General features: G+C 40.5%; 4 protein-coding genes across 4 annotated transcripts; 2 read left to right on the top strand and 2 right to left on the bottom strand.

Annotated features, from left to right (window-relative positions):
• Positions 1-17,233: 17,233 nt before the first annotated feature.
• Positions 17,234-25,218, top strand: dcbld2 (discoidin, CUB and LCCL domain containing 2). Its single transcript, XM_079562475.1, has 15 exons — positions 17,234-17,528; positions 18,717-18,941; positions 19,356-19,493; positions 20,147-20,198; positions 20,276-20,348; positions 21,801-21,934; positions 22,034-22,074; positions 22,150-22,347; positions 22,452-22,573; positions 23,073-23,220; positions 23,292-23,420; positions 23,487-23,580; positions 23,655-23,704; positions 23,782-23,916; positions 24,027-25,218. The coding sequence occupies exons 1-15, from the start codon at positions 17,426-17,428 to the stop codon at positions 24,383-24,385; spliced, it is 2,001 nt and encodes a 666-aa protein (XP_079418601.1). The 5' UTR covers positions 17,234-17,425; the 3' UTR covers positions 24,386-25,218.
• A 615-nt stretch (positions 25,219-25,833) lies between these two features.
• Positions 25,834-28,435, bottom strand: tmem30c (transmembrane protein 30C). The gene is made up of 7 exons (XM_079563286.1): positions 27,682-28,435; positions 27,392-27,508; positions 27,208-27,315; positions 27,009-27,099; positions 26,795-26,941; positions 26,227-26,436; positions 25,834-26,106 (listed from the first exon to the last, which is right to left on the bottom strand). The coding sequence occupies exons 1-7, from the start codon at positions 27,874-27,876 to the stop codon at positions 25,919-25,921; spliced, it is 1,056 nt and encodes a 351-aa protein (XP_079419412.1). The 5' UTR covers positions 27,877-28,435; the 3' UTR covers positions 25,834-25,918.
• Positions 28,436-29,124: 689 nt separating this feature from the next.
• cmss1 (cms1 ribosomal small subunit homolog) lies at positions 29,125-50,476 on the bottom strand. Its single transcript, XM_079562790.1, has 10 exons — positions 50,369-50,476; positions 30,677-30,819; positions 30,436-30,507; positions 30,191-30,329; positions 30,023-30,082; positions 29,846-29,948; positions 29,711-29,771; positions 29,504-29,591; positions 29,321-29,409; positions 29,125-29,237 (listed from the first exon to the last, which is right to left on the bottom strand). The coding sequence occupies exons 1-10, from the start codon at positions 50,415-50,417 to the stop codon at positions 29,163-29,165; spliced, it is 879 nt and encodes a 292-aa protein (XP_079418916.1). The 5' UTR covers positions 50,418-50,476; the 3' UTR covers positions 29,125-29,162.
• LOC306967514 (filamin A-interacting protein 1-like) lies at positions 45,904-49,043 on the top strand. Its single transcript, XM_079562594.1, has one exon. The coding sequence runs from the start codon at positions 46,656-46,658 to the stop codon at positions 48,930-48,932; it is 2,277 nt and encodes a 758-aa protein (XP_079418720.1). The 5' UTR covers positions 45,904-46,655; the 3' UTR covers positions 48,933-49,043.
• Positions 50,477-50,680: the final 204 nt, after the last annotated feature.

Below are 50,680 nucleotides of genomic sequence, written 5' to 3'. Positions count from 1 at the left end.
TGTCCTTCTATAGACACCCCATTCCAAAGATGAAAAGTAGCCTTCTCAAATATGCACCCAAGCATGTGAGAAGGACTGATTACAGTAAAAAAAATTCGATGGTACATAAACAGTACTTGGTTTTCGATACCGATACCTAAACAATGCCTTTTTTCATTCCTAAACTTAGATATATAATATATATATTATCTGGAACCATAAAACAGAACAATAATGTTAATGTATTCCATGAAAGACAGTTTCTTTTAAGATGGTATGATTAACAGGCGTCCAAATATTTTTCCCGTGCCTGCTGTCAATAGTTTAATGTTTTACATACAAGTAGTATCTAAACTATTTTTTCAGAGCTGGACCTAGCTAATTTTGTCATATTATTGTCATATTATATTGTGATTATCTATTCATTAAAAAAAAATTGAATGAAACATGTCCTAGTGGGACAAGGCCTCGTGGAAGACCCAGGACACGGTGGTGGGACTATGTCTCCGAGCTGGCCTGGTGTCGCCTCGGGGTCCCCCCAGAACAGCTGGAGGAGGTGTGTGTGGATCGGGAAGTTTGGGCATCTCTGCTGAGACTGCTGCCCCCGCGACCCGGCCCCGGATAAAGCGGAAGAAAATGGATGGATGGATGGATGAATGAAACATGCAGAACAGTTATATTGGAAGAGGAACCTTTACTTCTGGAGTACATTTACGAAGTTTCACTACGATGTTCATGGCTCCCCGGAGGCATAGAAGGACTAGGGAGAGGTTGTTTGAAAGCTCTAGTTTAGTTCTCTCTTTTTGTTCCAAAGTTATGTCTGAAAATCAGCAATGTTGTAGATGGCGGGAGCATGGGGTTAAAAAATTAAAGCGCAATTCGACGCCCCCTCCAGCAGATAGCGCCCTGCGTGGCCTCCTGGGTTGCCTATGCCCAGGGCCAGCCCTCTTTTTTTGATGCTATACTGGTATTGTTTAACGGTACCCAGCCCTACCTCCGAGTGAATTCTCTGTAGGCCGCTGCTCTTCCTCTCCCCGTATGTCCCTGTTGTGTCTTAAAGCTAACGGCAAATCAAAATTAGAATAGCACCAAGATCAATCACGGTTTCACGGTTTGATCCAAATAGTTCAGAGGAACTATTTTTGCAAGGTTAGCAGTGTGCGGTAACTATTTTGTTTTAGCTTGCTTGAAAAATTGTTGGCCTGTCCTTAGTATGAATATTGTTGTGGTTGTTTAAAACTTCTGCCTTAATTAAAACCGTCAAGTATTTACATCAAACAAAATATATTTTTTTAATGCAGTTAGAGACTGTTCTTCAGTTATTCACTGTCTGCCATGTTTTCTTGACCTATTCATCAGTTTGGACAGAATTCACTAGGGAGTCATGTGTTACTTGTGTGCATAGGGTCCATAGTATGGAAAACTAGTGTGTTATATTCAGTACAGACGATCTCACATATGATCTCACACAGCCTGAACTGCTTTTCAACCAATCACACTTGTTTATCTGTACTGTCAAACTGTGTCATCATATTGTTTTTTTAAACAGTCAAGATACCGCTCTGGGATACCATGAGTTTGTTCTGCTCTCAATAATAAGAATAATAAGAATGATTATTATGCATAATAGCACTTTTCCAGACGTCAAAGTTTCTTTACAATTTTGTGCATTATTCATTCCCACCATACTTGGTGGTGGTAGGCTATGTATGTAGCCACAGCTGCCCTGGGGTAGACTAATGGAAGCGAGGCTACCAGTCTGCTCCATCGGCCCCTCCGAGCACCACCAACCATTCACTCACTCCCATCCAAGTACCAACCAGGCCCCTCCCTGCTTAGCTTACGAGATCTGACAGGATCGGGGAGTGCAAAGGCGTTATGGCCTTTTGTTTATTTTTGTATTGTAAAGGAGATCCTTTGCAAGATTTAATTAATTCACCCAGTGATTTTTTGTGTTGCCTTGCTAGGACCATGTGTTTTGCTAGAATAAGTTTATCTGATATACGCTGTACTTTTTAAAGCTAATAAAAAAGGTACTTTGGCAAAATCTAAGAACTTCAAAACAGAATTAGAACTTTTTATTTCAACTACATTTGAGAGAAAATATTATAAAATGTGAAAATAATATATTAATAAACAATATGATGACAATAATAAAGGAAAAAAACATTGTCATTTAAAAATATATTATTATATAATATATTATACAATATTATACAATAATGAATGGTGGTGGTCAGAGGGACCGTCAGAGGGACACATAGATCACCAGGACCGTCTGTGGAGGGAATGGACTACAAATCCCCTACACCGTGAGAAGCGCTTTGAGTGACTTGTGTCATGTGAAAAGCGCTGCTTCCATTCCATATATTTCTCTCAGTCAGAATATTGTTTGTGTACAACAACATTGATATTGTTGTATATATTTTCAAAGTTGGAAGCAAATGTTGACGACCAACTCTTCCACTATGGAAAAACCCTGGATGACTGAGAGCAGCAATGGTGATACAACTACCTACTGCGGAATACTGGAGCCTTATTAGACACATGCACTCCGTAGAAAACAGTGGCGTGGGATTGACTGAGAATAATAAATATTAGCCTTTAGTCTGGCTCCTCTGCTCAGACACATCTGTCTCTCAGTCTGCCTCTGTGAACAGAGGCTCGACTGTTGTGGCCCGTCTTCACCCTCTGCCTAATTCCTCTCCTCCCTGAGTGTGTCTGCGCGCCTGCCCTCCTGCCCCTGTCCCAGCACCTCAAGCATCCAGAGTCACTGACCTCCGCCACTATATGACCTTGGTAAAGTGAAGGGAAAATCTGCAGTTGACTGTGTGTGACTACATTACCATGCTAAAAGCAGAGCATCGAAGAGCAAACCATAGTGCAGAGATGGAGGACGTTTAAAAAACAAGGGATTTATGTTAAAAAGTAAGAAACCACAATGAAACTGTTACTTGAGTCAAAGGTACAAAAGATCATATACAAATATCATCACTACTTCTGCTAATACTGCTACCTAAAACAAGGGCTGGGTTAAAGTTAGTTACTAACCAAATGTTAATCATCTGACATTGAGAGAAGTATTTCTGAAAAATGAAAAAGGCACATTAAAATGTTCGTTTGGTAATACGTACAAGCCACTTCCCCCTTTAAAAAGAAAAAAGCACCAAAGTTGGCATTAACAACACTGATACACGCTTATCATAAATGTTTATTTTCTTTTACTTTTAACTGAGTTTGAGAAATGCACCAAACACAGAATGCACCTGTGACACAAAATAGCATGAGAAAACATTGTAGAAATGTTATAAATGTGTGTTTGACCCGGCCAATCCATAAATGTATACTGCATTTATGCTTACCAATAGGGAACAAAAATTCTGTCCTGGAAGAATTCTTGAACATTACTGAGAGTAAAAGCATTGGAGAACATCATGCTCATTAATGCACATGATGTCACTAAAGAATTGCGATATTGGGTGTCCGCGTATCATTGTAAATTGCGATTTATTGCAAAACGACTTACTGCCCCTGCCCAAAGTACTAATACCTTTCCTGCTACTAGCCATGTGACTATTACCTCAAAATCTTTTGTAGTATCTTCTTACTTCTACAGGGAAAAAAAATATATCATTTCTCACTGTCAATTCAATTGTAGGCCTCAGTTTAGATTTTAGCACAAAGCACACCTCATAAAATTAACACCACCTCAAGTCACGCTGCAAACATTCTCGCTCAAACAAGGCCAATATAAAAAGCAAAGGATACACATGGAGCGCCACAGCTGTGCAGCTAAATGGCCACGCTGTTTACTCCTTCCTGCTCCCATACCTTCAATCTTTTGTCCAATACATTCCTAAAGTAGAGCTGAATAGAGCTGACTTCAGCAGCAGCCACAAACAAACAGGCATACTAAGGTCAATGAAGGGCCAGAGAATTGACGCAACGTATTATGTAAATTAATGTTCAATTTACAGTGTAGGTTGGCTTGGAAAGAGTTTGTATTTGCATCAGCGATAGTTACAATAGTGGTAGTCGCATTAGTAGCAATACTGGCAGTAATAAAGTGGCAGCAGTAGATGAAGCAGCAGAAGAGGACCAGCTGTTGTGGTGTGTATGTTTTGCATTAAGTTATTCACTCCTCGTAATACTATTATACTTGTACTCACATATAACTGAATATGAAGCTGACAAATCATGTGTAATCACATGTATTGCACCTCTAACCCAAAATACGGAACATGCACTCATGCCCAGCTGAAGGTAGACTGACCTAATCTGAAGTCACACAAACACAACAAGCACAAACATAAAGTGCTGGTGCACAGTATGGACAGCCATTCATGTTGTACACAATCCAAAAAGCGGCAACAATACAGATAGCTGTCAGAAGCAGAAGTGTGAAACATGCATGTGACAAAAATGACTGTTAACACCCAGTGATCATTCTCCCCAATGTCTCTTGGTCAGGGGAAGAAACCCCCATTAATGAATACTCAAAAAATCTAATGTCAAGCTGATGTGAGGAGATAAAAGAACATAACAAATCAAATCAGCTGGAGCCGGCTCTGCTCGGGGCACAAAGTTAGTGTTTGCCTGTAGTCTCTTCTCACCAAACTGCAGCTCTTTCCTCTGTCCCATATATCTAACAGTTTACCTCCAGCCATTAAGATGCACAATACACTGGAGTCCAGCTATCCTCAGACAGGTATAGCAAAAAGGTTTTAAAGTGAATCCTGTGCATGCACCGGCCTGCAACATGCTGGATAAGACATAATCTGTGCAGAAGGATGCCAAATGATTTGCTAAAGGCCATATGCAAAAATACCATTTGATCTCACAGCTGCCTGTAGCTTCTGCACACGAAGTCAAAACATGTTCAACTGGATGAGCAGTGAAAATTATATTAATAGGTAGTGATTTATTTAACATTATATTATCTTGCTGCTAGCTTAATTTTCCAGGTAGATACATGTTTCTGTCTAACAAAATGGTGTTACTTTTTCTAACTGTTGACCTGACAGTTGTATGTTGAATGAGGATAAAAATGATGAAGGCTTACCTTTCAGAATGGCCGTTTAGGATGTAAAATGACTGCAGCCTCTCCCCTAAACAAAGACAACACTCAGAGTGAACCCTTGGATGCACACCTTGTAGTTAAAGCCTATATCTGCTGGTGGGCGGGGCCTCTGCGGATGGGTGGGGAGCAGAGGAATGGGAACAACGCTGGGAGCAAATGTATCCTCCCAAATAATATATATAGTGCTATATCAAGATATATAGTAGTCCCACTGGGGGTACTTGGGCCTTTACTTCAGATTGTACTCAGGGTCATCTGCAATTTTAGACTTTATTCATTTTAATCAGAGATAATCTCATTTTTATCTAGGCCACATGGTACTTGAAAGGTCCAATATTTTATGGGGTGGTATTTGGTGTGAACGTTTGAGAACTATATACAGCTGTGTGCTCAGAGCGCCACCAATAAATTGGAGGTTTAATGCTAAAATGATCAACATGCGAGTGTTCACTGGAGTAGTCCAATTTACGGTTTGCGTAGAATATTTTTAGACCAAAATAATGTTTTTATTTTTGCGGTACATTAGAACAAGTGTCTCCAACAATAATGTAGACAAGCAAGAAGAAATTACAATTGCTGTGTATTTTGCCTGTTCTGTATCAGTGAATTCAAGTGAAGGAATGGTTTCTGTATGATAGACTTTTGTATGGGGTTTAGGGCGGATTCATAGGTAAAGCATTCATCCCTAAATTAGAATATTACACAGTATTTTCATTGTTAGGACCAATGAGTGTTGAGTGTTAGGGTGACATAATTACTTCATAATCATTACAATTCTCAATGGTGCGTTTTAATAGCAGCATTTCCATGACATAAAAATAATAATGCCTCTGCTTTTCCACGTCAAAGTCGTCATTGCGTTTATGTGTGAGTTCAAGTCAGCATAAAGCTTAATGACAATCAGCCTTTTCACAGTGGCATCCATTTACAGCTGTGAGCTAAAAATAGTCCAATAACACTTTGTGCAGAGGTTTTTATTTGGGCCGTGCTGACAAACTCTTTCCAGGGCAGTTTGACACCTGTCCACAACAACTTACTCAGAGGTGCTCACCTTACACCGCCTGCCGCTGTACTGTGTCTCCATTGTGACTTGGGTAAATTGAATGGTGTTTTCACATTCATGAACAGTACCTTTTTCAGTGTGTGCAGGTTTGCTGAAGGCACGTGCATGACTGTACGTGAGGGGTGTGAGTGCGGCGCAGAAATGGCACCGTGGTGTAACAGGGTGGATGTCCTGTTCCATCTCCAGCAGGTAAGTGTCAGCTTACTCAGCTCATGCTCCTGTCTCAGCATCTGTCACCATGAGGGCTGATGCCAGAATGTTCTCAGGGTCTCTGCATGTTAAAAGATATAATAAACCCTTGGAATAGTTTTATGGACCGTTGCCAATTCCTCACTACGCACCATTGCTGTCTTGTTTTTTGATACACTAATTTACTTTTAGGGCCTATGGTATGTGAAGCTGACTTTTCAGAGTTTATTATCCTGCATATTTTGGCCTCCTTTCTGGCAGACTTGTTCTGAGATTATTCTTAAAGCAACACCGCGGAGGTTTTGATCCAATCATATGATGAATGTGAATTATTTTGGCTGTTCTTTGGGTCATGTACAGTGCTGGACACATCGCTATGCTCTGAGTGAGCTGTCTTCTTCACATATCGCAGTTTCAGGGTTTGGTCGCTACTGAGCACAGTCAAATGAAGAAAGACTCATTTACAACTTTTTTATATTCGGAGGATATTGTATTTATTCCAACGGTCTTATGATCATGGACTTAGTATCTTAAAATATACCTTGTCTTTTTGATTATGACTTTTTCCTACAATTAAGTTTCTTGGGGGGAAAAAAAAGTCCAGGCATTTTTGCAGCTGTGCAGTGGCGCTTGTGGCCTCAAGAGGTGCTAAACCTGAATAGTTACAAGCAATGCCAAGGTGTGAGAAGTAGATTAAGATGCAGAAAAAAAGCTTTAAAATGTATTTTTTAAACTTTCTCTTTACGGGAATGAGTGGCAAAGTCACAATGCAATTAGACAGTTGGAAGTCATTATTAGATATTCTTTTTAGCAACAGGTTAAATATTTTATATGTACCTCAAAAACCAAAACCACAAAGATTTTCATGGCCATGGTCAATGTCTTTGTTAAATGACACAATACAAAGTAGTCATTTATTTCTGATCTTTCCAATTATATTTGATTTAGTACACATTTATACATAATACTATATACATGCCCATCCAAAGTTCTAATGCCTCTCTATTTCTGAAGCCCTTTAAGCTAACATAAAGCAGTGAACCCAGCAGGCCCATGTCCATAGAGACACACACACACTTGGAACTATGGTGTGAAAGGTACACGTCAGCCAAGCTGTAATGAGCTGTGTGCGTTTGCTCTCGTGCTTCAATTCTCCTCTTCTGCCATTAATGAGGCCTCAATGGGCTCTGCAGCAGCCTGCCGACACCTGCTGTGTGCCGCTACATGGAGAGGGACCCACTGTCAAACCTTAGGGGGACATACAAAACCTATTTGACCTCTGCCTTTAGCAGCAATTATATGGGTTTAAATGGCTATGGTCAAAGATGCATGTTAAAACATGCTGCGAATTAGGCTATGTTCACACTGTAAGGAAAAGCTACTCACATTTCTCTTTGGGAACTGGACTCATGATTTAGTCAAGGAAGCAATGCTTAATTGCAGCACTAATTTTGTTTCTAGTTTATACGTTGTAGAGTCTAATCATTATAATTGTATTTTAAATGGAGGTACCATCATTTGTTTGTATCATCTATGATACCACAACAGGATTTGTCCGATTTTGCCACTAGACCCTACATGGTTCTAGTGGCAGAGATTTTCACACATTATTATAACATTCAATGATTAAACAGCTTTACTTGTGTTCCCGTTCAACCACTTTAAAGGAAATAGAAACATGTGTTGGTCTGTTAAAGACTTTATGGGAAAGTCGAGCACAAACTTCCACCAAGTCCTAGCCTAGATTTCTTATATAAATAGCGCTATCACTGCATACTTTGCATACACTCACACAAACATAGAAAAGCAGATTTGTTTTTTTTACAAGTTGGTATATTTACTTTTGGTCCTGAGAAAGTTTAGGATGCATGCACCAATTTATGACACAAGCCAGAGTCAGCGACGTAAATCTGACTGGACATTTGTGTATTCTGTCTGTGTGCCAGTTGAACGCGGCTTTGGTGGCCATACATCTTTCATTATTGAAACTGCATTTATAGTTAGTTAATCAAACATTGATTATTAGAGTGGTGGCTTGGTTTTCTGCGTTCGGATTTGCCTTCACTGTGAATGCTGTCCTCTGTACAATGCCATAGCAGCTGGGCAATACTTGATTCCAGTATTTGCTGATTTCATTTAAGTTACTGTACAGAGACCAGGACTGTCAGCACATCACTGCAGTAACTCGTAAGAATGTCCTGACCGTATGGGACAGTGACTTGTCAGATGACTTTATGACGTCAGAGAGTGTACGTGTCCAGCATTCCTTGCTCAGGTCTTCTTCACCATGAGGCAATCCAGGAATTTACTGTGCAAACAGCAAACATCTATGTCACCTCACACACAGGATGGAGTACCCTGGTGTTTAGACACTCTTCTGTGCATCAAATATCTATCATTTGCCTCTGTCCATTCATTTTCTTCAGTTTTTCCAAACACAGGGGTACAGTACCTGTCTATGCGGTATCAATTCACCCGCCTACTTCAAACAACACATCACTTTCAGTGATTGAAGCTTATTAAGGAGCATCCACAATCTTAGCAATCTTATTAAGGGTTCTCCAGTCTCCAAATATCATTTACTGATTCTGAGAAACTCTAACATTACATTTCCTACGAAGAAAGCTGCGTAGCTGAGGATAGTTGAGGTAGCGCTACAATTTTAACATCCTAAAAAAGAAGAAAAAGCTAACCTAACCTAACTCCGAGTATGGAGTGAATGTACCATTGTCTCATGTAAAGCGCTTTGTGACTATATGTCTGTGAAAGGCGCTATATAAATAAAGATCTTCTTCTTCTTCTTCTAACCTTGAACCATAGCTTAATAAAATGAATTTCCTCTGTATAAACATGAGATGGTGGAACCTCTTGTGACACCTACGTCACTGAATGTGTGAGTGTTTCTCATCCTGAATTAACCAAGCCTCCGGCAATAAATCTCTGACCACTCATCACCAGAGCCTATGATTTATTATTTCAATAATCATAATTACTTATATTATTATTATTTTTAAGTATGAAAATACTTTTGACCTTACGTAGTTATGATACTTATATAGGTCCTGCGACCTGTGTAGTTTCTTTGTTCAAGATCTTTAACAATAAACTCTCAAAATGTGGAATTAGTCTGAGGCCTGTTTGAATCTTGCTTAGTACTATTCTTAATTCTCTGCCGATTGTCCACTATCGCGCTGAAAGGTTTTAACCATCCTTTGTATTTAATGTTTCTAATAACATGTTCGTGAAGACAGACTCTAAGCTGCAAACGGCAGACCCCTCATTCCTCTGCTCCTCACAGTGTACTGCGAGAGCAGGAGCCCATACCTGCACATACACGTACACATGCACACAGTCCTCATGGCTCCTCATGTCACAAAAAATGACTTCTCAACTCCTTGCTCCATCAATAGGCTGCAACAGTCACCAGTGTGACCACAGATGACATCAGCTCTTTCAGAGAAAGAGCATATAGTTTACAGGAGAGTTATACAGTCTGTACGAAAACAAGCACTCAGCCAAATAAAACAATTCATATGACATAAAATAGCAAACAATTCAATAGAATGTCCTTCAGTAAATCACAATGTGCCACTGTGCGGAGAGGACTCCAAATGCAAACCCATCTTTACAATGTTTTTCACTGTTTAACATTAAAATGGGAAACATATTAAACATGAATACCATTACATAGTATTATATGACACATATAATACTATTATATGACACATACAATACTATTATATGACACATATAATACTATTATATGACACATACAATACTATTATATGACACATACAATACTATTATCTGACACATTTTTGTAAAGATCAAACTGCAAGTTCAGAGTAAAGACTTGACAAGAGCAGAAACAGGAGATAGCACTTTTGTCATATAGTAAGACTATTTTGAACAACGGCATGTTTTTTACAATAATATCCTCAACAGTGGGTATGAGGTGTTGCCTGAACAATCGTTGTCACAACATTTTACCTAATTTCTATTACCTTTTGTTGTCCCACCCAAACGTATTTGTCTGGAGACACTTAGTATATATCGCAAACTTGTGTTTTGCATCCATTGCAAACATTTTACATTTTAGAAAATGGGCTGATGCTAGGTTTTGGGTAGTAAAAGTGCTTGTCTTCATGCTGGACATCTGTTATTTTGACGTCGGTGGTCAATTCTGTGGGTGGTAATGTCCAGTCACACCTTCAGCACAATCCAAAGACAGTGTCACACCACTGTACTACTACATTTCCCAATACACCTGCAGCCACAAACTGGCCTCATGGACAGTCGGGAGCGCTCAGCCAAATAACACGGGACATGCAGTCTATTTAGAGTTATGTGTCAGGCAGTGCAGACAAATGAGTAGCAGACATGGGAAGATGGTGCTAAGAGACAAGGCCCGAGACAATCTGCTGGCACACTTTTCCTTAAGAAAGTTTCATAAAATTGTTGTCTGCCACCCTCTTGCCACTGCAACAGTAAGCAGTCTCTGTATACATACAAATGGTGTCTACATTTATTGATGTCTGCCATCCCCCTGCTTTTCAGAGTTCTGCGCCAACTTTGGCAATGTTAAGTGGAAATAAGTTATGAATGACTTTTTTTAATGTAAGGAAGGGAACAAATCTGTTGAGCCTTTGAAAGACAAAACAAAGCAAAGGAGGGAATGCTTAACTGTTGTTCGCTGATGTTGTCAAGGGCAATACTCCCCAACTTACTAAACATTCACATCACATACAGCTCAGGTCCACGTTCGACCACTGACATACAATACTTTGTCCATACATGTTATTGAGGGCCACATGTTTCTGTCTCTGTGAGGGGGTAAGGGATTAGGCCATGAACACAGGTGCTCAGGGCAAAGCATCATGGGTATTCTGCAGTGAGGTGTCAGTATGTGTGGAATGCTCATAGGGGTCACTGTTGACCTGGTACAAACAGATAAATGCAGAGATTGAGCATATGGGGACAAGACAAGTTTGGCTCCTGCAGTTTGTCAGCTCTTGAACGTGCCATAGACTTTAAAACAGTGACAGCTTGGACCTGGGAACATGAGGGGCAGCCATCTTGTTAACACCCTGTGAATGACAACAGTAATTATACACTTTTTGAGTCCTGATCTAAAAACAAAGTGCACATTCACTTCGCCACAGTAATGTTTTTTTTGCTTACAGACGATCCATTATATTTCAGAATGTGACTTTTCGCAGGTTGAATAAATCTGGATGATTATTATGAGTTTTGACAGACATATAAATCATTCCTTTTGAGAATTAAGTCATATTAATGACATACTATTGGCATCATAACTCTAGCCACTTCGTAACAGGGTTTGCAATCACGCTGAAAACTTGATGACACTTCACCATACTTGAAATTAAAAATAAGTATTATAGGTACATACATATACAGGGGAATATTGTGGATTATTTGCTTGGACTTGCTTTAGTTTGCAGGAATCAGGACCAATATATTATGTTGATCAATATTTTCTGTACGTGAAAACTAATGGGCTGTAATGCAATGTAATGCAATGACTGACTGGATCTGACAAGGCATACATACAAATGTCAAATAAGGCTGTATTATTTGATGATAATAATATCAATAAATCATAGTTTCAATAGTTTGGCATTTCACAGGGTGAAAAGGTATGAAGAGCTGGGAGAGACATTCAGCAAATTGCGGGAGGTGGGCTTGAACCCTGAGGACTCAGAGGACAGAACAATGTTTCACCATATGTGCAGCAGCTTTAACCACAAGACTATCGACTGCATAACCTCAGATATTTAAGTTATGAGGTTTTGTAGCAACTAGGCGGATTATTACTAGTACATCAACTCATCCTCCAACCACGAGTCCAGGGCTTGCTTTTGAGTAATAGATAATGAGAAAACGTAAAATGTTCTTCTTTAGTTTACTTTCCCCATGTATCTTTACTGAAACTAATCCATTGAATTCTGCACACAATATTTATTTTCATAAATTTGAACAAAGTTGTCAATAATATGCCTCAGCTGATGTTTTTTTAGTAAACGGACAGAAGAACCTGGTTTCACCCAAATATTTAAAACAGTGCTGATTGAATGGAACCCTAATAATGAATGAAGACTCCTTGTGAGGCCCCTGTGAGTGAGAAAGAAAACACACAGCAGCTGGAGCAGGAATGTGTGCAGAGGCCAAATACATGAGCACGAGAAGGCCCATCAGTGCAGAAATCAAAAACTGCATGACCCAAAAGTGGTGTGCAAACTAACGGGATGAACAAAGACAAGGAGCTAAATGGCATTAGCCTAAATGAGCAGTGGCAGAGTCATCTTTTACTCACACAGCATTCTCTCATTCACAGATCAAATGTGCCCTAATAAACTTAAGGTTAAGGTTAAGTAGTACACACAATTTCGAATGGTAAATCAGGTGAAACATGGCCACAAAAAGCACATGCTATTTTCCTGCTTACACTGGTTATTTATCTCCCGTCTTGATAAATGCCCCCCAAAGCGCGGAGAGTGTAGTGTTTGTGTGTCATTGAACTGGGCCTCTTAGGCATCTCTGTGTAGAAAGGCATAGTGTATCTAACCCCAGTGTTCAAACATGATCGTCAGTTTAAGCTATAAATACTGGGGACAATAAAAGGTCGAAACGCAACCACAAAGTTAAAAAGAGTAGTTCTGTAGAATAGTATTTGGACAAAATGTTTAGAGCTTTATATTTGGCTTAGGCTGTCTGTCTTTTCCTCCAGCCAAAGTGTGGGACTCTTGCCTGAGGAATCATAGCCAGAGTTGCTTGTTTCCTTTTTGTTTGCCTTCCATACACCCGGGGGATGCCGCCAATTATTGTGAAAGTGACAAGTGAAATATTTATTTATTTATTATTTAGGAGTGCAATGTGCTTTGTTCAAAAATAAATTGTAAAATTCTAAAACTCAAACCTACATGCTCCCAACTAAGTGCTTGTACAGTAACAACAGATAGAGCAGATGTCCTTAGGTAAAAGGGGCCTAACTTTGTGCTATTATTCTTTAACTAGAATTTGAACTTCACTAAAAAATCTTTACTAACAAATAAACCAACCAAACAATTGCTTGATTTGTAGGTCCGGTGTGTAAAAGTATTTAATGTGTTATATGTTTATGGGCTGCTGCTTTCATCACCTGTATTGATGAGATTATTTTTGGACTTTGTTTCTAGTGCATACAAAAGCAAATAGATGAACAGCCTTCCATGTGTGCAGTGTGCATGTGTTCCATAAACTGTTCTCTGTTTATAATGGGCTGAAGGAGGATGGACATGTGCAGTTGGTCCCACTGGGGGGTGCTGTGGTAATGACACATGACCAAAGACCAGACCATCCGCTTGTAATTTCTTAACAAATTGCATGGGTTTCCCCCCCACATCTCCCAAACTGTCTAAACCTGGACAGAGGTGATGATGGAAGGAGGATAACACAGAGCTTATAAAGTGGAGTTCTGCACACGTAGAAAGAGTGGACAACATTGTGGATCATTAGGGTTGGACACAGAGCTTCTGTTCTAAAGAAATCAGCTCCACTGGTTATGATAAATGTCATGTTAAAAGATTAGGTCAGGGCAATATTGTTACTCAAAAGTGACAACTGGTCTATAAATCTCAAAATTACATCCACAACGGCAAAGGTTGAAAGTTCGAACTCTATAATAAACAAATAGCAGGCAGCATCAGGTCTTCTATTTGTCATCTACAAGCTACAACTGCCCTTAAGAAAAATGTACATCCCTGTAAATGACAACATATGAAACTACATTTCCATGCAACCCTTCAGATGTACAGTATACTTAAATTATTTACAAAAATACTTTGTCACAATTATTGATGCCACTTTAATAGCTATACCCAGCTATGTGGCCAAGATACTCTAAATCTTCTCCAGTAACATGAGAATCAATATGCAACCATTTGTCAATGCAAAAAGTCTCCTGATCCTTCCTTTTGGATCCATTCTGATTAACTGATTTCATCCAGGGGGAGGACATTGAGTCATTGGATAGCTTCAAGGACCTGGGTGTTCACCTTAACAATAAACCAGTCCCACAACACAAACACAAAGGGCTTAAGTTGGTGAAGGCCTCTGCTCAGGGCATTTTACTAGATAGCCCAGTGAGACAAGAAGAGACTGAACAAGCTGGTCAGGATGGTCAGCTCTGTCCTGGGATGCCCCCTGGACTTTGTGGAGAAGGTGGATAAAAGGAAGAAGTTAGGCAAGCTCACATCCATCATGAACAACACCTTCCACCCACTGCATGGGATGGTAGAGGAGCTGAGCAGCTCATTCAGTGGCAGACTGACTGAGGTACCCTCAGTGGAAGGAGCGCAACTGCAGGTCCTTCATCCACGCTGCTGTCAGACACTGCACTGTGACAGTGAACTTTGACAACGCTGACATTTCGTATTTTATATTCTATTCTAATTTTTATTATTTATATTCTTTTGCTCCTAGATCCCTCTATTTACTTTTACTTGTTTTTTTGCACCCCTGAGTGTTTCTTGAGAGCTGACGTAACAAGTGAATTTCTGAATTTTTCTTATCTTATCTTATCTTATCTTATTTTTTCCAATAGGACTCAGGTAAGGCCAGGGATGAAGACGGCCCGGTCACAATCTTGACCTCGTGAAGAGAAACAGCACCAAAACATTAACCTCACCCTCCCACCCTGACTGTGGTTATGAAATACAGTACTTTTCCACATGGCGGCGTTTTTATTTATCCCCAAACCCACTTCAATTGTTTGTGGCCACAAAAGTTCAATTTCTCTCATACTTACCAGGTGTGCCAGTTTTTTTTATTTTTTATTCCATGAATAGCATATGCTGGAATTTCCCTTGTGCAAATGTGTCATAGCAATACTCTATTGTCATACACAGGGTGTGTATGGAGCGGACAGTAATCCCTGAATGAGTAAATGGCTGGCTTTAGTTTGAACATCACACCCATAGTCAAAGTCAGATCAACTTGTTTTCCCATTAAATAGAAGAGCACACTACTGCATAGGGGCGTATGCAGTATACATACACAATGTAACCTGTAGTGTGCAATTTCTAATAACTGCAAAACTGAACCAATTGTGTTATTTATATTTATATGCAGAGGTGGGTAGTACTGAGTTACATTCACTCAAATACATATTTCTTTGAGTAGTTTTATCATATGGTACTTTTCACTTCTACTTGAGTAAAATTATAATGAAGAATGAATATGAATATCTGTACTCTTACTTTGGTAAAAACAAATATTGTTACTTTTTCCACTGTGAGTAAATATTTAAGCAGCAAATGCTTCATTTTGATCTATAAAATACATCTAGATCGTCTCTCCTTGTTGGTTAAAATTGATTAATTTTTCTGTATTTTCTGCCACTTTCTTGGGAATTGTCTTTGTAAAAATCACGATTTCCACATTATTTTATGTTAATGAATCAGACTTTTTTGCTCAAACATTTACGCAGTACTCAGAGTATACTCAAGTAACATTTCCTCCAAGTATTCTTTTCACTTTTAGCTACTTGAGCAATTGTTTGGGTCATTACTTGTTACTTGAAGGCCTACTTGAGTAAAATTCAAAGTAATGTTACTCTGACTTGAGTAAATATTTTTAGTCCTCTCTTCCCACGTCTGTTTATATGTGGATCTTTAAATAGAATGTCTGATGATTCTTATGGAAATACTCTTTTAATGCATGTTTCACCACATAAAAATCTTCTATCAACATATTACCACGAGAGGGCGTCCTGACACAAATCTTCACCTCATGGAGCGCATTGATCCAGCATCCGCTTAACTTGTATTTAGTTCATTTCAACATAAACTCGAGGCCTTTTTGCGCGTTTAGAATAAATCTACCGATATTAAATATGGTTCAAACATATAAGTAGTTTCCTATCAGGCAGACTACTACAATTTCCTATATGTAGGCCTAATCTACAGAGGCAAGCTACTGTGAGTGCGCTAAAGACTACTCATAAACTGAACTGTCGTTGTCCAGTATAATATTGAGAATTGTAAAGTTCTGGCGGTGATTTGGCATCTGGCCGATTGACTGCACAATGTTGCCCTCTAGTGTAAGATCAAACAAACATGCTACGGAGATGCAACTGAACTGAATGAAAGAAAGTGAAATGCTAAAAAGTATTTGTTAGTAATGGCTTGTTATAGGTGACTTGTAAAATAATAACCACTTTGCCCAGTGGCCTGTCAGTTTTTTTTTTTTTTTTTGCAGTGTGAAGTTATTATACTCTGCAATCCACAGAGTTTTGGGCAGTGTTAATTTCGTCGACTAAAATATTTAGTCTTAATTTTAGTCAAAGTGATATTTTTGACGACTAAAATTAGACTAAAACTAAATTAAAAGTTTTTCATGAGACTAAAACTATGACTAAAATGTCCAGATATTTTAGTCGACTAAAATAAGACTAAATAAAAATGAAAAGGAGAGACTAAAATCACCCAAACTTCTATTGACCGTCTGAAAGAGCCTCAGATCATGTAAATTCTCTGCCAAAGGATCAGCTCTGAGCTTTGTTCATGTGGAGAAGCTCGATGAAGCAGAAGAGCTTTATTAAATATGATTATAATACATATTATAAAAGCAAAGCCGACTAAATTAATCTTAAATTTAGTCGACTAAATTGACATGCAATTTTAGTCGACTAAAACTAGACTTGAAAAGATTGTTTTGACTAAATCTCGACTAAAATTAAATTACATTTTAGTCAAAAGACTAAGACTAAAACTAAATTAAAATATGTTGTCAAAATTAACACTGGTTTTGGGTGGCCTGCTTCTTTATTATCCCGCAACTTTAATCTACCTATTCTGTGGGTGAAGGCCTACACACTGGATCAAGGGGAGGGGCTAGATAGAGGAAGTAGCTCTGGAGATGTGTGCTCACTTACCTCCATAGTGAGTGTTGCAAACCACTGGGTTAAGGGAAAGGCACACAAAAAAAAGCTTCGGGGCGGCCGTGTGGATTTACTCTCGAGTCGCTGCTGTGCTATTCTTTCCAGTTTGCTACAAGTTGGAGTCGTGCAGCCGGCGAGAAGCGAGCAGTATGCATTCAGACTGCAGGCTGCTATGGGCAGAGCGGTAATGGTGGGCAGGGGACCGACTCGGGCTGGGGGTCTCGTCCTGTCGATTCTCATCATCCTCACCACGGAGGGCTGTCGGGCGCAGAAAGGTTGGTGCCTCCGCTGTGTCTTTGGCAGCTCTCTAAACCACCGGGACACGGGGCTGTGGTGGCAAAGTGTGAACAGAGTTGTTAAAAGGCCAGCAGTACAGGGTGTTATTATCACGGTACACCTCGCTGACATGGCTGCGTGATTGTACGTGGAGTTTAGGTTACACCGCTGCGTCTTGGTGAAGCTAAAGCAGACCAACCGGTTTTGCGAAACTGAGATTGTTGACGAATTACTCTCTAGTGATTTTCTCTTTGTTTATTTAGTTCCCCTGTATGTATTATTTTGCACACAACAGTAAGATTGCTGTTGTGCCTTTTAATTCCTGCCCCTTATTTTATGGTTTGTGTACAACAAGCCACAACATGTTGGGCTTTACACGCAGGGCCCTTTTTTCTCGCCACAGATCAGCCTCACTGTGGTTTACTTGCTTTTCTTGAATCATATACTGGCTTTAGTCTTGAGAGTCTGGATTACACTTCCTAAAATCGCCAATAGTCTTAAATTTAAGATCATGAAGGCAGCCAATCTCAGGTGGGCTTGGTGGGGGTGGGGTACTGGGGGTATGAGTAACCAGAGTAAACACGTGGGGCGCACTTTGTCAATGCCTGGCTGTTGCACATTCCCTGCTAAAGCTTCCTCAATGTTTGATAACACCAGTCAGTTGTTTCCACTGGTTTAACCTTTAGTCCAGAGGTTGTGTGGAGGATGGCTCTTCCTGAACGCCAAACAATTGTCAGAGGAGTGAGAGAGAGCAGTTTTTGTCCTGTTCTTCTGGATCATGTCCACAGAGGAGCTCTTACATAACGCAGACTCACAAAACATCTACTCTAACACCATGAAGCATGACTGTGTTATCTGCTAAGCCCAGGCCCAAGCCATCTGCCTTTAAAGCTGAAGTACCTAACAACAGATACGTAGGAGTTTAATCATGGGAAACTGACATATGAATGATTATCTTTCAGTGATTAATTTCTATCACAAGGTAGCTGATAGTAACTGCTGGGACGACAGTTACTCGCACACAGATATTAAAAGCTGATGCCTTTCTTGACAACACTTTGATCTGACCAGTTTTGGGACTGTAACAAACATATAATTGTGGTGCCCAGTGGCTGAATAGAGCCCATTGTTATTTTTATTTTAAGAAATCTATAAGATGACTTTCTTTTGTATTTTTTCTTGTCCAGGTGATGGCTGTGGTCCCAGCTTGCTTGGCCCCACCAGCGGTACACTGTCCTCTCTGGAATACCCCAGGACATACCCCAATAACACAGTGTGTGAGTGGGAGATTACTGTGCCTCGTGGTAACAGGATCCACTTCAGATTCGCTGAACTGGACATAGAGGACAGTGACTGTCAGGTCAACTACCTCCGCCTTTACAATGGGATCGGGCTGAACAGGAGTGAGATAGGTAAGACTGTTTCTGAGAAAGCTGGTATTTCTTACTTGTGTTGCACCATTATTGTACTGTTAATTCATACAGTTTGCATTTAGTTAACAATCTTATAAAACAGTTATTGATCTACAGAATTGACATGTGACGTGTGGGGAACTAATGACGTTTAGTGTTACTACATTTACTATTCCAAGATCACGAAAAGGCGGTCATTCTTTTGTGACTCACCTTGTTATCTGTTGCATATAGAATATTTGTATGTGCTGTGTACACTGCACTATGTTGGTAATACCATACCATAATCTATAAATCCATTACACTACAGGACTGTCCGTTCAGAGCATCCTCTGATTCTTGTTATTTATTGGTAAACGCCTGTTAAATCTACCTTGATGATATATAAAATTATGTGTCTCTCTTGGGTTCTAGTGAAGTACTGTGGTTTGGGCCTAAAGTTTGAAGAACTGATTGAGTCCAGTGGTCACCAGGTCACAGTCCAGTTCATGAGCGGGACCCATCACAGAGGGCGAGGGGTCTACCTGTCCTACTCAGTGACACAACACAAAGGTAACTGTTTGGGTTCACAAACTTCCTGCAAATCCATTTTATGCAGACACGTTGTTGAGTCTCCTCTCATGATGGCACGGTGGCTGAGCGGTTAGCGCTCTTGCCTCACGGCAAAAACATACTGGGTTTGATTCGCTGGCCTGTCTGTGTGGCGTTTGCATGTTCTCCCTGTGTCTGGATGTGTTTCCTCCGGGTGCTCCGGTTTCCCCATCAACCAAAAACAAAACAGTCAAAAAACAGTCAATCCTCCAGCCAGGTGATTCTGACCATTAGCCTGGCTTCATATCTGGAGATAGGTCTCCGGGCGCTGCACTGCTGTCGCCCACTGCTCCTGCAGCATCGAAGGATGGGTCAAATGCAAATTTCCCCACAGGGACAATAAAGTACTTATACCTCACTCAGCTAATAGAAATGTGATATTTAGGTCAGTATATTGGCAAAAGTACATGCAATTGACAGAACTGCCCTCCATCAGATATCGAAAGCTTAAGCTAAACTTGATGGTGTTCTTGAACTGCATTTTCCTTCTGTTCTGTACGGCATTTCTTCATTTTGCATGTTTCCCTCCAACCTTTCTCTTACCTACATCCAGTTTTGATTTAGTGTTGATGCGCCTCAAAACAAGTCCTGACACTGCTGGTTTGCCTCTGCAGATCTAATCACCTGTTTGAACAAAGGAGCTGATTTCCCTGAGGCTGAGTTCAGGTAAATAGTGTTGCCTTTGTGTTTGCCTCTGTCACGTTGAGCTGAGACTTGACGTTCATTGTGTCTGTGTGTAATAGCAAATACTGTCCGGCGGGCTGCTTAACATCTAAAGAGGACATTTCGGGAACAACACCAAATGGATACAGAGAAGTGAGTATCTTGTCTATGTGTGCGTTCCTCATCTGTCTATCTTTTTTTTAATAAACAAATACAGTCCTTATACAAGCTAAATTCCATATAATTTCAAACCTGTGAGATACTTCTTCAAACCACAAGGGGTTGGTAAAGTGAAAAAAAGTTGGAATGTGCAGATTCCATACAAAAAAGACTAGCTGCTTGATGGACAGAATAGTAGATGCTGTCTTGTGAGTCTAATTCCCTTTCGAATCAAACTATTTGCATGTCTTCAATTAAAATGCTGCCTTTTGTTTTGTGTGAACACAGCCCTCTGCTTAGATGACCTCAGAAACGCCTCCGCTGTGAGTTAGCTCATTGCTGCTGAGTCTCTTATTGATGACCTCATTGCTCAGAACTTGGTGTTGTGGATAGAGAGAGGCAGAGGTGGCTGATGGGAGGAGAGGGAGGGGTGGCGGGACCGGCCCGAGCTGCCCCTCAGGAACAGAGGAGGGGCAAGGTCAGGGGGTGAATGTGAGGTGAGATAATAATTTGGCTGAAAATAATGTGCAACAAATCCAGTCCAGCTGCAAGAGGGCGCAGGAGTGAGCGACGTGCGGAGAAAAACAGTCAAAAAGTCAGTAATTGCAAGTAACTGTTGTAATACTGGGATGCATAGATTTTATTATCCTTTTACAACAAATAATTCAAAATTAATTTGGTGGATATCCTTAAAGTGTTTGACCGTTAGAATAATATTTTTAAGCTCTCAGTGTTGGTAAATGTGAATTTGCCTCCCTGTGTTCACGTTCTGTAGCCTCATGTTAAGTGCGACACAGTGGTTTTAGCGCACTAAGCACTGTTTGTGTTCGTGGTTTGGAACAGTGCTTTTCAGGATGTGGCGTGTGTTCTTTGGGAGTTTAAGAGTCATGGGGCAAGTGTTGACTCAGAGTGGCAGCTCTGACTGCTGCACGTGTCCAGCCTGAGAGGGGAATACATCGATTCATGCTCGTCACTCTGTGGGTCACCGTCATTTTCCCACAATTGTCAGCTGTGAATTCCAGCGGGCCTTTTCCAGTAATAAAATTCCACCTCCCGCCAGCAGCTGCTTGTGAGAAAGGCTTGTAGCCAGAGCAGAGCCAGGTTTGGTTTCGTTGCTGCATGATGAGGCAGCAGGTTCAGATAGGCGGGTAGCCTGAGGTGAATCATTATCAGTGCAGCTTTTTATTTTTTTCTGAGAAGTAGCAGCACAGTGATTCACCCACTATTATCAGTGTGCTTTCTGTGATCACAGTTAATTGAATGTTCCTTCTCTCTTCACATCATGGTGCATCTATGGCTATTTAGGAGGTCCATGCTACATCACACTTGGGGACTCCAGTTATATTTTAAGAAAATTAAGTTGTCTTTATTGTGAGACTTCTTTATCTGTCATGTTGTGATAGCTGTTGTAATATTGTTATTTTCCCTTCCTGTGTCGTTCTACAGACGTCACCCTTGTGCGTGGCAGCCATCCATGCAGGAGTGGTGTCCAATGCCGTGGGAGGACAGATCCAAGTGGTCAGCAGCAAGGGCATCCCTCGTTATGATGGCACACTGGCAAATAATGTCACTTCCACTGGGTAAAACGTTTCTTCTTTGCAGCCTAAGATAATTTGTTGTTTGTTCTAACGAGACATCTGTTTATGGTCTGTTTATTTTATTTTCCCAACTCTTTGTAGAGGCACTTTATCAAACAGCCTTTTCACCTTCAGAACTAGTGGTATGTTGATTCACATTTAGCTGCTGCATATGTGAAAGTTTTGGCATCACTAACTTTTGTCCTAAACTCTGGCAGGCTGCTATGGGACCTTAGGTTTGGAGTCAGGTAGTGTTGCGGACAGCCAGCTTAATGCCTCTTCTGTGTGGGAGTGGAAGGGCATGTGGCCTCCAACAGGAGCACGGCTCAAAAAGCCAGGCCGACCCTGGGCACCTTCCCATAGTGACCAGAAGCAGTTTCTTCAGATCGATCTCAAGAGGGAGAAGAGCATCACAGGTACACTAGCTTTTCATATTATCAATATACAGTAGTAACATTTGTAGTTATTTTTTATTATTTTGTTTCTATTGTAATAAGCATTGTGCACCATGTCATTGCAGGCATAATTACAACTGGCTCCAGCATGAGAGAGTACCAATACTACGTGTCAGCATACCAGGTTCTCTACAGTTACAATGGCCATGATTGGTACAGCTATAGAGAAGCCAATTCTACAGACAAGGTCAATACAATCAGAAAATCACTCAATACATGCTACTCACTGCAACGTGTCAACATTTGTTGGGTCTCAAATTTGTGCAAATTGACAGATCATCAGTGTTGATGTCATACAGAGAAATATTGGAAATGTTTCCATAGCTGCTGGTATTGACTGAGGGATGCTAATAGCCGGAAATGTGGGAAGTTGGAGGGCTGAGTTAAGTGCTGTGGTAGACAATTCAGGGCTCTTGGGCATTAATAATGAATGAATATGAATTAACTGGAAAGGGTTGTCTGTTGCTGTGTGTAGTTTAGTAGTTATTTGTGTGGAAAAGCAGATGTAGTTTTGATGCAACACACAGACTTCTTTCAACAACTGGTGTGATGATTTAATGACTTAAAACAAAATTAGAAATCACTGTTATAGAGTGCACTCTTATTGTTTTGAATGTTATATAAGAAACATTTTTATGATCAGATCAGATCAACCTACATAAATTCTACTTGTTTATAACTTGTAGGTTTTTCAAGGCAACATCAATTACAGAGACGAGGTGAGGAACAACTTCATCCCTCCAATAGAGGCCAGATTTATAAGGGTAAATCCTTTATTGTGGCACCAAAAAATTGCCTTAAAGTTGGAGCTGTTCGGCTGCCAAATTCCCACAGGTAAATGAAATTACAAGGTCATTGTGCTACATTTGTACGAAACCCTACTCATTGTTTATATTTGTTCACAGTGAGGGCAGGTCCAAGAAGCTTTGCTCCATTATATCCAACTCCCCGGTCCAAACGACCACCACAACTGGGACAAACTACGCCTACACCAGATATTAGAAACACCACTATGCCACCACACACCGGGAATGGTCTGTATTTTATCATTTTTTCCTGTCTTTGTACATCAGCCTTTTCTCATTTGTCTGTGGCTTTAGGTGTGGCCCTTGTCGCAGTTCTGGTTCCTGTGCTCTTCATGATTCTCACTGCTCTCATTTCGACAGTAGTTTGTGCTTGTCACTGCAGAAATAGGTAATGTGATCAAAGAACCTCCTCAAAAACGACCGGACCATATGCATTACCGTAACTCATAATGTTCTCCACAGAAAAACAAGTACTGAAGGCACATATGATCTCCCTCATTGGGACCGCACAGGTATCAGATCGTGATTACTAACTTGGCATGTTTTTGTTTTGTCCATTTTCCTAAATTGATATCCAAATATGCAACAGATTGGTGGAAAAGCATGAAACAGCTGCTGCCATCAAAGATGGTGGACACAGATGAGACGGTTCGGTACAGCAGCAGTGAGGTCGGCCGGTTAACAGGGAGAGGAGCAGTCCCAAGTCTACATGCAGAACCAGCAGGTAATGTGCACTCTATAGATCAGTGTATTGTGAATTATGATCATTGAGAGTTATTTTAATCAGTGCAATCCTGCAACGTGGGTTTATTTGTTCATTTTTCTGCTTTGCAGAATATGCTCAGCCACTGGTCAGTGGAGTTGCAACGTTGGGTGCACGTTCCACGTTTAAACCGGATGAAGGGCCAGATCCAGGGTACGCTGATACAGACCTGTATGATGCCCCCATTTCCCACCCCTATGCTGAACCACTGCCTGCCTCTGGGGCAGAGTATGCCACTCCTATAGTTGTTGACATGAGCCAGCCCACAGCAGTCTGTAGCTTTGTGGGACCCCCTTCCATGCTCACGAAGCCTGACACAGGCCAACTGGGCAGGTCGGCTTACGATACACCTAAGAATGTCACTGGACAGGTCACACCTACAGAGGATCTGACCTATCAGGTACCTCACAATAGCACTCAGAAGAGCTGAAGAGGAATGAGTCGAGATGCACATAATCTTTCGTTGCTCCCCACTGCCAGCTCAACACTACGGACTGAAATGAGCTGTAGACGAGGAGGCAGCAAGCCCAGGGAGCCTGTGCTGGAGTCTTGAATGAACTACCTTAGGATTCACCTGGAGATGTCTGTATTGCTTTAAAGAATAAGCATGGCTACAGTCTGCTTGTGAAGTGCCATTGCAGTCCTATCACTGAAACACAGATGAATGTGCCTACGCCAGGTTTGAGAGTAATGTGAGAGATGAATGAGAGACTACTACATGTCCTGTGATTTTTACCTGTTTTTAAACTGTGAGATTCTGTTTTGTTACATTTTGTAAACCAGGTCCAACCCTCCACATTTGAGTCTCTTTTCAAAAGGTACGGTTTCTGTCACTTTGTCCAAAAGCATAACTTGAAAGTGTGTATAATACCAAATACTCAAAAAATCCATACAATTACTTAATTTATTTTTTCCACATCCTGCTGATTTGAAAACAGATGAAAGATTGCACTGTGATTTAGGGAATAAATGTGTGACCAAATTGTTTCAGATAACCGTAAACCAGTTCATTAAATGTTTAAGACCAAATGTTGCCTTTTACAGAGCCAACTTATCAAATTAGTCTTAATATAGTAAAACGCAGCAACACCGTATGCATTCAAAAGGTACAGAGAATGAGATGGGTTTTGTAGTCGGGCAGCCAGTAGAACTTGCCAAATGCCTTTATGCTGACTCTGCATTAGTCCTGGACTCTGTTTTGTTGAAACTCATGTGTTCTCTAATAGGGCTGCATAATATATCCTCTAATTGTTGTCTGAATAAGTAATGCAATATCCATATCATAAAATCATTGAGATTTAGACTGCAAAAAATGTGTAAAAGTTCAGTTGTGTCCTAAGTTCCATTTCATATTTTCTGTTTTGATTCAGTATATGGCGAAAGACAAATCGCTTACTTTTGTTCCATTCAATTTAAAGACATATTGAAATAGTCTCATAAATAAGGCTTCTCTAATATAGCAATTTTGTCTCCTATTGTGCAGTCCTATTTTCTAGTTTTCTTGGGGTTGACTGGGTTGTCTTCCTAACATGGATCATCACTGTTGTGTTCATCGGCTGGTTGTAGGATTCGCTGCTGCATTCCTTCCTGTATTCTTCATGACTGAACACTAGTATGGAGCGTAATACTTTTAGCTCTGCAACATCCATTAATACATGCTGAACAATCAAAGCAATCTTTCTTAAGTGCAGGTGTCACTATGGACTTATTTTTCACACTGATTGTAAATAGTGAAATAAAAAATAGAGTTTAATCAAAATCTTTGGTTTGTGTCTTAAATAAAACACTTCACAGCCAACATAGAATCAAGAAGATTGAGAGAAGTTTTACAGCTTTCTCCACATTTACATTCATACAGTCTTTAATTTATCTGTCCTCATTGAAAACCAGCTTCCTCGTGTAAATCGTCCACTACTGCATTTAATTCAAAATCAGTGCATCTTCTGTCAAAAACATGGAGTCTTCACTCTTCCATGTTTTTTCCATCTTTTCCAAACTTCCACCAGACCACAGTCAAGACTATGGCCAGAAGTAGTATGAAGCTGCTTGTCACTAGGTACGCAATGGGCAGAAAGTGGTTCTGACCCCCAAACCAAGTCAGTGTAGTCAACACCACTACCTTTCGTCCTCGAAAATGCTGCACAGGGAAGTCTAGAGTGGCAGGGGTCAAGGATAGAAACATTGCTTTAAATACAGTAGTACTCGTTATGGGTCCAAGTTCAACAATGCATACAATGGGAGTCTAAGAAACCTGTTTGTGTGAAAGGATACTGTAGTTAATGTCAATGGTGTAATTCCCTGCTGGTAATCCTTCTTCAAAAGGCTTTAGTCTATTCAGGATCCCATAGAGCTTCTTGAAGTTCGGGAAAGCTGCCTCTCTCATCCACACAATTAAGTCCTCATTGATGAAGCCATTATTGTTTGGATCCAGCGGGTCAAGGTTATACACCGTGTTATGCCAGTACAGAGGCTTCACAGTGCCTGGAAAGCAGACAAGGCTGACAGGATCACACACAGTAGCACTGAGAAAACAGTGGGAGTTTTTGCTGGGAAATGTATAGTGGAGGGTTTGAAGATTTTCTTAGAAGAAACAGGATCCATATCATACTGTATGCACTATTCTATATGGACCTTTATAAGTGTGTGTACTAAATAAATAAATAATTAATATTTAGAAAGAGTATATCAAAAGGCACAGTGCCACTGATTTGGGACAAGGCCAGAGAACAACTGAGAGGAAATGGTTTGGGGAAGTAGAAGAGAGAGAGTGACTACACTGGTTAAAAGATGGTGTGAAGGTTAGAGCTACCAGAAAGCCATTTGAAGAGCAGCTAAATACCGTTAAATACTTCAGGCAGTGTCAAGTTGCCCATCTGTGGATTTCTGTACTTGACATTTTTGTCTGTGTACCAGGTGATCCCTTGTCGCAGGAGATGGACCTCGTGTTTTACACCACTTGAATTGTGGTATGAAAGATCGAAACTGTCTGCAGAGAAACATTGTTAGGAGAATGTTTACAGAAATGGACGAATCGAATTAGAACTTGGATTTACCATTGAACTTGCTGTTGGCCACAGCTCCACAAGGTGCAAAGGGGACTCCTTTTGGATCTTTGTCGAATGGTTTACAGTATGAACTGGGGTTCTAGGTAGTGTATTAAAAAAAAATGTTTATTTGACATTTTCACTTTCAATGTTATAACAATTCTGTATCAACGTGAGTGTTAGTGAAATTCTAGGTTGTTAACCGTACCTTTAGATTAGCCTGTCTCCCAACCATCTGACCGTCATCTCTGGAGTCCATGTATCGCCTCAGGTTCTGGTGGAAGTTTTTGAGGCCATAGTAAAAGAAAACATCGCCCTGGACAAGAGAGATTAGTAAAACACTAATAAAGCCTCACCTTAACCCTGTAACATTACTGCATTAAAATAATTACCTTGAAAGCCTGTTCAAGGGAAAAAACTACTCTACAACTGCAAGGCTCTTCTGCAAGGCTCACATTTTTTCGTTTTGCAAAACATTTATCACATGTTCCAGCTTCAGTGTAGTCCATCTACAAGAGAAAAAGAGCTTTTGTGTTAATAAAAAGAACAAATAATAAAAATAGACAAGGGCATTCCTTTTAGTACATCACTGCTTTTATCTCACTTCCTTATCTAGTCTTTTCAATAATACGCCTTACAAACTTAGCATTTTCTTGTTTTTGGCTGTAAATTCAAGACTAACCTTCATTTCCTGAGTGCTCTGTACCGTCAGCAGGAGCCACACTCCCAGTAACATGCATACTATTGCCATGATGTAAAAGAAAGGCAGCACCGTGTTAGCCGTTAGCATTGGGGACCAGGCAGGGAGTCTCTGCTGTTTGAAGGCAGAGTTGTCCGGCCTCCGAGCCAGTGGGCCAGACTTGATCACTTTCCCCATTTTACAGCTCTATTCGAGGTGCAGCAGAGGAGCAAACGAACTGAACTCACGCAACAAAAACGGTCTTATGTCGTCTTCCTGTTTTAGATTTTGCAATATCTCTAACACACAGACACACAGACACACACAGCCCTGCCTGCCAAGAGACTTTCCCAGCAGGCCTTGCTGGGTGGGACAGTTGAGGCCTGTTACTTATTAACTACAATGTTGCACTCATTATCTTGCTCTTTTGCCGTTTCTCTGTGTCTTCTATGATCTTGATAGTCGGGAGGCTCTGTCCAAAAATGTAGTATTTTGAGGTTGGATCAGATGAAGTCTTGTTAGTATTTTTCCTTAAACAGATGCTAACTTGCTTTGCTTTGGATGCCCCTCTTGATGAGTTTGACAATAGCTTATCGACGGGATGTTTTGCTAAGTGAAACTTCCTGGTGCTGAGCGAGTAAACTTATGACCTCACGCCGTCAGAGAGAAACCACTTCCCAAGTTCAGAATCAACTCATAGATGTAGCTTTCTCTCAAGCCAGTTTATTGAACCTAGAACTTTGGCCTCCAAGAGCCGACAGAAATGTGACACAATTATTTAGAAATGTAAAAAAAGAAAAAAAAAAACACTTAAAATTAGAGATGCACCGATCCAGCTTTTTTGCTACCGATACTGGGTTTTGAGTATCTATCGATATTTACTGATACCAAGAGACTTTCATAAAAGTGTCTTTCTCTGAGTGAAAATTTTATTTGACTATTTTCTCCATTTTAAGATCAATTAAGTCATATTGTCACAGATCAATTATCTCTATTGCTAAACTAATGGATAAAGATTAAACAAGGATCAGTGGACATCTCTACACTAAATACCCTTGGGTATATGACAGGCTTTAGGTTACATTAATACAAACAACTCACATGAAGTGATCTGATCATTACAAATATGTGAGATCAGTTATTTCTAAACTAAGATACAAACACGTGGCTTCAGAAATGGTTATTGTATTGTATTAGGGTACTTTAGGTATTTCTATCATAGTTTCTGACCCAGCCTTGATTAGATTGCATTAGCATGCACCTGCTAGCTTTAGCATGCTATTGCTAGCGCAGAGGTTAAAACTAAATCAGCGATTGAACTTTCCTGGTTCTTAGCTTTAAAATCATATACAGCATTCCCTTAGATTTAGTTGGTGAAAGTTGTGTTTTAAGGTGTTGAGAGCCAAAACTGGTATCGGTTCGGTATCGGACATTTGAAGCCGATACCGGATATCATATTTTTTCCAGTATCGGTGCATCCCTACTTAATATAGTCCAATTTTGAATTCTGTACAATTTCTAATCATCTTCTCGAGCAGATTCATAAAGTCCGCATTTATCTGAAAAACACAATTGAAATTTGAGTTATAAAATAAAAATCTACATATTCAAAATCAATAAAAGCATTTCAATTGTAATTTACCTCAGGAATGTCCACCATCCTCCTGTGCTTCTGATCCCTCCAGTTCCAGTCAAGAACTACGTAACGCAAGGCTTGCAAATTCAAACCTTCTACAATCATAAAAAAATAATAATAATAAATTAGATCATAGTATATAATAGTAATATTTAGTGGTTTTAGTAGAAAATGGAAAATATAATGTACCTTGCTCTACAAGAGCATTTAATCTACCCGGTGTCCCGACTCCAATATGTGTGACGCCTTTCTGCAAAAGTTTGATCTGTTCCTCGACCTAATGATAAATGAATGAAAATGCACATATCGTTTAGAAAAGGTGCCATAGGAAAATGATGAACAAGTTGGAGTTGGACAGTTACAATATAACAATGCTATATAATTACTAAATTGTACCTTAATGTGTTTTGCAAAAAGCTTGAGCACTTTTGCTTCACCCTTGAATGCCGTCAGTTGCCTGGAAACAAAATGTAATTACTCTTTTAGATGAATACATCATTTAAATTGTCATTGAAAGTTGAAGCCGCTTACTTTATCAGCTCAATGGTTCTAAGAGCTGAGCTGCAGACGATCAGTAACACAGCAGATCTCTTTTCTGTGTGTTGTTTTTGAATTTTCGCCCATTTGGGACAAACTAAGGACAAAAACATTAAAATAAATCCCACATGGAGTGAATGCATGCATAACACATGTGAAAAGTCAACTCACTTTGCTTGAGATAAGATGAAAGGCTGTGTGTCAGGTCATTACAGGTCAGGAAGCACGAGTCTGTAAAATAATGGTCAGAGGAACAGTGTGTACTCAAAGAGAGGTGTTCATGTTGTTCCTTTGATGAATTCACTTCTAAAATAATTGCTTGGTCTATTTTGGGCTCACCCTGTAGCTGCAGCTCTTCCTGCTCAATGACGGATCGCTTGTCTGTGAAGTATTTTGTCACTAGACTCTGCAGATCAGCTGGGCAGCCGGGTTTGGGCTCAGACGCAGCCAGCACATCCTCAATGGTTTTCTTCTTCTTCTATAAAACATATTCATTCATTCATTGATTTAAAAAAAAAAGGGCATATGTGCAGAAGCGTTGTTAAACTTTCAAACAGCAGATGGCAGCACTGGGTCACATTTACCTTTCTCTTCTTTTTAGGTTGTGATGACTTTTCTACATCCGGCTCTTTCTGTTCTGAAACTGTTGCTGCTTTCTGTTAAATCAAATAAAAAAATCACTACAATATGACAATTTGACATAAGTAAATTATCATCATTACATCATAAAAGTATATAATACGAATAAACATAGCCCTAATTGAATAACATCCTAATCTTGTTACATACAGGCTGCTGTTTTAATTGTGGCGTATTTTCCCATACCTGATCATCCTTTTTCTTCTTTTTTGGTTTTGCATCTTTGTCTGTCACCCTTTTCCTTTTCTCTGACTTTTTGTCTGCAGCCGGAGTGGTTTTGTCTGTTGGCAGGGTGGTTTCGACAGTTGCTTCCTCTGCCCCTGAATCACCTTGGGAAATAATAAATGAATCAGATGTCTTATTTAAACATTGGAAAAACATAACACGCCATCATGTAGTCAGCAGGGCTCCATCTTTAATCCCAGTCTAAACTGTAATTCTCTCAAAATCAGATTATTGTATCTGGCATAGTGGACAATGTTAGGTGGAACACCACCTAACACATCTAGACAGCTAGGGCCGTGAATAAAATGTGGGAGACAATTTTTTTTTTTTTTTAAATCTAACTTTTCGTACAAGTTTTGCAATGACATTAATATTTGAATCACTGTCTCCAGGAAAAGTAACTTGAGAGAGAAAGAAATATGACCTGCTGAATCTTTACAAAAATCATTCATTTCAGGACTAACTTTGGAAGTTATTGTAATCTACAGAACCCTCAACATTATGGAAGTGTCAAAGAAATAAAAAATCATAACTCAATCAATGCTGACATTACCATGCTGTTACATCATCAGCATAACCTCTATACAAAAGAAGACCTCACGGAGAGTGTGGAGACAGGGAATTCTCGTGTTTGCGCTGCTTAAATCTTACAATTTGCTACAAAACCATTCAAATTATGAGATTACTTTTTCTATGCATTTTTACATAGCATGGAAAATGCAATCAGACATAGCTACAAAGGTTTCAGCTGATGTGATGAGATTATAGCTAGTGCCAATTCTAAACTTCTGTCCTTGGTTACACAATTTATTTACATGACTTCATAGACTCATTCATTCATTCACCCAAACAAATACAGGTCTAAAACGTTCTCCCCACATGTACCGTACAGTGGAAAGATCTAAAAATCGACATAAATTGAAATAATCATACCGGGCAATCCCTATTTCAACTAAGACAACTGTTTTTCAAATACGCAAATGTCTTTCTCTGATGCTTCTCACTTCTTCCTCAACTCATCTACCCGATCCCTGTGGTGAGTGTCCGAGCTGCAGCCTAAAGCCCAGCCCTAATATTGATGTCTGAAGGCATCATTTCCCCACAGCTCGGCTCAGCACACATGCATTTGTCACAACAGACTCCAGCAGGAGAGAATACGCAAATACTGGGGAGTTTCATCAACGTGGTCAATCAGGACAAAGGAAGACAGACTGGATAAAGACCTATGCAGTAAGTATAACATTTACATCTATTTTAGCCAAATGTGTTTTTTATTGCAATTTCCATCTTTACATTTCAACATTATTTCGACAAAAGCTGTTGAATACTTTGCTTGGGAAATTATGGAACGTACGCAATTTATTCGTGGCTCGTGCCAATATTTGACCTTACAAATTCAACCATCGCTTCTCAAGAGTTCCTGAACACGAGCCAAAACTGGATCCTTGTGTTCAGATAATAATGTCTTCAAGAGAGCTGTTGTAAGGCTGACGGCTACAAGTCTCGCTATTTATTAATAGGGGCCAAAACATGTGCTTGGAGCTTTTAATATTTTGGCATCTCTTGGAAGTTCACTACTGAGGTAAAGCAATTTGTACACAACAGACCATAAGTGGGTGCGCTGACAATGCAAAAGCTCCCACCTAACATTGCTTTTCTGTGTTCAATTAGCTGTAAAAGGGCCTAAAGGGGTCACTACTGAGGTCTGAGATGAGTGCTGACAGTGCAGCTATACTGCTTGAGTGCAATCTAATAGGTTTTAAAAACTTCTAATTTTATCACTGTCAAAAGCCGCTGCAGACGCTGGCAACTCCATTAGTGTTATTCTGTTAAAAACTTTGTATTGATTTGGAATGAATTAGTACAACCTCTTAGGACAAAAGAGAACAGAAATATAAAAGTGTATAGAGTAAAACGAGTCAACACAAAATGGTCGGTCTTTTTGTGTCCCCTGATCTTTGACCTCAATAACGTCATTGTCAAGGCAACTGCAGATGGAGAGACAACGATGCATTAGGACACTCAGCTTCCAGCTCAGATAACCAGGAATCAATGGTCACGGCTACAGTAGAAAGCCTTCAGAAGGAGGAAAAACAGTCCAGTCTGGTCATCTGTAATGGGGGATCAATAGAGGTGACTGGTTTTAATGGGCAGTCGATTGTGCTGACTCGAAGTAATGAGGATGAAGTGGTTCAGGAAATAGTTAATTGTTTGATTTCCAGATAAGTTGTTACTTACCAACAACACACGTGTCCAATTTGTGACCGCTAGGGCTAAGGTTTCTGAGGGAAAAATATTTGCGTTATCAACTACTAATGTAATTCTTATGTAGTATTTATTCAGCTCGGTCTCTAGCCCGAGCCAACAGTACAGTGGAATGTTTTTTAGGAATATGCAAACAGCTATTACGGCTTTTAACGATCTGCTTGCATTGCATGATAGGACCAGCATACTGCCCACCAACGCAGTGCAATTAATCAAATACTTGCAAGTAAGACAGTGTGCCAGAGTTTTTTCTTAGGTTTATTATTAATGAATAAAACTGAAAAGGTCGATCAATACAAAGTCCTACTGCTCGGTAAAGAATGTGAAAAATAAGTCATTTTTATAAATTCCACCACCGCACACAGTACGAATAACCTACCTTACCTTTGTTAACAGCTATTCAAGGGCGAGCCGATGTGGAAAAGTATAAATCTTTGACCTGCAGAATGGATAAAAAATAAAAAATAAACTAATGCCCGGTCACTCTTTCAATGTTTGTGTTGCGCCAACCAAAACAATATGGTACCTCTCATAAAATCAATTCTGGAGTCGTTTCAGCGATCAATAATTCATCTGGAGGCGTGCAACAAATGCTTGATATTGAAAAAGGTGGATGCTCGTTGCCGCTATTGGTTTTGGATGCCTGCTGCTTCCTCCCTAAAGCCACAATTGAGCATGTGTTATTGTTAAATCAATGGGGACTTAGGCCTGTATGCACAAATCTAACAAGCTGGCTTTTGTGGAATTACCGTGAAGACTGTGCTATGATTACAAATTTGGATCGCCATCTTATTCAGTATTCCTGACCTAAACTAACATATGAAGATGTAGCTTGTTGCTTTACTTGGAGGTTAAAAATCTAGGACAGCCAGGATAAATCTTTCATTTTTGGCTCGGAAAAGCTGTAGAAGATGTGAATGGCCAGAAGAGGGCGCACTGACCGAAATGCCGGTACAGTTAACTCTACTGCCGAGGTCAAAACTGCAGTGACATGAGCAGCATACCTTTAGACACACATCATAGTGGGCCGATGCATGTAAGCCATTTGTTTGGATGAATGCGCAGTGAAGCAACACGGCGTTTGTCCGCACGAATAAACCCCGGCCTGGGTTTATTTAAATATGTATGACGTTCCCTTGACAAGAATTTAGTTTTGCTATGATGTTGCCGTCCTTTGTGACCGTTTTATTCTAGATTAAGCCAGCAATGCATTGTGCACCTATTTATCTACAGGGCCCAGTTTGTGGAGCTCTTGTGAGATACAGGCAGGGAAGGCTCAATTTCACTTGACATGCACAAGAGAGGAAAAAAAACAAGCTGGCCTTACACAGTGGGAGGATAATGTCTGTGAACCCTTTGGAATTTGTTACATTTCTGCCTAAATTGATCTTAAATGTGGTCTGAAACTTTTAAAATCAAATGGATGAGTAAACAGTGTTTGCTTGAACTAATACCACCCAAACAATTACATGTTATCATATTTTTATTGACCATAACATGTAAACATTGATAAGACAGCGTGGAATACGTAAGTGAACCCAGGAATATCACTGTTTTGTGAAGAATGGTCCAAGATTTATCCTTGTACGTCTAATCTGCAACTACAGGAAAGGAAGAAGGAAGAAGGTTCAGCCAGCTATTAAATCCAAGGGTTCGCTTACTTATTCCACGCTGTCCTGTGAATGTCTCAGGTTTTTCTGCAAAATATATTGATGAACTTGTGAATTTATTTTTACATTGATGAAAGCAAGTTGTCCAGGCCCTGAGGCAACAAAACAGCCCCACATCATGATTCTCCTGCACCAGACTTCACAGTGGGGATAGGGTTTTGATTTTGATGGTGCTGTTCCATTTTTCCTCCACACATGATGTTGTTGTGTGTTCCTCCTAAACAATAATACTTTGGTTTCATAAGTCCATAGAATATTTTACCACTAGTGCAGCAATGTTTTAGACAGCAATGGAGTTCTCCCATGAGCCCCATTCTTGTTCAATGTTTTACATATTGTAGATGTGTCAACAGAGATGTTGGCACGTGCCAGTGATTCCTGTAAGTCTTGAGCTGACACTCTAGGGTTCTTTTTTTACCTCATTAAGAAATTCTGCGTTGTACCTTAGAGTCATCTTTACAGGACAGCCACTCCTTGGAGGTGAAGCAACAATGCTAAACTGTTTCCATTTATGGACAATTTGTCTAACCAGGCATTTATTAGGACTTTAGAGATGGTTCCGTCACCTTTTCCAGCTTTATACAAATCAACAATTCTTGATTGTAGGTCTTCAGAGAGCTCTTTTGAGCGAGGTATGGTGCACATCAGACAACGCTTCTCAACAAGAGACAATTTTTAACTAGTGTGTGTTTTTCAGTGGGCAGGGCAGCTTTAAGCCACACCTCAGTGATTGAACTTCAGCTTGGTTCAAAACTGGCTCTAAATGTCTGCATACATTTGTCTAATTAGCTCTTGGAGCATCCTTAGCCAGGAGATTCACTTACTTATTCCACGCTGTCCTGTGAATGTTTACATGTTATGCCCATTAAAACTATGAAAACATGTCACTGTTTGGGTGGTATTAGTTTAAGCAAACACGGTTTACTCATTCTTGTGATTTTAATAAAGATCAGACCACATTTTATGACCAATTTAGGCAGAAATGTGAGACTTTTTCCTCTTTTTCCTCCCGCTGTATATTCAAGGGATTTTAACAGACTTAAAGTAGGAGGTAATATTGTTCAGTGCATTGTTCAATCCATGTTCTCAAAGTAATAAACAAAGGCATAAAAAATATTTAAAGACAAGAAAAACTACTACAAGTCGTAACCATACAAATAGTGATTATATTACACCCCCAGTAGTAGTTTACGAGCCGTTACATTTTTGTGTGTGTAATGCTGAGGCTTCTCTACTAAGACAAACAACATTGAGCAACTAAGACTTAACAAGTCCCACATGAAGAACCCGTTTCTTTCTCCTAATTGCAGATTATACAAGTCCGATCCACGCACTCAATTAAATCTAAAATGCCAACCAGCTTCAGCAGCAATGATCGCACCAATGTCATTTGTTCCATTCCTTTTTCCTACCAATTGTTAAATAAACGACCTGAAAGCAATTTTAGTTATAAAACCATGCATTACCTCAGTGCTCAAACCTTTGGCTTACGCTAACTTTTCTATTTGAGTTCTATGAGATAATCGCGACTTGGCATTAAGGCGCCTGGCAGATATGCTGGTGGCGTAATGTTGACGGATGGCACTAGAGCGTGATTCTCAGTCACAGATCAAAGGAAGAGCGGGAAATTAAATACCAGTCAAGCAAAAATGTCCAGATCATAAAGCATTTGAAGTCATGTCTGTAATAAAAAGCTCTTTACAGGTTTACGCGATGCATGCAAACCCGGCGCTCGGTGCCCTTCAAAATTACTAAGGATATTAAACATTGTGAGGCAGCAGCACAGCCACATCTGGCACTTCCCACCTATCAATGGCCATAAAAAGCAAACGAGACCCAAATATTTAACACCTCCTTCCTGGCACCAAGTGAGAACACAGTAAAACAATGAAGGTCAGTGACGTCAAGGGAAAAGTGACTTGGAGCTGATGCTACGCTCTGTTTTTTTCCCACCGAAAGATCTCAAGAGTGGTCTTTGTCAATACTGCACTTCTTCATCATTTGTTAAGTTGCAGGGATTTGTGAACAGGGTAGAATTTTACTTGACATATTTTTCTACTAAACAATTTTAAAATGCTAATTTCAGTTTAGTTTATGAACAAAGAAAACCTTTATCCAAGTATACAATTTCAATCTTGTCAAATATTGTGGAAGTAAAAAAATAAAATAATTTGTTGCTTTGCTTAACCACAATAGGAATGCTCAATAAAAGGAAAATCAGGAATCCATGTATTTAAGTCATATTTGAAGTCACAATTATTCATCAACTTAAATAAGTCTCTTTAAACATTACAAAGTATCTTTTTTGGACAATTAAAAAAGTTATTTTTATATCACGTATGTTCACTTTTGTAAAACAAAACAAAACAGTAAACTGCTGTTGAACTGCTATAGCTTTGAGAGAGGTGGAAGAAATAAAACACATGGCAGATTCAGAGTCATGTTTTTTTCTCGATTATGTCATTTTGGTAATGGATTAGAGTAATAATCATAATTGTAAAAGAATTTTGATTATTTGCACAGCCCTACAACACAATGAACCCAATCAAACCTGTGCCATAAACTTGCCACAAACTACGCACACCTCAGCATAAAGAAATGTGAGCAAGCTTTACGTTAAAAAGGAAAAACAGAGACTGCAACCATCATCACATTTTGATTTAAACGTTTCACAAGTGGAGAGAAACTCCAAACATCACAATCAGTTAACACAGGAAGACGTATGCTGACATTGAATCACAGGAATGTCAGTAATGTGGGTTGGCCAACATCACACCTGGGTGCGTGTGGAGAGAAGATTTGAGAAGGTAGAGAGAGTGCAAGTGGAGACATTATTTTCTGGAAGTGTTAATGATTTATTCAGGACAGACGGGGCCCTTTGGCAAAGAAGTGCCACGTGACGGGGTCCTGGCCAGTGTTTTTGGATAAATAAAACAATGACACTGAACCGAACCCTGTGCGTGTTTTGCCAAAGGATGCTCCTCCGTGGGGCAGCCCTGGCAGCCATTACAGAGGCTGGAACTGAGCCAGGGCAGAGGGATTTCTCATGTCTGGAACCGCGAGGGTCGGCACAAGTCTAGACACTGCACTGACTCATGTGGTGTGGGACAGTGAGATACAGAGTGCAGGCCTAAGTCAATTAGAGGCCAATGGCACATAAACACCAACATGTGGCCCGGCACTGATTGCTCTCATTAAATGTTTGCATACAATGGGGCTGAGCGAAAACACACTGTGGGCGATGACCTGCCAGCAGTGAAAGCACATTTCAATATCTACTTTGCTCCAGTATCATCAAACATTGAGGAAGAAACTATGTGAATAAACTGAACCAATGTTATTCCATGAAACGTATTAACCTCTTAACCCCCCACATGAACCGAGCACATTCTCTCCAGTTTGGCTTTACATAATCTAGACGCTTCTTGATAAAAAGCGGGGGGGGGAAAACCCAGATGAAAACCAGGTTGAAAAAAAAAAAAAGGCAACAAAAATGTGACAAAAAATATTATGAAAACACAACAAAAAAGCCACAAAAGAGTAACAAAAAAGTGACGAAAATATGAGGAAAGCACAACAAAAAGGCAACAAAAAAGTGGCATAAAAAGCGATGAAAAGGTGTCAATACTACCTTTGCTCTGCCTGATCCCGTTGAATAATGCAATGTAAAGCGCTATATAAAACCGATGTATTAGTATTAGTAGTAGTCAAAAATGCAAAGAAAAAACAAAAAAAATCACAACAACATGGTGCAAAAAAAGCTCCATTTAGATCAGTTTTGTAGGTCTAAGCTTTCAAATGAGGCGTTGGCCTATAGGCCGTAAACTCCAGTTGAGAAGCTTTTAGATTTGGGTAAAGCTGAACTGGAGAAAATGTGCTCGGTTAAGGCAGGGGTTAAGAGGTTAAATACCATCTCAATAAGGATATCAAATGACCAACATGATTGTAAAGAAGAAATGGGTGGAATTCTATGTCAGCAGCAGCAGAAGCGCCCCAGCGGCGGAAAAAAGACTCACCTTATTTTATAGCCTAAGTCACTATAGCAAAGGAGCGTTTAGGATCATCATTATACGATACTTAATTGAGCAAAATCCATATTTCACGTTTATAACACCTTTAAGCAAACCTCACTAAAAAGGAAGAGAAGCGCAACCCTCTGAACATCAATCATACAAAGCAGTCCCTGTGTGGCCATTTATTTGCGATTTCACATACAAAGTTTTACCTCCATCAAAGGATACACACGCGCACTGCTTTTTCAATTATCAAATGCCAAAACTAAACGTCGCCCATGTGGTTCAGCAGAAAACATCGTACTCCTGCATGTCCGAAGGAGCGCTGCTGAATGTGGTTGGTGTAGGGGGGGGGGGTGTTCATTTGAATCATGAGCGCGGAGTTAAAGAGGGAGCTATTAAAGCCTCCCCAGTGATTGTTCAGTGCCTCCATCATCCGTGCCTGTCGCCGCTAACAAGAGGAGGACTGCAGGCCCGGACAGCCTCATTTCTCATTCTGAGTGATGCCCAGAGAGTATCAAGAGGAAAAAAAAAGGCTATTCTATTGAGGATACTAAAGGGGGACATTTTGTCTGTAACGCAATGTTTGGTGCCTACAGATCTGTGTTTAGCTTGTTTTGAGAGTCAAGGTTACTCTCACGTCTTGGAAAGCAGATGTCGAAAAAAAAGAAAAAAAAGAAAACACACTCGAAAACAAAGCAAGCAGAGGGAAGCCAGTGAAGGGGAAAAGGCACAATGTCTTCTTGTTCACAAACACTCTTTTTCTAATACGCTACAGTGTAACAAAAGCTCTGGCAAATCTGTTCTGAATAATACACCCCCCCCCCCCCCCCCAACTACCTCTGCACAAATGGAAACTTGACTGGAAAAGGTAATAAAAGGAGATCCCTGCAACTGTGAAAGTTTGGACTGGAGGAGCGCGGCTGCAAAACAAAGAGATGACATCATTTTTGCACTAATCTGAACCTTCTTGTTTCTCTCCAAAGCTGGAACTAGTCAGAGCACACCGGCTGCTGCTCGTTCACACAAACAAGATGAAAAATACTTTTGGCAAAAAAAAAAAGAAAAAAGAAGTCCTTCTGTCTGGCAATAATGATGTTTTAAGAGAATAACATGTGAATTTGTACATTGGAGTGATGGATATGCCAAACAATTCATATCTATGAAGTTTCTAGATCAGAAAACTATTAGAACTGAGGAAATTATGAGGTTCAGATGGTTATATAAACCACACCATCACCATTTTAGAAATTGCAACCGTTTTCATGTTACACAGTCCGAGGTTAAATGAACAGATGCGGGACTTCTAAATATTTATAACCAGCAGAATTTAATATGTCAATACAAAACTGGTTCCTGGAATATTCTCTGCTGCTTTTGTAGGAACCAAACTTTCGGGCTACAAAGGTTTGAGAGCCACACTTCAGCGAGTACAAAGATGAAGGACAGACGACGACACAGCCACCCTTCACGGGACCATCTGTCTCGGGACGACTTGTTATTTCTGCTCAGCATTCTGGAAGGAGAGCTGCAGGTTTGACTTCTCCAGAGGCCACATAATAAAAAAAAAAACACACACACACACACAGACACACACACGGAAAACCAATGACCCAAACAATCGCATGTACATGTAATTGCTCATGATGCTGTAATGTAAATGTTTGTCCCGCGTTAGGCTCGGGATGAGGTAATCGCAGTGTTGAAATCCGAGCGGACAGACAGGGCGCAGCTGGAAGCGCACTACGGAGTGAGCAGAGCGGATGAGGCGTTCAGGGCCCTGCGCAGAGACTCCCTCAGAGCTCAACGGGACGTGCTGGAAGACGTGTGCAACCCGACAGCTCAGGTACCAATGTGGTTAATGCGAACTGAGCAGCATTATGAAGCAAATAATCAACTTAATGAGGGGGTTGAATTGGAAGCTCACCATTTTTGTCACTGTACGCATTTGTTCGGCATTGGCTGAAGCTGATATTGAGGTATAAAGACTTCAAAACCTTTATAATCTTTACCTCATCAAAACATTTCTGTAATCCTATTATCTAAGCTATTCTTAACTGGGGCATCAAACAGACCGATACATGGCAATGAAAATTTATTGAAAAAAGGTCTAATTGTCATTTTTCTGACAAGTATGGCAACTGCAATTAGATTCAGGAGGCTTAACATTTGAGAGTTGACAAATATGAGCTTTTAAAGTAATACAAATGCATTTTAGAAACATAATTGTATAACAACAATAACTGCTTTATACATGCATTTCCAATGACATCACGCATAGTTCCGGCGGCCATTATGAACACCGAAGTAGAATTATAAAGTACTACAACATGTAATAATATCTCTGCTCAGGATGAAAATGAAAGACTCATTGGCATTTTTATGTTCTGGTAATCATTGCTCATGAAGATGTCCAGAGAGTCTCAGGCTGAGTCAGTGTTTAAGCTGCTCAAGACGTTAGCATTCTACTGGTTTGCACCTGCTTCAACACGATAAACAAATGTGTGGCTCACATCTATGAACACTGAGGAAATACTACAGTAACAGCTCAGCTCTGACCTGTCACATATTGTATCCAAGGCTTGATGTTTGTGGTTCAGGGCTTTCTCTTGGAGAGGTCAGAGCTGAGCTGTTGAAGCTAAATGCTAACTGGTAGAATGCTAACATCTTAAACACTGACTCACTGGTTTCTTCACATAAACGTCTCTGGGGCCGTGTTTTTACTGTTTTCTTCCTGAGCAATGATTACATAATAATGTCACTGTTAATCAGTTTTCTTTCATTTATATCCTGAGTAGAGATATTGTTACATGTTGTAGTACTGCATAATTCTACTTCGGCATTCAAAATGGCCGCCATAACAACAAAAGTCACATGACTGAAAGGCATGTATACGTATTAAAATCCCATGGAGATAGGATGTTTTGTTTCAATGTAGTGCATGGTAATCTCTTTACAATCAAATTGTGATTTCATTTTGATTCGGCCCACTCGCTTTAGTGCACACTGTATTTTGAATTTCATTGCTTAAACGGATTTCAATGCACATATTTTTCATTCATCAAACCGGCTGAAATTGGAGGTTGTTTTTGTAGCGGCTTGTAATCCTTTTGTCTTGTCTGCTGTAGCTGGGTCACCTGGTCCAGGCTCAGAGGCAGTGCTCTCAAAAGGTGATGGAGCAGTTGCTGATGGCGTTCCGGTCTCAATGCAAAACCGCCCAAAGACTGGACGAGCAGGAGGGGAACTACCGGGCACTCGTCCACAAGAGCAACACTATTGTCCATGGATTAGAGCAGGACAGGAAGAGGTGGGTTTGAATTCACAAATTTTTACAGCTCTACAAATTGGTAGCTTTATTGATATATTCTGTCAAAAGGATGGCCATATTTTTCTTGCACGCTGAGCACTGTATTATTTTTTATTTTTTTCAGATTAAACATTTTAAAAGTTTTAATCAAATCAAAATAATCACTTTCTTATAAAATCTGCACTGGAGTTAAAGGGTGCCATTGGGAACCATAGCTGAAGTCAACAAGCACAGTCATGTAACGCTCTTCATGGCTGAGCAAGTGAGCAAATGCAGTGTGTTTCCCTCTCACACACTGGAGCTGACCTCGATGCTGTACTTAAGAGTTACTGCACTCAGATACAGGCCATTACACCCTGGACGTGGAAAGGCCTTGTTGCCAACTTGGCTCTGCCCCCAACCCCCCCTTTGCAAACATAATAAACATGCACTCACGTACAATTATGACTACAGCCCCAAATTGCACCCTACTGTCCAATTCAACAATACCACAGTGCGCAGCGTGGAACCCTCATCTAAATTAAGTTAATGGTGTTGCGGGCTGGTCCGTGGCATTCCTATCCAAAAGAGAGAGCATTCAGATGTGGCTAGTGTCTATTGCAAGGTCTAACATGGTGGTGGTCACAAGTTTTCCGATGCTATTTGGAGCCTGTAAGTGCGCTACATTGTGCCAGCCAGACCAGTGTGCTCTGTAATCATTCACAAAGGAGACCCACACAAACAATTCTGCTTCAGAGAGTTCAGGAATGGTGACTTTCTCACTCATCCATTCAATTTCAACGTGGCTGGTCAGTTATGAAGTTGAGATAAAAACATGCAAAGTACATGACAACGCAGAAGTTCATCTGCGTTATAATGATTAACATGGTGGTAGTCTGCAAGTCCAGTGTGGTGGAAACCCTGTGTGGCTCACACATTCCTGATCACAAAGGTTTTCCATGACTTGCCCTCAATAGATTCCTTCTGTGTTTAAAACCCCAGTTTAAACTTTGTAAAAGACGTGATGGATTTTAGTGTCAAGTGTTGGATCTTTCTTTTTTGAAAAGAAAAATTGTTTCTTCTTCTTTCATTTGAAGAGAACAGTCAGTTTCCTTTAAACTTTTGACATAATCCCAAACGCATGCATGGCTTTGTTGAGCTTGGCACCAGAAAAGTTTGAGTTTGACTCAGTTCTTGCATTGATCCCAGGAGTAAACAGCAGACTTATCTTTTCATGTTTGTTTCAATCTAGTCCTTGATTTTCATTTGGAATTCTCCTTCAAATCCACTTGTTAATTCAAAGCTGGAGCCAACCTGGAATTAGCTGGTTTGTAAAGCGCTTTCAGAAGCAGCGTTCCAAGGTGCCATGTGCAAAGCAGATGACCTGCTATAGTGGGGAACTATCTTTACGCTCAAATTCCAGTCACGCCATATAATCACAAGCCATACGAAGATCCCTGTTGCGTGTTAGAGAGTGATTACATACACACATCACAATGCAACCTCAGCAATCATAAGAGTGCATATCCTTTATGCCGTCAGTGGCCGACAGCATCTCTGAGCACACACATGTTCAAGATACAAACGGCATCCTGCTCTCTCTTCTGTTCACATGTCACTTGACCAAAAAAACACATTTAAACTATCAGGCTTAAACTACAGTTTGTAATCAGCTGATGTGGTCCCATCAATAGCACATCAAAAGCTTCAAAAAAGGGAAAAGTTCTCAGTAAAAATGAAAACATTTTGTGTTCCTTCGAAAAAAGGACAAAGTAAACTTAGCTTAATAATAGCGGAAACACAAAGATGTCCACTCTTTCACTCACACTTTCACCATCTGTCTGCTTAGCCAATAAGGTGTCAGGAGAAGATATGCATAAATAATCCAAAGAGGTCTAACTGTTGTTTCAACTCAAGCTGTTAACTGGAATGTTTAAGTCAATTGAGTTATGCTGACGATTGTACAGATTTTATGAAGAAATACGCATTAGTCATCAAATATGATAGCAGTTTTGTTAAGTAACAACTTACCAGCTACAGGACACGTTAAAAAATTAAAATTTTACATGTTTAGCCTTTATAAATGTAGTTTAGTATGTGTCAAATGTAGCTTTGAGTGCCTAATGTAGGTGGAAAAGCGCTATATAAGAAAAATAAAAGTGGACCCCCTCGCGAGATGGCACATCTCAAGGGGCATTCCATCAATAAACTTATCAAACATATCCTCACGTGTCCATCTGTCTTCCCACACATGTCCCACTTTGATTAACAAGTTGAATTCCACTAAATACAATTCAAAATGTGTTTTATGTAATGAGAAAAATAAAAAGCCTGATGTTGACAGTTTTCTTTAAAAAAAAAAGATAAAGACAAAAGGAAGTATTTACACGTCTCCATACAGCAGACGTATCTTCGCAGAATGCATCACTTGTGGAAGAGCTTATCCTATTGCAATTGTTGGATTTAGAATGCACACCATCTTCAAATTATACCCCTGGATGACAACACGACTTCTCTCCTCACATACGGCCCACATTACATATCGGCAAACTTGGAGAGCAATCTTGGAAAAGCCTCTAAGGGTTGGATCAAGCTTGTAATTGAGAACAAGTAAAGCAGATGCCAGGGAAATGGGCCCTCGTGAACTCTGGTTTTGGAATCGTTTCTGGGCAAGTTATGTGAAAATGAAGAAGGCTTGATCTGACGTTCCTAAACAGGAGAGCCCACTAATGTCTTGCTAAGCTGATTTACGAAGAACAACTTGGACGAATACTGAAAATCATCAACGCTTTGGATCTTTCTCTCACTTGGGCAAAAATACAAATGAAGTGTCGAAGTTTTTTTCTAATAGTAAATGTTTTCATTAAAAAAATATATTTGTGTGTGTGCATGGGGTGAATGTTTTGTTACAAAAGTGCATGACGATAGAAGAAAGATAAGTTATAGCCTCTAACCAAAGTAAATGATAGAGTATGGAGATAAAGTGCTGCTTGGGAAGAAAAAGAAAAGAACAAGAGAGAAACATATGGATGTAATTGAAGTGATGATGTCATCTCAGTCAGGTTATCAGGCCCCAGGCACTGTTGCTGTGGAGCACAAAACATATCTGTCCTCTTAAAACCAAAGAGTACATTGTGCACACACTACGGGAGGGCACAAGCATGTAAGGAAATGAAAAGATCCTCTGGAAGAAGCAGATATGCACAACATTACATCCAGCACACAGACGCTGCTAGAATATTTAATTTAACATTTGGGATTTGGACACACACATACATAGGCTCTGTCCTTCCCATCAGCCTTTTTGGCATGGCTGCACAATGACCTCATCTGTAATGGGCTGAACTCCAGTTAAAAAACACAAAACACACACACAGGGCTCCGGCCCCGTACAGCTCTTTCCTTATAAGGATGTGCTGATGATGTCATGGGCGCCACCGACTGCGAGTGAGACTCTGAGTGCAGAGTACTTCACATAACGTTGAGTTTTCCACATGGAAGGTTCACATCACCAGGAGAGACGCGAGACCAGATACAGGGTACTCTAGAAGGGTTGTAAGACATAGGGACGCCGGCACAGGTAAGAATGCATTGACAGATCTTCAAAATTTACAGCAATGGAACATTCTATGCACAACTTGTCATGAAAGCTTTTCTTTGACAAGGATAGAAACTTGCAGCGTACGAGCATGCTTTACACTTTGACCATGTGATGCACAACGTTACTTTAAACTAACAACAAAGGCCAAAATTGTACCGTACCTACCCATTAAAAAAGGAACTAGGCTACCCCAAAAATCGTGGAAGGGCTCTGAAAAGAAATTGCATCCAGCTAAGAGTCTGTACAAAAGAAAGAATGGTATGTTTTAACAAAATGCTTCCATTAGTGGTAAAAAAAAAAAAAGTGCAAGTGTGTCACACTGTGTGCACTTGTGTATTTGTACAGTGTCCTGGAATGTGTCTGGGGAAAGGTAAGGAGTGACAGTGCTGCTTGGTAAATTCAACCGCAGCCTGTAATTACTTATGGAGCAGGGGGGAATTCCTGCCTCCTCGAGCTGGAAATGATGTGCCATTCAAGGTGCTCAGAAGGAGGGAGATTGGATGCGGCGTCGAGGGTGCTCAAGGGTAGAGGAACTTCTTAATTAACAAACGCACCCCGCTACGGGACCATATGCCGCGCTAGTCAAAACATCCCACAGAAAATGATGCGGCCTAGAGAGAAATTAGGCCTAACATGGGTACACATGTATTATGTTGCACAGGTATGTCGGCTAGTGCACCATGAGAAAATATTCCCAGTTGCAGAATGCAGCTGTGATTAATATGATTCACTTAATCGGTTGTTTATACAGGAAATAAACACAGCGTAGGACATTATTTGGGTTTAAATCGGGGCTAGCAAGACGCAGGTTTATAATATCCTTGTTTTTCTCTGCAGACTCAAGCTCCTGATTGCGAAGGAGAGAGAATACCAACAGAAAAAGGAGGAGAGAAATGAAAGAGAGGTGTCTGCGCTGAAAGAAGAACTACACAGGCTGAAGGCATTCGCTGTGCTGGTTGGAAGGGAGCATGAATTATTGACCGGCGAGCTGGGTGAACACAGAGATCGGGTCAAAAAGTTAACCCACATCACAGAAAATTTGAAGGGCGGGACATCTCACCTCAGACAGGAGAAGCAACAAGTTAATAGAAACCAGCGGTGCACAATGACAGCAAAAGCTGGACCGGAGGAGAAAAGACCGCTGCTGAGAAAGACTGATGGATTTTGGGAGCTTAACAGCAAAGGTCACAGGTCAGGAGGTCCGGGCGGCTTGATGTCAGAGGTGGAGGTGCTGAGGAGGAGAGTGATCGAAATGGAAGGAAAGGATGAAGAGTTGATTCGTATGGGAGATCAGTGCCGTGAGCTGGAGCAGAGACTGACAAAGGAGAAAATCAACAGCGGTAATCTCCGGGATGATGTGGATAAGCTGAACAAAAGAATTAATGAATTGGACAGGATTGAGGGCGCTTTGGCAAAGAGCAGGCAGGAGTGCGGTTCCCTGAAAGGCAACCTGGAGAGGGAGAGAGAGGTGTGCAAGACACTGAACAGCGAAGTGGACAAACTGCGAGTCAGGCTCAGAGAGCTGGAGGCTTCGGAGGGGCGATTCCAGCAAAGTGAGAGCACTATCAAACAAGACCTGGAAAAACTCAGGTCACTCACTGTAGCTCTAGTGGAAGAGAGAAATGGCATTAAGGAGCAGCTCAGACAGGCTGAGGAAACACACAGCAGGAGTAACGAGCAAAGCAATTTGGCAGTGACGCCCAATGAAAGACTTAGAGAGGAGAGGCAAAAGGCAGCGAGGTCCCAGGCAGATTTACAGGAACGGATTAAAAGCATCACTAAAGAAAAGGATCAGCTCCACGGAAAACTGAAAACAGAGGGGGAGAGGACTAGTGAATTGGAGGCTAAGCTGTCCATTACGAAAAGGCGGCTGCAGGTCCTGGAGAACAGGAGAGAAAAAGAGGAAAAAAGAGAACATGTAAAGTACGGCTCTGTTTCAAACAACTCAAGCCATCAATGCCAAACACAAAACAACAAAGTCAATGAGCTCAGCCAGGAGTTGGAGCGGTTGCGAAAGACACTTCAGGACAAAGAGGTCTTAGAGGGGACTCTAATGAAAGTGGAGCAGGACTATGAGGCTATGGAGAGAATGTTCAAAGAGGAACAGAGGAGGACAAAGGTTCTGGCACAAGAGCTAGAAGTAGCCAAATGTGAGATGTCCAGGTACCAACAAGCAGAGAAAGAGGACATCAACCAGGAACACTTACTCCTGCAAAGGCTGCAGCGAGAGCAGGTGAAGTCAAGGCTTTTGAGCAGAGAGGTGGATGCACTGAAGGATAAAATGCAAAGCTTAACTGGAACAGAGGACTCGATAAGCAAAGTCCAAAATGACCACTCTACGCTGCAAAGAAAACTGACTCAGCAGGAGAACAGAAACAGAGAGCTAGCAAGAGAGATGCTAGAGTTGTCCGATGAGCTCAACAGGTACAAAACAAGTAGAAATGTGCCATATGACAGTAGTAGAATTGCTAAACCACACCATACCAAGGAAGTCCAAACAGACCATAAAGACTTCCACTACAGAACTTTAGTTGCGTGCGAACAGGATGAAGACAAGGACGAAGAGGACCTGAACCAAAATACAGAGAGCTCTTCTTCTCATGTCCAAAACCTCAACGACCTGAACAGTGCTAACAACAATATAAGTGTGTACAGTAACAACGGATCCAGCAGTGTAGAAGCGGTAAACAGAGAAGTGATGATGCTGACCCACACATCAGGCCAGCCACTGCATATCAAAGTCACACCCCATCACATGCTCAACACAGCCACACTGGAGATCACAAGCCCCTCCTCAGATATGGCTGCCTCCTACACAAGCACCGCGGTCATACCAAACTGTCCGGGACAGTCCAAACAGAGAATCACCATTATTCAGAATGCAAACGGCAGGACGCCCCCTTCAAGCCCAGACCGCGCCTCGTCTTCGTTTAACACATCGCCCATAGCTCGGGTTATGAGTCCAAACTCGTCCCGTTCGGTGACACCTGATGAAAACTCTCCCATACAAATAGTGACTGTAAGGACATGTTCTCCAGACATAGAGGCAGCAAGTTCAACAGGTTTATGCAGAAGTCTTGAACGTCAGAGCAGCCTGCGTCCTGAAAGATCCAATAGTGTTGATAGTGTCAGCAGTTTGGATGACAGCAAGATACATATCCAACTGGGGAGTCCTTACATACAGGCGCTGAACGGAGTGGGCCACTGTATCCCTCATTCTCCAGGCCCATACTACGTTCGACATGAGCAGAGGACTCAGGTACTTGCAAATGGCTGTCATCTCAAAGGGGTTGGCAAAATAACAAGCAGCATCACCATATCCCCTGCAACCTCCCCAGTCTCACATTCTTCAAACTTGACAGTTAGTGGACTGTATGACTAGCAAATTAGTGTTTACTTGTTCCCATATTAAATCTGTGTTTTATTGTCTGTGTTTTTGGCTTTTTTTTATGTGAAATGTTTAATGACAGCATTTAAATTGATGACAATTGTATGATGTTCATTTTCATTTTTACTTCAGTTTTAATTTTGTAATTAAAGATTCCTTCTACGAGTACTAAATACAATGTTGAAGGCTAAATGTTTGTCTGTTATTTTCTCTTTTATTAAGCATGTTTGACAACTCCGATGAAAGCCAAAAAATTGCTGTTACTATCTGTGCTAATTATAGTCTTAGTGTTTTTATAAAACTGCAGTTTATTTCAAACGCATAACAAAACATAAGTGCAGAACAAATCAGCAGCTTCGCCAAAAGCTTCTTTAACCTCTTAACCCCCACTTTATTTCTCCAATTCAGCCTTACCCAAATCTAAAAAAAAAAGTCAAAAGAGCAACAAAAACGTGACATGAACGCGGCGACAATGCGAGGAAAAATCTTAAGAGTTTTGTAGGTCTTAGCTTTCAAATGAGGCGTCACACCTACAGGCTGTAAGCTCCAGTCGAGAAGCTTTTACACATAATATGGGTAAACCCGAACTGGAAAAAAATGTGCTCGGTTAAAGTGGGGGTTAAGAGGTTAATTACTTTGAAACTGGTTTAAAACAGTGAAGAGGTAAAACACTCAGACTTTCAAGCAAACATTATAAACAGTAATGCATGCACAGGCTATGCCCATGTACAATACAACATTATGAACAGTAATGCATGCACAGGCTATGCCCATGTACAATACAACATTATGAACAGTAATGCATGCACAGGCTATGCCCACGTACAATACAAATAAATAAATAATAAAATAACAGAATTATTAGGCACATCAACAGGTCTTGAGCAGAGAAACCTGACAGTGCCCTCTGTTGGTGTCCAGTGTACGCTACCGCGAGTCAACAATAATCTAAGGAAGCATATTCAGTGCCATTTATTTTAATCTTAGAGAGCAGTCGAAAACTCTGCGGATGAAGTGTTTGGGTAACATTTTCACTTACTCTTAATGTTTAATCGACTGGCAACACTGTAGTCACATGAGGCACATGAGGAGTTCTCAAAACAGATACACGTGTTTCTCCCCTGGCTAACGTTAGCGTAGCTTCAAAATATGCCGTAAAGGCTAGCCTTCACACAGTTACTTGTGGTAACAGTAACCCTTCATCTTCAACAAAACAAAACACATAACTCCTAAAATCAAGACTCATTGGGATTTAATGCAAAGATACCACTTTGGAGTGAATCGGACTCTATGGAGGGGCTAACTTCACTTCACACAGGTCTTTCTACTGACTAGCTTGCAGCAACAACATGCCATTCTCATCGAAACAGAAATGCTAACTGCGCTCTTAGAACTGCAGGTTTTACAGAAATGTGTTACAACAAACGTACCAGAGTTTCCCTCGTGGGTCCACCACTCGTCACCCAAATCATCTCCCATGTTTTGCAGATCTGTATGGACGGACCGCTGTGGCAGCAGGAGTCTACGGGGTGCGTTCAGGTTCATCACGTCAATACTATACTCATACAAAACACAACCCTTCTCCTTTTGTGTTTGGACGGCTGTTCAATCATTCATTTGTAAAGTTTTCTATATAAATAGGTCTAAGAAAGGACTAACATGCTATAAGACTTGACTAAAGTAGTTGTCAGTTAGATTAAAGCGTATAGTAGGCTATATATATTATGTGTGCGTGTCCATTA

Source organism: Gobius niger (genome assembly GCF_951799975.1).
Source record: "Gobius niger genome assembly, chromosome: 9".
Classification (NCBI taxonomy): domain Eukaryota; kingdom Metazoa; phylum Chordata; class Actinopteri; order Gobiiformes; family Gobiidae; genus Gobius; species Gobius niger.
This window is presented reverse-complemented; position numbering and strand designations above follow the sequence as displayed.

What these genes read in the sequence shown, in the direction of transcription:
- dcbld2 (XM_079562475.1), top strand. Translation starts at nt 17,426, where the DNA reads ATGGGCAGAGCGGTAATGGTGGGCAGGGGACCGACTCGGGCTGGGGGT. An exon ending in CTCAGTGACACAACACAAAG is followed by an intron (nt 19,494 to 20,146) that starts GTAACTGTTTGG and finishes TTGCCTCTGCAG; the next exon opens with ATCTAATCACCTGTTTGAAC. An exon ending in AAGCCAATTCTACAGACAAG is followed by an intron (nt 22,574 to 23,072) that starts GTCAATACAATC and finishes TATAACTTGTAG; the next exon opens with GTTTTTCAAGGCAACATCAA.
- tmem30c (XM_079563286.1), bottom strand. Translation starts at nt 27,876, where the DNA reads ATGGGGAAAGTGATCAAGTCTGGCCCACTGGCTCGGAGGCCGGACAAC. An exon ending in GGAGACAGGCTAATCTAAAG is followed by an intron (nt 27,100 to 27,207) that starts GTACGGTTAACA and finishes TACACTACCTAG; the next exon opens with AACCCCAGTTCATACTGTAA. An exon ending in ACTGCCTGAAGTATTTAACG is followed by an intron (nt 26,437 to 26,794) that starts GTATTTAGCTGC and finishes TCTGCTTTCCAG; the next exon opens with GCACTGTGAAGCCTCTGTAC.
- LOC306967514 (XM_079562594.1), top strand. Translation starts at nt 46,656, where the DNA reads ATGACAGCAAAAGCTGGACCGGAGGAGAAAAGACCGCTGCTGAGAAAG.
- cmss1 (XM_079562790.1), bottom strand. Translation starts at nt 50,417, where the DNA reads ATGGGAGATGATTTGGGTGACGAGTGGTGGACCCACGAGGGAAACTCT. An exon ending in AGAACCATTGAGCTGATAAA is followed by an intron (nt 29,772 to 29,845) that starts GTAAGCGGCTTC and finishes TTTTGTTTCCAG; the next exon opens with GCAACTGACGGCATTCAAGG. An exon ending in GGATGGTGGACATTCCTGAG is followed by an intron (nt 29,238 to 29,320) that starts GTAAATTACAAT and finishes TGTGTTTTTCAG; the next exon opens with ATAAATGCGGACTTTATGAA.